The sequence below is a fragment of the Solea senegalensis genome, linkage group LG9 (assembly GCF_019176455.1).
Source record: "Solea senegalensis isolate Sse05_10M linkage group LG9, IFAPA_SoseM_1, whole genome shotgun sequence".
Classification (NCBI taxonomy): domain Eukaryota; kingdom Metazoa; phylum Chordata; class Actinopteri; order Pleuronectiformes; family Soleidae; genus Solea; species Solea senegalensis.
In genome coordinates this window covers 22,444,540-22,515,871 of record NC_058029.1, presented here as the reverse complement: position 1 = coordinate 22,515,871, position 71,332 = coordinate 22,444,540, and the positions used below count along the sequence as shown (strand labels likewise).

Below are 71,332 nucleotides of genomic sequence, written 5' to 3'. Positions count from 1 at the left end.
TACAGTAAATAAAGAAAAACACATCCAGATCCTCTTCCCCGCTTTTCTGTTTGATAGATGTGTGGAGTAAATGAAAAGAGAACTTTACTTCAACAACTCATTCAGGAGCTTAGTCTGGTTAATAGAGGTTCATAGTTGATTTTAGAGTAAAAAAAAGACCAATTAGAATTTATTTGGAGTATCAAGGCGAGCTGAAAGTGCTCGCTGCATTCTAAAAAAGTTAAGACATTTTCATTCTAGAATATGGACATGCCCAAAAAAGCATTCTGCATCACTTTTTGAACATATCTGACACAAGTCTCCAATAAAAATGATGTATATGTGCACACAAAAGATGCTGCATGTGAACAGCCCCTTAATTGTGAAATACACAGGAACAGAAGAAAGAAAGAGAGAAAGGTGTGAAGAAAGGCGTTCAAGTGGCACATTAGAAGGCAGGGCCACCCTTACACCTCAGATGTTTGAGATCAAACAAGCGCACACACACACACACGCTTGTCTAAAACACATGGCACTTTCCACAGATTAGAAATCATCTCAGTTTACAAAAGCCTCGCTCCACAAAAGGCGTTCGTTTCACAGAGACGAGGCGGTTGGCGCAAAGAAGAGCCCTGGACCCTTTCATTGTCGAGCTCTTTTTCTTTTCTTTGCCGCCAACAACACAGCCCTCTTTATCAGTGCAATTACAGCACAAATAGACTCATCACTGGCCCAACTGTCCTCTCCAATCGCCTCTATTTCCACAAGCAACCTAATTAGTCCTAAAGAGAGAAAAGCCAATGAGCAGAGGAGAGCAGAGAGAGAGAAAAGACCAGCCGTCATGTCCATTTGTGTGGGTTTGGAACAGCAATTGTACGTGTTTATTTGTTTCTGCGTACGGGTGTATGTTCCGCTCTCTTTCTGTTGTTGTTGTCCTCTCTCTTTCTCTCTCCTTTTTTTCAGAGAAAGAAAGCCTTCAAAGGAGCGATTGTGCAGAGCGGCTCAAGTGGTCTGTTCGTAAGCGGACAGCAGAGCAACACAACAAACATGGCTGGCACTAATCAGAGCCACAGCTAATGTAAACAATGTCATTTTTTTGCCCTTAATGAGCCAATTTTCCGCAGATACGAGAGGGCTAACAATTGGGGCAGTGCCTTTGATGTGATTCATCTGAAGGTTTGTTTGTGATCGCTTGGCACTTTTTGTTGGAGGCCCTGCATCCAGCTGCTTTCATCCGCGCCTGAAAAGGGAGAGCCACGACTCACTTGGGTACGAGGGGGCGGGGGGGAGTAAAAATAATAATATTTCTTTTCCTTTTTTTGAAAGACAACTATCCTCCCCCTTTTATTAGAAACTACTCCTAATCAGCTGACCGTCCCCCTTCTTCTCACACTCCACCCCCTTTAAGCTCAAAAAAACACACTTCTGTAAACATGCATACATGTACAAGAGTGAAGGCGCATCGCCCACGAGGGATTTAAAAAAATGAGCATCGTTCATGCTGGGTATCTATTGCGATCAAATGGTGAACTCATTAAAAGGCACCCCAGTGTGCGAGCCGTGGACACTGACGGGGCCTTCATTAACATGGTGCTGACAAAAGGTGAAGCAGACCAAAGAGGCAGCCGGCAGGGCCAGGTGTGTGCGCCGCGGTGCCTTTCAAGATGGTACCACAGCCAGAGGCAGGAAGACACGCTACTGAGTGGCATACTGACCAAAAACAAGCTGAGAGAGACATACAGACAGTCAGATAAAGACTTTTTCCATGTACCAAATCCTCAAAACTTCCCTTCTGCAGTGCATTCAAGTCAATTGAATCATGTCATTATGCCTACAAGCACTGCACACATTTATTAAACGTCTACTGAGTAGCATTTAGAGACATCTAATGGTGAGACTAAAGTTTGTAACAAATGGACGCTCATCCCTCCTTTTCCCAAGCACATCAGGGAACTATGGTGGCCTGTCGTTGTTCTTTCCTTGAAAACACAAAGCGCACGCTATGGCTGGTTTTACCGTCCATTTGAGCTGCTGTGCATACTGCAGATTTTGCAAAAAACAAACATAGTATAGCCTTGAGTATTAAGGTTGGCTATAGAGCCGAAACGATGAATCGATTATTAATTGATGACTAAATTAATCGACAACTATTGTGAGAATCGATTAATTGGTTTGAAGCTTTTTTTTAAGATTTACGATTGTTTAAGCTTTTTAAATGTGAGTATTTTCTTCATTTTTTTGCTCTGGATAACAAAGCAATCATTAAAAGTTAATCATTTTGGTCTGTGGAGAAAACAAGACATTTGAGAACATCATTATTTCCATGTTTGACGCACACCGATCAACGTTTGTTATGGTTGTCTGATATTTTATGGACCCAAAAAAAATAATCGACTATGAAAATAATGGTTAATTGCAGCTCTAGTTGGCTAATTTAGATAAAATACTGTATCTGGACCTATGATACACTTAAAAACAAGATCTATGAACTAATACACTCTGATGCAAGGATGAAAACTGTAAGACATGAATTGTTCTAACAGTCTAACATGTATTACCGGCATAGAACAAACTGAGATCTGTAAAATATAATCATCAAATTGCAGTCTTTATAATTTTCTACTTTTGTTTAAAACTGCAATTTTGATTTGAAAACAATATATTTATTAATGGTATATTCAATAAACTCATAAACCCTCCTAAAGTTGCATACTGGACCTTTAATGCAGATAACAAAAGTGATTATATGGCATTCCTTGACCAGTAAAACATGCCCTGTGTAGATGTTCTTTATAAAGTCTACAAAGTTCAGTAAAAGGCCACAGGAACAAACACAAAATACAAAACTAAACTGGAGGGAGGAGAGAGCGATCTTGAAGTGATGAAGGTAGTCAAAGGTGGTGACCAAAGGCAATACATCGCCCCATGTCCAGGCCAATTCCAATCAATCACTGGAGCTGAAGTGAAGTCAACTCCAGGCTAGTCAGTCAGCCAGGCCCCCATTACATCCACACACACACACACACACACACACACACACACTCTGTCTACATCTCTGGCCATGAGTCAGTGGCCCTCTGGGGCCAACCACACACACACACACATACACTCACACTGCACCTGCTGGATCCTGCAGTTACCAGCTGTCAATTCCACGTGTGCTGTGCTGTCTGTTTAGATTGTGTGTGTGTGTGTGTGTGTGTGTGTGTGTATAAAGAGTAGAGGTGCAGCATAGTTGAACACGTCAGCTGAGCCATTAACGGTGAGGAAGAAAAAAACCAGGGTCGTTTAAGGACATTTAACACCATTCAACAAAATTCAAACAACACTGGCTGTCAAGCCATACATTAATCATCTTTGTGTTCATTATATGACTCAATTTTGTTGAACAACAAGTAAGTGTAAAAGTGTTTTTGACAATATTCCGGGAAAGAACATGATTACTATGCCTTCATCATAATCAAATCTTTACAACATGTCAATTAGTTAACGGGTAAAATAAAATAAAATCACTTTGAATACAGTAGTTACAGTAGTGAAGTAATTTACAAAAACAAAAATATTCCCCAGTGGCTGCATCCTGCCTCTCAAATTAAATAATGCTCGTTTTTTTATAGAATGTTTGAAGTTTAAGCTGCTAATTTGAACAATAGTCATTTAAAGGTAACACCTTAGTCTCTTATCATGTATGATGCACTGGTGCGTGGAAGTTTTGCATGACCATGAACTGAATTGCCTCTAGTTGCCAATCCAGCAAAGACCTTTGATACCTGTCATTATTTCTTTCCCATCAGTTCCTCTGATCTCTGCAATCTTTATGTTTATTAGAAGGAATTAAATGCAGTTTTAAATGTAAAAACTTCAGATGTGTGTGTGATCCATTTATTCATTAATGATGATATTTAATTGTTAATTTAACAATTAGTAGCCATAGAGCAGTGGGTAAAAAAAATAAAACTACAGTGGTTACAACGTGAACAAACTACTGACAACTGTAACAGGACAAATAACTATTAAGCAGTAAAATGGATAGTTTTGGCGGAAGAATAAGACACATTACAGTGTTTACCTCCAGGGCATGACCTTAATCCTAAACTCCCTCCACCCTCTGTAAGGGACAGGGAGATAGGAAGTCAGGCTCAGACAATGAAAAACGTGTCTGTTTTGGGGGGAAAAAAAATCAATAATGTGTTGTGATGTGAAACTGATTCCCCACTGGATTTCGCTGTGCTCTGTGCAAGCCTATTCTCTGTGTGGCCCTGAGGTAAATAGTGTACTTTGTTACAGTGTGTAGCTGTAAGCCTTGGAGACCTGTGCAGCGATTAAGCCGTATTGGAGCACATTAACCCAGGCCATGTCATGGCAGGCTGAAACAGGCCTGGCACGGAAGAAAAAAGGATGAAGACAGGGTACACTAGAGGGAAAGATGAGGAAACAAGGGGATCAAAAGGGAATGAAATGAAAGTAAGACAAGATGGGGGGGCAGGGAGAGAGAACTGCAGAAGTAGAAAAAAAGCAGTGATTTGTGCACAGATCATCATACAGGGCAGCATTTTTACAAAGATACACTCTCACATTCAAAGAAAGACAAGACATATACCATGCAAACACTTTGCAGTGTCACTGCTGTCACTAAAGAGGAAGACTGGGGGTAGCTATGGTGATAGAGGGATGGATTGAGGATGGAAAAAGGAAAAGAGAGAAACTACAGGGACGAGAGAGTGACAAATTCCCTGCTGATGCCTATTTACAGGCTATTCCCCTGAACCACAGAAACCCACAGTCTAAAGCCTCTTTCTCATTTCCCCCTCTTTATTTATTCCTCTCCTTCCTTGTGGTGAATTTGTCACTTTTGCATAATGGTGCTGTACACTGGTGTGGTGTGAGGTGCCGGTGGATGTGGGACTGCAAGATGAGCAAACCAAGGTGTGATGGTAATGGAAGAGAGGAGAGAAAGGAGTTGATAGCAGTAAATCCTTCCTCAATCTCTGAGGGAGAATAATCTCTGACCATCTTCCTATACGCACAACCCCCTCTTTTACCGTCCCCCTCTTGCCCCCGTAACCCACCTCTCCCCTCTTGTATAACAGCCCTCCTCCCTTCACACTCTCCTCTCTCTCTCTCTCTCTCTCTCTCTCTCCTCTGTCTCTGCCCACCCCTCCTCCCCCACTTTGTCTCTCCAGGAGGCAGTTGTCAATCAAGAGCGTCTCCCACAATCCCTCTGGAGCTCATTGTGCCCGCGGTCGCTGGCGGAGGCAGGCGTTGCGAGGCGGTGGAGAGCCGCAGATGGAGGGAGCACTGTCAATCATTGTCACTAATTATTAATTTCTGTCACTCAGGGCCCCGTGGCAGCCACGTAACAGGGGCCTATCACTCTCTCCGTCTCCCTACCTTCCTTCCTCCCTTCCTTCTCCATCCTCCTCCTCCTCTACACTCATTCTGCAGGTCGGTCTGCATCCCTCTGTCCCTCCCATGTTCAGTCCCACTCTACCTCCCTTGCCCCTCGTTAAAGTCTCTGCCTCTCCTTTCTCCTTTGCCTCTTTCGTTCAGGTCGCCTGTTGTTTCCATTCCTCCTTCCTCTCGATCCTTGGCTCTCTCTTTCCTCTTTCCCCACTCTGTCTTTCTCAACATTCCCAGGGTGAAGTGATTTGGTATGCCACCCCAAGCTCAAAAAGTTCAACCTTTCATTATGTGGTGCACGTGCACTCAGAACTGCCCCCTCTCCCCTCCTCTCCTCTCCCATGCATCACCAGGTCAGTCCCCTTGACTCTCTTCTCCCTTTTAATTGTATTCTGCCCTCCACCCCACTCAGCTTCTCATTTTTCCCAAATGACCTTACAACACACCTCATCCAAGTCCTCCTCTAATTCCAGAGGAATCCTCAAAATACAAGAAACAGACTTTTTCCCCCCCTCTCTTTTTTAAGCTCAGGCTCAGCGGGTCTCTTGATGTTTTCAATTTGCTCAACAGTGCTTTCACCTGTGATGTCACTGTGATGGTGGCTAATGAGGGAGGCCTGACCCGCATGTAGGTGTGACTGAGAATGGAGCCGGTCCACTCCGCTAAGGGTTCTGATCCACTCCAACCCTCACCTCATTACCAGAAGTGGTGGGCTGGGAGCAGAGAGAGAGAGAGAGAGACAGAGAGAGACAGAGAGAGCATCCACATGCACACACATATGCACACCAAGTACGCCAGGCAGGTGCCTATCCTGCCTAAGCAGGTGCAGAATGTCAGGTGCACAGGAATAATTCTAACAAATACCATTACTATGTTCATATTGATATTTACAGTAACAACATTATCAAAATAAATACACTATAACCCCAAAACCGCCAGTTGACAGTGGTCACCATTTGATGCACATGTGTGATGCACATCTCTCAGCCTAAGACAAGGACCTAACGGTGACTGACAGAGAGCAAATGCTAAATTGTATCAGCCAGAGGGAAGCTTCAGTTAGTGTTAGCTCAAATTATATTATAATGAAAAGATCCAAGTCTTCAGGTTTCCAATTGGAAGAAAAGGAAAGCCTATATAGTAATGTGTTCTTTTGTTAACAGTAAATTGTAGCAATAAATCTAAATCTACACAATGATGTTAAAGATAAAGAACAAAGGATATTAAGCTTAATGGCATGGGACCAGTTTAAAAAGTCTTTACATCTTTTATTTACCATAAGTGAAGGTATAGCTACAGATATGTCAAACAAATGCCATTATAAGTGCAAATCACATGACTCATCCACATTACTCCATTTGTATTTAAAGATATAGAAATTCTGCATCTAATAAATACACCTGCCTAACCCAGGACTGAAATAAAAAAAATGAGTCTTTCGGTCTCCTCTGTGAAGGAAAGTAAGACGATATGAAGTAGCCACTAGGGGGTGACTCTGCTGGTTGCAAAAGGAAGTCTGTTTGAATGGAAGTCTATCGGGAAATTTGCGTAATTCCTATTATAAACATAAATGACATTATTACATTTTATTCAAAAGCAGTCAGAGCTTCCTCCTGTTGTCAGCAATTTCCCATTCAGGGAGTATTTACTGTTTTCAGGTGTGGTCCTAAGGATGGAAATTACTGCTATTACTAATGCTGGCCCGCACACAATGTTTTTATCTGAAATCACTGTTTTCAAATGAAAACATAGGATTAAGGATGTAGCCTAAGACTGCATACGTATACTACATTTGCACAGTAAACACATGGCAGACATTAGGGGTGGGAATCACAGGGTACCTCATGATAAATATGTGATACATGGTCCAATAACATCAGAATACAACGATTCTGTGACGATCAATATGTTGCAAAACAATCATATACATCACGATATCTGTCTAACTGAAGTAAGCAAAAGTTAAAAGTGCAGGACCATTATCCCACTGTAAACTCCCTCTTCCTCGGCCAGGTAACGTCCACCCAAGTTTCCCTCATTCATTTGAGCAGCATCACTGTGAGGAGACATCAAGTAGCGATGCCCAGTTAGTGAAGCTGGCAGGGACTGTTTATTTTAGAGTGCCTCAATTTGTTAATTAAAATATCGGTATTAGCCCTGGCGTATCGATCATCGCATTGCACAAGGAAAGACGACGATATATCACCAAATCCATATTTTGGCTGACCCCTAACAGACATTACTCACAAACAGGTTGCAACAAATCAACAAACATTTTATTAATTTAAAAAATTAAAGTCAATAAAGCAATTTTCTGTCTATAACTTAACTATCTTATTGCCAATCACATACTGTACAAATCAAACACAGACTCTTTCTGCACTCACTCACTCACTCACTAACAAAAGTGCATTCACCCCCCCCTTACAGTCAAATTTACACAAACACACATAGCCTTTTTGAAAGACACACTCTGCACACACCATAGACATCATCTCCGCCGTCTCCTCCAGGATTACAATTCACGACAGACCTATGCTGTTCTAATGAGGCCAGGAAGAGGCCAGCTGGACACCACTGATCCTTCACCTCCCTCCTCCCTCTCCATCTATACCCACGCACACACCCCCGTTCTTCTGTCCCCACAAGCCCCCGCCTGCCCCGCAGTCCTGCTCTGCATACAGACATTAGCAACCTTCTACCCCTAACCTTCTGTCTCCCTGCACCCTCCTCTCATCTCCACCTCCCTCTCTCTCTCCAGAGCTTGTCTGCCTCTTTTCCTCTGTCTCCTTTCTTTCCTGTCGATCTTTTTTCCACAGTGCCTGTCACTTTTCCTTTCACTTTACCTTGTCTTCTCATCTCTGCTGTTTTTTTTCCCCTTTTGCCTTCCTCCATCTCCTCTTTCTCATCTCCTCTTACCTGTCACTGTCTTTCTCTTCCCATCTGATTGTCTCTTTACTCCCCTTATCTATCCATCCTTCTATGTGTCGCCAACCTACTCTCTCTCTCTCCCTCCCTCCCTCCCTCACTGTGGGTTTGTTTTGTGTGTGTGTGTATGTGTGTGTCAGCATTCAGCACCTTAGTGGAGACAGGGTTTATTGGGGTAATGCATTTATCACTGTTGCAAGCCAGGGCCTCACCTCCTTCTTTGAGCCAGTGAGTAATGAAAATGGGATCACTTCTGACAACACTCTGCAACACACACACACACACACACACACACACACTCACACATGTCCACTCCTGTGCGCACACATACCCACAAAACACAAAAACAAATATCCATGCTTGTTGCAACAAAATGCTCCCTTTTAACACACAACAAAAGCAATGCAACCCAATCCTAAAAAACTGGGGACCTAAACTGTATCGTACTACAAACATAACGGATTGTGTTTCAGAAAACAGTGAAAGAAGTTGTCACCCTCCCACCATCACACGATCTGTTTGTTTTTATCATGACATTAACGTACACTCCGTAGTTTTCTAGGGTACACAAAGTGAAAATGATCACACAGTTGAGTTCCTTTTCTAAAACTAAAAAAAGTATAACCTTCAAAAAGGTAGGACTTATTGCAGGACTACTCTTTTAAACTGCATTTGTTGTAGCTAGGTGTTTCCACTAAACTAAATGTACTTTATTATTATTATTATTATTATTCAATAAAACTGAGAAACTATTGCCACTTTTACGTAAATTAATTTTGTGAATTCCAGAACTGAAACAATTATGAATCGTCAACTACTTTGATAATCGATTCTTCAGTTTGAGTGTTTTCTAAAGAATTAAACCCAGTGTCTGTGATGGGCACCTGTCTGGTGTGCAATTTCAGCTGCTTAAATGTGAATATTGTCTGGTTTCTTTGCTCCATATAACTAAGAAATCATTAAAACTGAATCATTTTGGTTTGTGGACAAAAACAAGACATTTGAGAACATCATCGTTTCCAGGTTTGACAAACACTGATCAATATTTTTCAACATTTTATGGACCAAATGATTACTTGATTAATCAAGAAAAGAATCGAGAGATTAATCGATTATGAAATTATTCGTTAGTTACAGCCATAGTGAACTGTTAGAGAATGAAAAAGTACAAACTGTCACTTTCATATTGTTTATAGTTTACTACGTTGGTTGAGCATTTGTATTATTTATCTTATACATTCTACATTTTGTTTTATTCTTATCTTCCCTTATTTTTCTGCTGCCCTTTGTGCTGCTGTGTAAATGTGACTTTCCCAAGGGGATCAATAACCACTCATATTATCCTAATATGGTTTTCATTTGTGTCATGTCATGATATTGTCATATTATATGGATGATTTTGAGGAGATCCCAAGAGCCATAAGATAACAATATCTACGGCCAATAGAAAATTCAGATATTCGATGTGATCTCAGCACACAGGAATACTTCAATGCTACGATGAATTTCCCCTAACATATAGCCCACACAGTGAGACCAATTTGCAAACCATGAACTTGGGGAACCATTACACCCCTAGTGGTGACAGTGCGTCTAAAAATATCCATAGTTCATCATCATGTCATACCAGTAAGAAAAATACAATTCTTCATATTGCTTGGTTGGTGTTTGAAAACTAAAGAATTGATTTCAACATCACAACAAAAACATGTGATAGTGTTGTTGAATTGTGATTTGCACTTCTGAATAGGGCTGAGCAATTCATCATATTTTAATCAATCACGATTTTGGCTTTGCACGATAAAATTAGCATGATCGTTCGATATGAACATGCTCTGCCAATAAAATATCTCCAGCTGTGAAGTGGCAGCTCGCTCGTTAAGTACTGCTTCTCTCTTTTCCCCCCTTCGTTCCTGCCTGCAGCAGGTAGCAGAGCAGAGCAGACTGTGTTCAGTCAACGAAAAGAGCGTGACGAGAAAGCCGGCAGAAAAAAAAACCATGTCTATCATGTGTGGATATTTTTTGATACAACATTCAACAGAATATTGCACTACAAAATGTACAGTTAAGAGTCATGTGGCAGCACAACCAATGACACGGATGACACACAGAGAGTGAGATAAAGGTGCAGAAAAGTAACAAAGACAAAGAGACAGATAAAGGATGGCAAAATAAAATTACAACACATGACATGTAGAAGACAAGTCGCTGCTTGGCACGATGTCTTTTAACATTCTTATGAGGCCCATGTCGGTGTTTTTTAACAGTGTGACACTGTGTGTTATTGCCGTAGCGTGGACGTACTGATGTGCTTTAACACTGTTATGAGGGCGTATCGAAATGATGCATTGTTTTTATATGGAAGGACGTTACAATGAGGTAGTAACCTCATCTAACCTAATCTAACCACATTCATAACCAGGAAATGTTAATCATAACCCTAATTTCTGTCAAAAGCACAAGTAATTAAAACGCTATCGGGTAGATATGAACATTTACAGACATGTAAATAAGTAACGTGATTTCAGTAAGGACACATCCTGTATGTGTTTCTGCAGAGATGTACAGTTGCGACATATGATCCTGAAGACGTCTGCTGTGCCTAGAAAAAGGTTTTTGTCCCAAATAATCCTAAATAAATAAAAAATAAAATACTATAAAAAGATAAGATAATCTATTTCTGGGCCACTGTGAAAAATAATAATGTCCAAGAATATAAACCAACGAGTTAAAGTAAAAGAAAAGTTAATTCATACATTTTTTTATTGAATTGCGAGGCAACATTTTCAGCCGTTTCAACTATCGTTTGCTTGGTAGAAAAAAAAAGAAAAATCAGGTAAGGATCAAGTGTTAATGGCCAGGGGTGCTTGTCTAATCCCATTTGGTCTAGCAGCATTGGGAGGGTGGGGGAGGTCTTCACCAGTTTAAAACGATATCATCAAAACAGGTATCCCAGCGAGGCTCTGATTGGCTTTGACAGAACAAAACAATCGCCGCAGCAAAGGACTCAAGCCCCTCCCACTACATTAAACTCAAAAGAGGACAAGGTCAGATCAACAGCGGTATAAAGTTTAGTCTTAGAAAACAAACTTCTCTCCAAACTGCCTCCTTTAACATGGTGTTATGTAGCAGAAGAGAGCATTGCGAATACACCAAGCGGTGCGTGGAGAGCTTGAGTCAAAGGACTGCTGACTAATGTGCCGAAATGGTTGGAAATACTCTGTGGCATTGCAGATGGCAAAGGTATTTGTTATTCATATGGCCCTCGAGGTGCAACCACAAGGCTTGCATCAAAGTGTGTGTCTGCATGTGCATGTGTTGATGTCTACGGGTGTTGTGTGTGTCCCGTGCTGCATCCGCAGTGCTGAGGATGCCATTAATGCTGGCTGCTGATCGCCCTACCACATTTAAATAACAATAGTGCAGTCAGAGAAAGCATCGGTGTGAATCCAACCCGCAAAACACCCAGGAGCTGCAGGCCCCACTCCCAGTGTGTGTGTGTGTGTGTGAGTGGATTTGTGGATGTGTGCAAGTTAAGGTGCACAAGCATCCACACACATGTGACTCTGAGAAAAAGTAAGACAAAGACAGGTGAGGAGAGCGAGGAAGACAGCAAGAGAGGGGGAGACAGGCTGCTGCAGAGTGAGTGTGTGGTGCAGATAGGTTATACGATGACAAACTGCAGGTCTAGGGAGCTGCCACATTATTACTGGTGGGCCCGGATTCTTCTGTGGATGAGCCACCTGTCTTTTAAAATAAATATAGCCCTGGGCAAGAGGTGGACACGGGAGTGACTGTAGGACTACAGTCATAATTTTCACCTCAGAAATAATAGATATTTCAACTTTTCCTCTCAGTGCCACCTTCTTCTGCAATACATCAGACACAGCAAGTGACAGCAGAACATTTCTGTCATTATAAATTCATTTGGACAGCTCACTACGAGCATCATAAAGCACAGCAGTGATATCACACAGGAGCACAGATGATATACCCAAGAACAGGAACCTCAAATTATATTTATCCAACATGTCAGTTATATAAGTCTGCAGCAACACAACTGCAACTGAGATGGGCTGTGAGGAGAAAGCAGACCACCCATGCAGACACAACATACACTACAATACAACTACAGTATAGGGCCACACACAATCTACATCACACATGTATCATCATCAGGACATTAACATGCACAATATACATAAAGAAAAAGGTATACATATCAGAAAGACAGACTAAACTGGAGTAAATGTCCCTCATGCTAGTTTTGTTTGGGCCAAGAACGTACCATTAACGTAGATATAGTTGTGTTTGTTTGCTTCTTTCTTTTGTTTACACATTATCCTTATTTCTTTATTTATCATCATCACTGCAACATATAACAAACTTATTGGGTGGAGTGGCTCAGTGGTTAAGACCCTACCTTGTGTACCAAAGACATCATGGTTGCAAGTTCGATTCCACCCCTGGCTAATTGTACTTGATTCCATTGTAAGTCGCTTTGGATAAAAGCGTCTGCTAAATGACATGTAATGTAATGTAATGTTATTCCATACTGTATGTTTTCCTAATATTGTGCAGCACTGTAATATAATAATCCGTTGCAGTACATCCACAGAACATAACCTATATGGCTGGGCAAACATTCAATAACAATACAAATCGCAATATCATTTTCTTCAATATCAGTACAACAAAGATTCACTTTAGTGCAACGCAACACATAATTGCCTTAAAAGTGCAAATGTTTGTTGAGAAGTGTTAAACCACAATTAACCAACTGCAGACAGGGCTGACTTGAAACGTTAAGACAAATCAGCCTTCATTTAACGTGATGCAAGGAGATAAATAACAGTCAATCCACAAAAACAGTCAAAAAAAAGAAGCAGCTGTAGTGACCGCAGTCGTAATTAGCTTAATTCGAAACACCTGCGTCTCTCCTACTGTGAACGTTAAACCTTAGTTGTTGCAGAAAATGGCTGATAAACACAAAACTTAGCGCATATAATGTGCGGTAATTGTAGTGGGACTTACCAAGTCCGCGCCCTGTAGTCATGTTATCGATAAATCTGGTCCATTTGTTGGTCCAAGTGACTGACGCATAGGTAATTGTCCACCTGTCGTTGTTAGCCTCACGTGCTGCGAGTGTTAGCTGCTCTTCAGCTCAGTGGCTAACCAACAGGCCCGCTGGATTATGATGAGTTAAATAAAGTTTATTCAAACTCACTGGAGATGTCGTTGCAACTGTCACATTATTACCCAGACATTACAAACAATTTATTTAATTTATTCAAAATCAGTAATAGGAAATACTACATAGAAGTAGAAAAAAAATAGAGACAATAACAAAAGCAAAAAGAAAAGAAAAAAACAAATGAAAATCATGGTGTGTCAGGAGTTTTGTAACTCTGAAAGTATTTATTCATAATAATAACATTTTTTTCACATATATACATGCATATCCACAAGCCTCGTTCATTCATAAAAATGAAATTAATTCATCAAATGTCAATGTGTTTACAGTTTTCACATTACAGGTGGTAAATAATATAACTAATATAAAATAACTAGAGAACAAAATGAGTGCTTTGTATAATCTAAATATAATAATATAAAGAGAGGACTCATTATATAATGAGATTGCAAATAATAAAACTCTTTCTCAAAATGTGTGAAGATAAACCATACATGATTCCAGCAAAATACCAGTGACAGAGGCAGAAAAACCCAAAAGATATGGTAAACAGTTACAGATCATGCATGTCCTTTTTAAATCTCACCAAAAAATGTCAATAATATTACAAATTGAAATCACATATGAAATAGAAAATAATAAATGTTTATAATGAAAGTGAGAGACAAATCCACTAATTAACTGGATTGGAGCAGCAGTACCAAATTCTTTTTTGGGTTTTTTTTTTATTACAGGACAGAAAATTAATCAAGTAAAAGAGATTCAGTGGAACAGCCAGTGATGCATACCCAGAGACAGCCTTAATTATGTTAACCCCTCATCAGCTATGCAATAACTCACTCTGTGCAAATAACATGAAGGCAGTCCTTTGTAGAACTTTCTTCCTGCCAAGGAAGTTTGACAATATTCTAGCTAAAACAACAGCAGTAAAACAGTCAATGTAAAAAAGCAAAAACTAAAAAAAACAATAGGTGAACTAAACCTAAAATACGTACTGCATATGTGCTCGTAAAACATTGCATTCAAAAGATGTTATATAGATTCAGATGTACATAATATCAAACATAATGAGTCTGTGACCTTTCCACAAACAGCAGCTGCACCTCAGTGCATTATGCTTCATATACAGCTGACTCACTCTTCCTATAGCCACACGTAGAGCCATAGTCTATGTGTCCACGTAGGATGTATTGTTTTGTGTTTCTGTGTATAATGAGAAAGTGCATCAAATGCAATGGTTCTCAAAGTGGGGCCCAGGGTCCCTTGGGTTCCGAGACCCATAACGTGTGTGACATAATTAGCTGCACAGATAAGCTACACACTGGTTGCTGCTCGTTAAACTGCTGGACGGTCATGTTTTATGAACTTCTTAAACTCGCAGGCGCATCTTTGTGTTTTCAGTTTTAGTTTCCAGTCCTGTTTGCAGTTACCTCACTTTACTGCTAGTGTTGCTGTTGCCTGCGTCTGTCTTGTCATAAAACAAATCACTTCCTGTGTGCAGTGCGGGAAAGTCACCGAGCAACAAGGAATGTAATACAAATCCATAAAACTTAAAAATCAGGACATGAGTCTCTTAAAATCTCCCTCCTTTGCTCTTCTTGTATAATCACACACATCATTCTATTTCCATCCATCACATGAAGACCTGACCCTATAACTACAACCACACACACAGATACACACTCTCACTCAGATACAGCTGCAGGAGGCACTTCTCGCCTCTCTTACCTACTCCCTGTCACCGAGCACCCACTCACGAGCATGTACTTTCACGCATTCCCACTGTATTGTGCCTCCATGAGCATATGCACACAAACACACACACCCTGGCAGATGCATTCATATTCTGTCAAATAAAAAAATGACACTGCACATGTGGAAAAAATAAAAATCCCTTTGAAAGTCCCCTTGAAAGCAGCCAGCAGAACAATTAACAGGTATAAACGTGTCTCCGTGTGCGTCTCCTCTTATTCGCCTTTGTGACGATAGGCCACAGTGTTTGACGGCTAACAGCCACATGACAAGTGGATGAGAGAAGTTCAGGGAGGAGGTATGCAAAGTAAAATTGCGATGCCGTGGGTGAGGATGAGTGGAGAGAGTTGGAGGGAGTAAAAAAAAAAAAAAAAAAAAAAAGCAAGAAAGACAGAGACAAAAAGAGCGAGAGACTGAGTCTAATAAGAACCAAGAGAAGGCGTGCTGGTATCTCGTGGTGCCATTTGAATACAGGGCAGCAGCAGCTGGAGTCTGTGTTGAACAGCTCTGTACTTCACACAGCATCACCATCAGGAGAGCACAGCGCTGGTAGTACACTCTGCTGGAGTCTTGCACTGCTTCATATACTCCCACAGACTAGCCTCTATGTGTGTGTGTGTGTGTGTGTGTGTGTGTGACTCGGAGCTCCATGGTTCTCATTACTCAGCCACTGTAATGTGCTCTCCTTTCTAGCTTACTGTACCGGGGCTGGTGTTCTCACTGTTGGCCCACAGAAAAGGAAAGGACTGGCCTCACCTCTGCTCTGAATGCATTAGCACACATCACATTTTCAATCTGGACTTCAGCATAATCCCCCTACTGAATAGTAACAGAGTGTATGCATGCAAGCATATGTGTGTGTGTGTGTGTGTGTGTGTGAGAGAGAGAGAGAGAGAGAGAGAGAGAGAGGCTGCAGCAGAGTTTAAAAGTTATCCATACTCCTGTCCGGTGCTGATAAGTAGAAACTGCCCGGGCAGACGGCTGGGTCATTAGAATGACTGCAAAACTGAGAGGGAGAGAGGAAGGAAGCAGGAAAGAAAGAAGAGAAACCACTCAAGTTTCCAAAGTTTCTTTTTGTGTGTGTTTTTAGGGGGAGAAACATCCAGTCATGTGTCTACACACATGACACAAACATCATCCTCTGACCTTTGTCTGTCTCAGCCACCTCCACATGCAGCAGCCTATATGGTACTATATACCTACATTCATCATCGAATGATGGATGGATGCTGGACAGGTGGGTTGATAGATAGACAGACAGATAGATAGACAGACAGACAGATAGATAGATAGATAGATGGACAGATAGACAGACAGATATATAGATAGATATATCTGATTTGACCCCAGTCAAATCAAAGTTAACATGCACATCAGTGTATACACACATTATTAGATCTTTGCAGGACTGAACTTGAGTGTGTGTGTGTGTGTGTGTGTGTACCTTTATACTTTCACCCCACTGCATTTAAATGTGCAGTCATGTGTGTTGGTAAACTTGTGTTGTGTTACACAGTAGTCTCCCTCAGTCTGAACACATAAGTCCACTCCATCATCTGAGGTCACTGCTGCCCAAAGATTCTCAGAGGCCCTTTTCCACGGCCATTAGTCTGCTGCCCACAACCATTCAGCACAAAACAGCCTGTTTATTGTTTTAATAGCAGCTGCTTCAGTATTCTTTGTGTTGCTGTTGCTTCCTTCAAGAATAACAAATGAAGGGAAAGATAAAAGAACATGTCTGGGCTATAAAAAGAGAGCCAAACATTAATGGATCGGCTAACACACACACAGCAAGTCCCAAAGTGTGGTGAAGGACCTATTGCTGCTGAAATATGATAAACTGATTAAGGACGCAGTTTTTCCTCTGATTTTATTTTGAAGAACTGTCAAGGGTCCTTTAATATTTACTCGGTTTTTAAACCTTATTTCTACTCAGTGAACCAAAGTCTCTCCTGAGAAGAGCAAAGAATGTTCAGTATTAAAAAAAAACATGAAAGACTCAAGATACAAGATTTAAAATGTCTTATACAAGTGGAGACACATTATAAACACGGATGTTTCAGGTGCACGGTGTAGTTTGATGAGTGTAGGAACAGCAAACCACAGCCATTCATCATACATGATGGGGACATTTCACGAGCATGATACTGATTCTTGACGAGTAAATAGATATTTTAACTCATTCTAAAATGGATGTACAGTAAGTCTTTATTTAAAAAAGGCTTGAATGAAGATTTTCTCAATGATTTAGTTACAAAGAACATTTTACTAACACAAATCTAATGATCCTTGAAAATCACTGGAGATCAATGAAACAAATAAATCCTGGCTCATTTGAAAACCACCTTCAAATATTTAACTTCAGTTTTATTAAAATGTTATAAAATGATGAATCATGGGCTTTTGCTTCTATATTGGACGTCATTTTTTTTTAGTTGGTGTTATTGATCAAGAACCACTTTCAACATGACTCGAATCAAGTGATTTCAGAGGAGAACTTCACCGCTGCACCTCCTCTGGTCACTGTTTGCTATCTAAAGGAGAGTGGGACTATAAACACACCAGAACGTGTCATTATCGGCAGAGAGATTGCCTCTGGTCATCTGTCACTGATGTGTGAGTGTGTCTGTCTGTGCTCGTGTGATGAGAGGAGCACAGACCGACACAGAGCTGTGATCTCACAACGTGAGAGTATTTTAACAACCTCAGCAATCTGAAAATAATACTTTTTTCTGTTGCTTTTTGTAATGCATGACAAAGTGATTTATTTATCCGTGTCACATTATTTGTCTTGAAGCTTTTTGCAGATTCTGCACTGTTAAAGTAACACTGAAAGTGCCCATTAGATCAAATAGTGTTAACTGTAATCTTTTAGTATAACTTAACACTGAATTAAATAAATGCAACACTATTCCAGAGCGTTTTTACTTCTAATTGGAAATTGTGTTAAAAATGACTTGTTTGGAGTTATTTTCCCACGGCAAAAATTGACTGAGTGTATATATATATATATATATATATATATATATATATATATATATATATATATATATATATACATATATATATATATATATATTTATTTATTTATTTATTTAATAGAGATTTTAAAAAACCCCACTGCTGATGTAATGTGGGTGAACCATTGGAAGTAGGACAATGGCCTGTTTCTGAGCACTATGAAAATGGGACTCTACACTTAATGGGGCTCTTACTGTACCTCTCGCACCAAACATGGACACAACAGCAAGACACAACATCATTATATCATCACAACTGTCCTGTTTCTTCTATAACACTAATGAGCAAGCAAGTAGCACAGGGAGAAAGACACACAGAGAGAGAGAGAGAGAGAGAGAGAGAGAGAGAGGGAGAGTAGCCTGATTAGTCTGGCAGCATCAGTGTCAGACACTCAGCAGGACGTCCACAGCTCAGTGTGTTCTTTTTTCTACGTGTTTGTAATGTGTGCATCATTGGTGCGGCTGCTAGTCCCTGCCATCCCTCCTTTTTCTCACTTTCTACATCTTTCCTCTCCTCTCCATCTCTAAGCCCCAAAAACTCTGATCCCTGCATTCGCTCAGTCTGGCAAATGACTGCAGGGGCTGACAATCCACTGTCAGCACGCGCCGCCACAGTCAATAACGCTGTCCCGTGTCACCACACTACACTGGCTAAAGCTCACATTTCTTATCCCACCCCCCCAAAAAAACTGCTTCCTTATCAGAGTTTGTCCGCCTTTGCCAATCCTGCTGAACACATTGCCATATCCGCCTCATGTTTCAAAGCCCCCACCCCGACACGTTTTTTTGGTTCTCCAAATGACCAGAACATCCTCGGGTGTAGTGAATATTGCATATTTCAAGGCCGAGAGAGAAATATGGGACCATACAACGCCCGCGAATTCTAAAGCAAGTGATGGCTGACTGACCTAACTGTTTCTGTGTAGGCTCATATTCACACAGGAATTGCACACGCGCATATATACATGTACACACATACATGCATGCGGTGCAGTGAAGCTCAGGCATGTGTTACCAAGCCTAATCCACTTCTCCTCCATCGTGTTTCATTAACCTCACAGCTTACACACACACACACACACACATGTCTGTCAGTGTCAGGCCCAGTGTCGTCCAGCTCCATTGTATCTGCATGAGGCTGAGATAATGGCATCTGTCGCTGCTCCTTTTGTCAGCGCTGTCCTCGGCCCCTGCTCACTGCTGGTCCCCATTAGCTGGCTGCTGGCCCCGCTGGCCCCGGCGCACCCTGCTCTGCTGCCTGACCGAGAAAATACAGGAGACGTCTGTCCCTTCTTCTAACTCCTGCTCTCGTTTAGCCTCCCCCCCCCGTTTCCACCTGCTCTTTTGTGCTCACCCAGCTCCTCCCACTGCTGCAGGTTAAAAGGTAGCAGAGAAGTTTGGTCAACTGAAGAGAACATTTTAATGGCAGGTGTTGTTTGATGGCACATAAAGGCATCACAATAGATTAAGTGTGTGGGAAAAGCAGGGAGCGTCTTTAATAGACTAAAATAATTCATTTTTTTCATAGATTTTTGAGAGTTTTTTACCTTTTTGCTCTTTCAAACGTGTTTAAACCTAAACAAACTTTTTAAGTGTCAGCATTATGCAAAAATCTTGCATTTGGATGATGCATGGGGGAGAAGGCATTTCATTTTGGTGCAGATCTGGTTAGAGATGGGATGGAATTAAAAGGTTTTTTTACGACTTCCCTTAATATTCTGAGATATTCATTTCTCAGGAAATGGTGTATGGATCTTGACATTGAATCATTAAATAGTATTTAGGATATAAAAATGTTTTGGCCTTGGTGATGTGAGCACTATTGAAATGCTCCAACTGTTAAATGTAGAAAGAAAGTCCACAGATTATGTCACAAAATGACCACGAGATATTTATCATCACAGAGATAATAATGTAGCTGAGATGATGAAACTGGAGAATTTTTTATTTTTTTTTGCTTGAAACATGATTTATATTAATGAGATGATTTATTGACTTTCATAAACGCTCGCAATCTTTTTTCTTTCCAATTAGTTCGAATAGGCTAAAAAACGCATTCATCTTAATTAAGAGCCCCCAAAAGGACAAGGGTCATAAGACGTAATGACACAGAAATGGATTAATGATTAATGTAAGATTGTTCAAATCCGACCAAATTCAGCAGCTACGGCAATCTGCAGCCTGAAATCAGAATCAGGGAAAAAAAACCATGTTGATCCCTGCAGGGAAATGGCTTTGTTTCAACTGCAGATCACGCTCTTAGTTTCAACTATCCATGCTTTTACCCTTTGGACATGCCACATTAATGTGGAGAGAATTAAACATCCTCTCCTGGAGATCTTGCAACAGACCAGTGAGCTAAGGCTTTTGTAATGACGTGTATTTCTTCATTATTATAATTGGTATTGTCTTTTATAATCCACATATGTTTTTCTTCTCTTTTCTTGTCTGTTTTCAATCATCCGTCACAATCATCGAGTTATTACAAAGTGATGTGCAGTAAAAGACACAAAAGAAAAGTCAAATACAGCAGGCAGTTACAAAAGAACAATAATCATTGCATTAAGTCACTTTAAAACTAAGTGGAAGTGTCATCAAGCAGCAGTGCCAAAAACATGACATGAGGCTGTCAGTCGCGTGCTGCTGAGTCTCTGTTTGCAGACTCTGGTAAAGTAATGTCAGACTATCTCTAAACTGCCCATCTCAGCAGCAGCTCCCCTCGTCTACGCTGCATAATTACACCCACTGGAGCTGCATCGCCTTACAATATAACAAATGAAGTCTGTATTACATTTGTCACCTATCTGGGACGTCTCACTTAGTCACGTCATTTTCCCCTCGTCTCTCATAAGCACGGCTAATAAAATGTGAAGATGGGAGATAACGCAGCAACTGACTGACTGAGTTTTTATTAAGAACATAATGGCAGGATCATTGTAGTAATGATGGTAAGACTGCAGCTAAGATGAAGGGATCAGTGGACGGAAGTGAGTGCAACATCAGAGGGAAGGGTGGGTTCTGTTCTGCTGGCTTTATTTCATTATTATTCATTATTGATTGAGCTTCTTTATTAGGGGACGGGGAGCGAAGCAGTGTTGCCTTTGATAAAGCCAGGTATGTTCAGGAGCTGCTGCCGTGGAGCCAAATTACAGTTGTACATCACGCAGCTCAGTCGCCGCGGCCTCTTCAACTTCTCCTTCTCTTCTCCAGCCATCTCTGTTCATGGACATGTTGATCTCTGCGCTGTGAGCTGGAGACACTGAGAAAACAGCAGAAAACAGCAGACAACAGCCCCATCTACAGACGGCAGGAAGTCACAAAGAAAATGAAAATGTTACTATTAACCTTTTTCATTGAGTGTTGTTGACTCGTGTCATAATTGGTGATGCTGATATGAGACGTGAGTAAATACTCTAATCATGAAGGAAAACACACTGACAAAAGAAATTGGATGAAAAACTTAAAAACATCAACGTCAATTGGTAACATTTCAATTAATTCGGCTGAAGGAAATTGTCTACATTTACATTTGGTTTCAGTTTACGTAATAAATGTGGGTGTCTTCAAGTAAACGGTTTCCTTTTTTTGCAGTGCACCTAAAAACAAAAAGAAATAACAGAATAAAGGCATAGTGATGTGTAGTGATTAGATGGATATAATGACATCAAGTGTAAACTTATTATAGCTTTCCCTTTGTTTTACAGCATTTCAACTTCCTTGGCTCCTGAGTTTGTGTCAGAACACTTTTATTGTGTTGCTATTTAAACCAGGTGATTATACAGCTCATTCTTTATTTATTAATCACAGGTATTCATAATGAATTTAATGAAGCAGTTTTGTTGAAAGAAAATCTTTCTACATGTCTGTTGCTGCATTTCCCTGCACTGGATCAATACATTTTTTTTTATTATTATTTATCTTTATCTGTGTTAAAATGACAATAAAAACTGCAGCTGAAGAGTCTCTGGAGGGGTTTTACTGCAGGCCCTGCACACAAACGACCTTCAAAACATCATAAACATGACCTCTCCTCTCTGAATATGAAGTGACTTGCAGATCAACAAAGCATCGGGTTGACAGACCTAACCTATCTGCCATTAGTCCGTCGAGACATCACACTTTTGCTTTAATTCACCATCTTTCAGAGTGTCACACTTTATATTCCCTGGCATGGGTAGGCTACATGCAGATGCATAATTTATCTCAAATTAGCGCCTATTTGAGTAAGCATCAAAGCAAGGCAGCTAAGGTTGGAGGAAAGCTTAAGGAACCGCGGGTAAACCATCACCGGGATTAATGCGGGAGATTTTTATAAGAAATTACTGGCTTAATGAAGTGGATAAAAAAAGCTGTCAGTGTTTTATTGCGTCTAAATTGTGTGGAAGTGGTGTTTAGCTGTCTCGCCTACTCCCCCATATAATGGGTCGTGACAGTAGCTGTGAGGCTTATTTAACTTAACTGGTGAATAACTTGCACAGCAGAGCTATTCACTGACTTGCTTTTATGTGCACTAAACCTGTCTTTTTTTGCCTCCCCATTATCACTCATTAAAATTCCACATAAACAACAGCAAAACCAAGACAACTGACAACTGTCTGTCTGTCTGCTTACTGGGAAATCGCTGCATATACTGTAGTTACTCAGCAAAATGTTAGCAAAAGTTTAAAAAGGTCATTTAGATTATTAAGGTAGAGATAATAATATCTATGAAAAGTGATCCACTTTAACATGCAGGTCCAGTTAATGAAACACTAGCTCTCTCTGTGTTGACATTTAAAGCTAAACTCTAACACACTGTGTAATTCACCATGAAGGGTTCGCGAGTGTTGCCTGCTTATTACAAATTTAACAAGCGTCAAACAGTTGCAGATCAAAGAAAGAACTAAAAATGAATAATAGTACAGTGGAGGTGGGCAAACGCGTTTGAGCAGTCCTGCAGCGCCATCTTGTGTTGGTTTGTAGCTTTTACTGGGAAATAAAATTCAAGTTTTCTCCTTTTTTTAATTTTTGACTTTTGGGTCAATGATAAAAACAAATGCAAAATTAAAATTTTCATTTATTTCACACAGTTTATCTCACAATACATGAAATCAATCATCCATCAAGCCTCTGATGTGCAAGTGGTTATGTTGTGGTGACTGAAGATGAAGCGCTTTAGAGGGTTTTAGGGCCAACGTGAAGAGTCACTCTGGAACATGACGTGATCAGAATTACTCTGCAAACTTATCTTAATTAGAATCATGATTCATGGTCTGATGAACGTCTTCTGTGTCACTGCAATGACAAAAGAAAACTTCTTTCTTTTGCGCTTCATTGCGACTCAGTTACTTTCACCGTCACCTTCTCAGCATCAAGTACAATAAGCAGTGTTAATGTTGCGAACGATACAAGTAGACAACACACTGACGTATGCATGCTTGGAATGAGTACATGTTGTTTTTGTGAATTCTACTGATCAGAGCCAAACTAAACACAAAACGTGGGTAAATAATTTTTTGGCTGGAGCTGAAACCGTAGGTGGAAAAACATGCAAATTTCAACCAGTTGACATCACTGAAAAGGTTTAAGACGATCAATCCGGGGTGTAAACGCCTCCATCAGTGCTGCTCAGCCAGACCTGATAACGTTTTCATAGAGATGGCAAAGAATAACTACACCATCAGTTATTTAGGCAGTGCTTTTGTAAAGACTATTCCAAATTTTCCAGCCAAACTCAGACAGTTTTTTTATTTTTTTTGTTATTTGATGAAGCACAAAGAGAAAAGTAACTGTCAGTGACTGATGTGAGTGTACCTATGCTAAGCTGCTGTTATTGGAGAGAAGGACATACTGCGCTTTTCTTAAAGGTCCCTCATCAGCACAAACAAGGAGACCAGCCCAGGAACTAATCAAAACCTTTCATTGACACATACACATACACACACACACACACACTCGCACACAGGACTAAATTAGATATCGACAGCACAATCCCTTTTCAGACTGCTCACAAAGCCTCGTTTTCCCTCCACACGTGAAACCAAAACTTCTGTTTTGGGCAGCATTCAGGTAAAGAGTGAGGTGAGTGGTAGAGAGCGAAAGCTTGCACTGCAGTCAAGCTCTTTTTTCTACATAAGGCCATCTCTGAACATGTGAGGGTTAGGACGAGCAGTTCACATCCATCTTTTTTTTATCCTTTTTTTTTTAAATCAGCACAGAGGTGGTCAGGGTGCAAACCCGTCATCACAGCTTGTCCGCAGCAAAGAGGTCACAACATGGGTTTGTTTTCCCTCCTCACATTGTTCACACAGAGACACCAGCAGCTAAATATCACAGTCTTTGACCGCTTTGGGAAATCCAGAGAGAGAGAGAGAGAGAGAGATTATTTCCAGTCCAGGTGCAGTTTTTCTCTCTTGACTTCCTCACAGCCAGCACGGTGTGAAGCCTTCGCCTTAAAAGGATGCTTGACTTCCTCTTCCATCTCAACCAGAGGAGGCCTGAGCCTTTAGTGCTCCACTGCTGCTCCCACACTCTCTTGTCTCCAGCCGGCTGTCAGTGCTGTAGGTGCTGGGAGCAAGAGATTGTGATTGGTGTAACCAGAGAGCCCTAGTTTAGTAGTCTTTCCTCTACAGGTTCCCTCTTCCCTCTATTTGCATGTTTTTAGTTTTTAGTTTGCATCAGTGTCTAGACAGTGTTGCGCGGCGTGCCGTTCAGTGCCACGGCCTTATTGCAGGGTGACCCCACAGCCTGGGAGCCCAGTGGACGCTGAGTGGAAACACCCACCTCAAATACTTCATGAATGGCCTTTCGGAAACAGTGGAAGTTGTAGTCTATCAAACCTGTGGTGGAAAGACAGATGAAACACTTAGTTTGTGTGATGTGAACATTTGTGCTTTATAATATCTGCAATTAAAATCAGCCACACGTACTTAATTAGGCCACAACTACAACAAAAAAGAATTTGGTGAAAGCTGAGCATCTCTTCACACTGCACCACATAAAGATCGATCATGTTTTTTTTCTCTCCCATTGTTACGTCTTTCATTTGGTGCTAAATGAAACGTTCCTTATCTTGAAGTGTTACTTCAGGTTTTTGTGTGGTGTGGTTGTATGAGGTACTGACACCGACTTCACCAAGTGCAGCGCCGTCTCAAAGAACAAGCCTGAGACAATGGATGGATGGATACCGGAAAGTAGAGAAATAGAGCTTTGCGCCCATAGACTTGTCATTACCGCAGCCCTCAGGACCTTCCATTCACTTCTGGAATGACCGACCAATCACAGACAAGATTCAACAGTCACACATTTGTTGCGTCAGCTTCTCAGTACCGTAATTCCTTGACTAAGTGCCAGATATCGAAAGTGAAAGTTATGTTGGAAAAAGGAGCAGAAGCACTCACTCATTGGACATTTTTTGAAAACACTACAGCCATAAAATGAAAATAAATCCAGGCGGCCCTATTTATCACGATGGTCATGAGAGGGTTAAGTTAAGACTCATCTGATAAAATACAAGTCTGCTTAAGTCACAATATCTTAAGAGAGTCTACTTTTTGATTGGAAATGTCAGCTTCCCCAAAGTCAGCAATTTTACATCATGGAACACAGGAATTGTTGATCTCAGGAAATTCTAGTGTGTTAGTGTGAAGCCTCTGTGCCTTTGTTTGGACACAAGCTGACAAAGACCAGCAGCTCCTGTGAACCTGAGAGTCACTACACATGTTCTCGATGGACTTTGGTGCTACAGAGTTAGTGGTATAGTGAGCACATTCTCCCGACTTAAGCAGGCATACAGTACATTTTGTGAGATGAGCCCTTAGTGAAGTGGCACAGCCATGATTACAAGCAACACGAGCTGCAGCGTTCCCCTGACAGCTGACCTTTGCGCTCAAAACTTTCTTCTCGCAGGATGCAGACGAGGGCCAGGAACTTTGTGACCTCTTTCAGGTACAGCACAGTCGTGTTGTTGAGCTTGATGATGGCCATCGACTCCTTGTCATAGGCACTGCCGCTGCCGTCCTCCTTCAAGCTAGTGTCACACACAAACAGATACAGTGTTAAAGCATGACTAGAAAACAAATGTCTGCACACGATCAATGAATTAACGATAAATAAATACCTACATTGTATTTAAAAGCTACGAAAAATAGTGGGAGAATTAATAGAGCATGTTTTTTAGTTGGTAATTCCTGTTGTTGATGTTATGATATTCTTTTTTTTTCTTAAGTCCAAGCCAAAAAACAAACAAACTCAACTCACCCATAGATGCAGGAGACGTCAATGACCACATCGATCATGTCGCAGCACAGCTCATAGGACTGCATGTCAACAGGGGAGCTGTCCGTGGCAATGTAGATCTTACTGACCACGTCGAAGAGAAAGGCCTTTTCGATCCCTGAATTCTGTCAGCAAGAAAAATAAACATAACACAAGCAGAGATGAAGAGAGGAGGTTATGTTTTACTGCGGTAATGAAACAAAGCACTAGGAGACGATGAGTTATGGCTGGGACACACTGGGTGCAGACTTGAAGCAATATTTAGTAGATTTGAGTATCTTCTGGTTGAAAAGAATCAAGAGCTGGTGCTCTGTGGAGCTGCAGTGCTGCGCTGCGCTTCGCAACACTTCGGCGTCCAGTGTGGTCCAGCCATTACACTGCAACTCATAAGGGTGGAAGATGTGGTGACATGCAGAAATAAATTTGGCAACATTTTCCATAATTGCAGTCATGTTCTTGGTCAACTGCTGTGTCAAGCATCACAAAACCTGGAAATAACCGGACATTTGGCTGAAATGAATCAATAAGATTGCCTTTATTTGGGTGCATTCATCTGCAACAACCCAAAAAATATACAGTTTACAAATACAGACTAAAATAAAGAGTGACTATACTCATTTAAATGAGGAATGAAGTCCAGACAAGTTTGTGACTGTATGTGTGGATGCAAACGTCCAGAGAAGTCATTCAGACATGTTCAGGAGCTTCTCCTGCCAGATTCCCAGTCAAAGTTCTGGTTAATGCCCAAGTGGCAGGGCACACACACAGCCTGAGAAGAGTGTAATGGATGAACTGCTAACCATGAAGTGGCATCAGAGCTGGCAGTGACTCACAGTCACCATGTCATACACAAATAACTGTGTGACTGAAAAAGGTTTATTGACTACTTACAGAAATGAAGATGTTGAGGAGGTTCTCGAGAGTTGGGAGCTGAGGGATGAGCTTCTGCACCACTTTGCTGAAGGCCTCAAAGATGGAGTGGTCGTAAATACTCGTCAAGTAAAAACTGAATGAGATGAAGAGGAAAAAAAAGGAAGTGAGTGAGCGGTTACAAGCAGGAAACATATCTCACTTCCTTATAAAGCATGAGAGAGCAGGTAAAATGACACATTAGTCACAATATCACATGAGAAACAGATGGTGGAAGGCAGAAAAGAGCCATTCATCAGAGTGTTTCAGTCAGAATTACAAAGAAATTAAAATGAAACAGTTGGCAAATTGTCCCCATATGATAAAAACTGGATACACATAAATTATGGGGCTGTGCTCGTCACCGAGTTATGAGTGTCTGAGAAAAGTGGTGGCTTCAGCCAGCCGGACAGATGGACCAGTCTGGACTCACTTGGCAGTAGCACAAGTTTATAAAGCATTACAGCGACGGGAGCACCAGAGGGTCACAAGGCAGAGAAAAAGAATATATGAAAATATAGAAACAAGTACAGTCGGAGAACTACCATCAATCTCACCCCACAAATAACAGTGCAGCCTGTTCCAACAGAACCACAACATCAACACTAAAGCTGCTCAGCCAAGTAAGACTGGTAAATGTGGCCACACAACTAATTTGACCCTTCACCCATTCACTCACAGATACACTTTTTTCCAGATATATTTCAGGCATTTATTACTTCATTTTGTACAGGACAGTAAGCGTGAAAAGGACATGCAGCAAATGTGCGAGAGTGAAGTCGAACCCAGGACGCTGCAGAGGCATCTGCATGGTTTGGTACGGTAAGACCTCAACTGAGAACTGTACCTCACTTGGTAGGTGGTGTGCGGGCTGCGTCCGATGGCCGCGTCACTGTGGGTGGAGCTACACTGGCTCCCTCCATGATTGACATTACCATACTGTAGTAAATGTACCAGGTTTGCAGATCCCCAACCATTTTTGCCTGAAATGCCATCTAACTTTGCATCATTTATGTTTTTTATTATATTTATTTATTAGCTAAACCAAGTAATTGTGGATTTAGGGAAGTAAATCATGATTTTGGTGGTGATCTAGACACAGATCTCTCCAAACACTTGTTAACGATGTGAATTTGGTACCTCACTCAAGCCTATGTTATTATTTTTGTTGAAATCCAGATCTTGACTGGTATCCACACGGTAGAAAACTTGGTGACCTTGGCAGAGGTTTGTGCCTTCTCTAGTTATTATGATTAATATTTCAGCCATACAGGTGATTTTCATTTGACCTCTGCCTTTTGCAGTATGAATCACAACAGCACTGGTATCTGGACCACATGTCAGTGTTTCTTCATTAGGAGGTCAGAGAGGAATCTCTCAGTGACACTAAGAGAATGCAGAATGCAGATCATGAACAGGAGCAGCTACTGTGTATATGTGTAAACATATGTGTATACATACATGTACACACACACACACATATATATATACATACACATGCTAATTCATGCTATTCATACACATACACACACATATATATATATATATATATATATATATATATATATATATATATATATATATATATATATATATATATATATATAAAATAATGATGATGATGATGATGATGATAGGAAATTAGCATGAACATCAAATGCCTATCACTGGGATTCTACAGTGTGCAGCAACTTTAACTTTTTTTTACTACTGTACAGCACTTTGATGTACAGTTGTTTTTGTTTGTTTTTTGTTTTTAAACACGCTTTAATTTAATTAGATTTGAATACACTGTAATGTATGGTCATATTGGCTACAGTATCATGGGGGAAACAAAGGAAAGTAAACATTGTCCAGAATTGCTTATTAAATCCTATTTTTTGAACTTTGTGTTGCTATAAAATACTTCCTAGTACAGTTACAACAGCATGATGCAGATAAATAAAACAAAACCTTGTGAGGACACAATCATCTTCAAGCAACTGTAGGTAGCAGTGCTGACTAAGTGTTCAGCATCCTGTTCACATGCTCAAGTGTTAAAATGATCTCAACCCTGAATTTGAATGTGTTAAACTTACAATAAAAATACACTGCCTTGTATAGTATGTGTAAAAACTGCTGGTTGTGTAATAAAACAATAAAAAATAATAATGAACCGTTGAACACGGTGTACCTGAGATGTAGCTTCTCTAAGCTTGCGTCGGCCAGATCATCATTGGCTCTCTGGTGGATGTCTCTCTGAGTCTCAATCTTGTGATCATCCGAGAGGCCGTCCACTTTGTGGATGAACACCTCGAAGTTAATCTCTGGATTTACTCGATAGGCCCGCGATACAGTGAGGTGAAGCCTCCCCAGAGCCTCCACGTAGTCATCCTGAGAAGAACACAGTATCACATTAATAGTGATACACAGACACAATAAATATCTTTGTAAATACTAAATAATTAAAAGACCCTGAAAAGATCATTCTGAGAGTCATGGACATATATACAGTAAATACCAGACGATGTCAGGCAACTCGTGTCATATCTGGCTGTTATTAAAAGTGAAGATAGACAAAAGGATTTTACTGGCTCACCAAAGATCCCTCAGACAACAGAGGTGGATCAATGCTATGCATCACACTCAAAGAAAGCGTAGAAGAGTGATGGCAACCCACAGACAACGGATTCTGCTTGTAGGGTGATCACTTTAGGGCTGCAACAATTAATCGATTAGTAAATAAATTGCCCAATTAATCATTTTACCCACAGGAACAGAAAAGCTTTTCCATGGAGGCCTCAGCTCAAAATATCCGAGTATATAGAGATGATATTTTTGCCTTCGGTGGATTATCAGAGCAGAACGTTCTCAAAATGCTACTTTCATGATTTTTATTCCTACAGTAGTTTGCTAAAGAGTGATATAATCATTCAAATGTTGCTGAATCGCTAACAACACATTTTTATGATGTCATAAGCGCTGAACACACTTTTTCCACTGCTTTACTGGGACATCATACTGCATAAGTCACATGTCAGATCCATTACTTAATCAATGTCAGAAAATGTAAAACAATATACTATAAAGATAAAGACAAATTAAAATAATCATGCCACAGCAAATTCCTGTCAATAAAACTGAATTATTAAAAAGGTATTACAATATCATGGTTTTTTTTTTGTCAAAAAAAGCAGTTATTAACCGATTCTCTCAGACAGACTCAGGTGAACATCATCATCAAATGTGCAACTGTGTTGTCTTAAGTGAACACACCTCTCCTAAAATATCACTGTGTGACCAACTGCTGAAACAAATTGAATCTGATGCACCTCCTTGAGAGCAAATAAACTCTGCCATCAGAGTCGCAGCTGAGATTACTTCTTGAAAGCATTTAAATGTAAAGAGCATTGGCATAAAAGCCAAAGTGCAACTGTGTTCTATTCTGGTTCATTCTCTTCTACACAAACTTGTCTTCTATTAATAGTCAGCAAACAATAGATTTTTTTGTTTACTTATAGGCATGAAATGTAATATTTATAAAACTCAATGTCCAGTCATTGCCCACAAGGCAAGAGGAGCAAGAATCAATATTTGCACTCAGGGTCAGCAGACCTGACACACAACCATGTTTTTTTTTTGTTCCAATGTTCAGAGCAAGTCAAACAACACAGTCACCTCATGTTTATGACCATTCTTTTTCCCTGTTCTTTACCTGAGCGTCAATGACAAATATCAAAGCCCCGGTTCCTCTAAAGATCATCTCATAGTCGAAGGTCGGGTCGATGAAGTCAATCTGGCCAGGGAAGTCCCAGATCTGAAAGTTGACAAACGAGCTGCTGGAGATATCATCCTTGTAGATCTTGTTGGTGCTCTCCAGGAACAGGGTCTCATTGGGAGACATCTTGTGGAAAACCACCTGAAATGAAAGTTGAGTTAATCTAGTAGTAGAATAAATGCAGGTGAGGAAATCTACAGACTCTTATACGTTTTCATGACTGAAGTGAGACAAAATTCGTACAGTCTGTATGCTGCACTGAAAGGAACTAAAGACATGGAGGCAGATCTTCACTCTGTTTTGAACACAGCTGTGACTATAGATCATTTTGTGAAGTCGAGGACACTGCATTCACATTTGTTTGGACAACTTGGCAGAGTTGTGACGCTGGACATGATGTACTGCTGTATCACTCTGAAGTGTAATGGCTGTCTTGTTAAGTTTTCCAGTGGGTATATGAGATATACAGAGATATATCAAGAGTTGTTGTGTTTCCACTGGGTTTATATGGCATGTAGGGGTGCACACAGTTTTAAAACCTGTGTGGGAAATACATGTCTATCATTTTGCTGTAAAATGTAATTAATTTGTACACATAATGTGTTTAGGGCTTTCCTCATGAGTTACACAGATTGAAATGATCATCTTAGAGTATATTATCATGTCACTGTGACTCCTCATGCAGACATCACATGCAGGACATGAGGTAAAAGGACAAAAGATTGCAGACTCAGTGGTTTGATGCAACACGTCTCTCAACATTCAGCAGTTTTTCAGCTGCGTGGTTTCAAACAGGACACAATGAGGCAGCAGTTGTAAAGTTAAGCGTAGTTCGTGGCTGATCAGGGACTTGGTTGACTCCTACAGGACACAGTAACAGGTAGGAAACAGTGGAGGACGTGGGAGCTCTCGCTTCGCCATTCTGAAACTTGTCCCTCTGACTGAGGTCACAGTCCACCGAAGCAGAACAAAGCCAAATCACATGTTTCTGAGCCGATATGGGGGGTGTACTGGGAAATATCAGGGTCTTGAGGGTGAGGGGATTACAGAAAAACAGAGCAAGTGTGTAAGTGAGCACTCCAGTACAAGAAAGTGCATTTCTTAACTTTTATGTCCTACAGGTAATGCATGTAGGACTCGCTCCTGTCCTCTTGAATTTGGACATGATTAATAAAATATTATAGACGGAACCACCGCATCTTATCCATTATTTTGGAGACATCTAACCTTGCTGTATAGTTAGATAAGGAAATGTGTTCAAATCAAGGCTGGGAAAAAAAATGTGTAAGGGCACATTATCATATTTTTATTTATACTGTATTCATATTTTGTATAAATTGTAACATAAGTGCATTTAATTTAACCTTGAACAAACATGTGAAGTTTTTATCTGCTATTACAGCAGAGGTGAACCACCTACCCTGAAACAACCACCTACGCTAACATTGTCATAAAAAGGTATTACATTTTGGCGCTCTTTGGAAAACATTTCCCGCAACAAAAGCCTTATATTGTAGGCAAAGTGCACCTGGCTCTGCATGGTTTACCACTTTAGGTAAATACTTTTACTGGGTAAAAAAAAGTCTGGAGTTGAGACTATTGGCATACAGAGTATAAGGTCTGCAACAACTTATTTACTTGATTAGACTTAATAAACATTCTCCGATTTCCTCCTTTAAATTGTGAATATGTTCTGCTTCTTTGCTCCTTTTACACTAAATTGAATATCTTTAACTTGTGGACAAAACAAGACATTTGAGGATGTTGTCATTTTGGGGTTTGGGAAACAATGATTGACCTTGCCAAAAACATAAACTGCCATAAAAAGAGACTTTTTTTTAACGTAAAAAGTTTGAATTGGAAATTAGATCATTGCAAATCACAATGTCCTGGAATTACTCTATAGATGCAGACTCCCAACTGTGGCACTTCAAAAATGAATACTGGGACTGCATGCTGTTGAGTTAGGCAGCATTAACGATTATTCTGATAATACAACATTTGCCATGATCAAATTGTTGTGGGTGCTATCTATTGCAATGTACAATAACATCATGTATCATCGCAACCCTGATAAAATACTGCATGTGTGTGTTTACAGAACAGTAAATCCACTGCCACCCACCCTGACAGCTCTGGAATGAATCTGTTTGAACAAATGCCAAAAATGTATACTTTTAACCACCTATATTGAGTTGAATACTTATCACATGAATCTGCATAATAACCCCTGGTCTTTCACCACAGTGACAGACAACAATGGTCTATAGGAACCTTTTATTTCCTTTAAAAAAAAAGTTCCTGGTACTTCGCTATTAAAATGTAGCTTTAGTTCCTTGAACAAAATGATCGTGGTACTTTGTGGTGAAAATATGATTACAACAGAAAGTTTCATGTGACGTCTGTGGCCCCCAAAGTCCCTTGAAACGCCCCTGAGTGAGTAGATAACGAAGTGCAGGTGTTGCACTGATATAAAAACACGGTGTTGTGCAGAAAGGAAGGTGTGGTCGCTCTGCTGTCATGTGAGAGCCACACACATCATCAGACCTGCTCTCTGTGTCGCACAAATAATCTGACATGTTGAGCAAGCAGTTACCCTAACAGTCACGTGCTCTGTAGCCACAGATCCGTGCAGATGTTCCTAACGCTTCTGTCCACCTGGTTTAAAATGAACTGCACCAGCTACATGAAGCTAACTACTCAGTAGCTGCTGAGGTAACTTCCTCCCCTCCACTTGCTAGTAGCGAAGCGTGTTTTCCAGTGTAATCACTTACATCACATATGCTAAACTAAGTGGCTAGTTCTTCTGGCTAACATCCCACTGACTTGCGTGAAGCCGAAGAAGGAGTCGCTCACCTCGGAAAGCTAACGACACTTGAGTGCCTCTCCCTACCTTCTGTATGGACGATTTTCCGCTTCGTCTCAAGCCCATGAGCAGTATTCTGGGTTTGCTGTCGGACGGCGCCGGGCTGTCCTCAATGTCGGCCTCCTCCTCTTCACCGTATCCGAAATCTTTGGGGAACGAGTCCGCAACCCCGTAGCTGTCAGCCAGTGGCTCCACATCGTACTGAATCGACATTTTGACCCAACGACTGTCGCTTCCCCTGCTCCCCCCCTGAACTATTCACCACCACACCCGCAAACTCACGCCACACAATACAAATAGTTGGTCAATAATGTCTTGGCTAGTGGGAAACACAGAGCGTGATCCCACACATTTCCTTAGGATTTCCTCTACCTTGAAAATAAATCCCCCTTTGTCCGGCCTCTTGTCCTGATTGGCTCTCTCGGTTACGTTTTGAAAGGTGATTGGTCAAAACGTTTGTCACTCTGTTTGACGTGTGTCGCTGTCACCTGACTAGTACTCAGACTTGTTTTGTGACCTATCACCCGAATCAGACTCAAATACGCACTCGTGCCGCGGCTGTTTGAAAGCTGCCTGAGTTTGTGAGGATAATATATTATTTACACATTAAATATGGACGGTTCAGAAACGCAACAGATCATGAATGTTGTTGAAAAGGAACCAAATAGAAAGTGGACAATTGTGCTGTTGCGCGATAGGAACAGTGGAGGGCGACAGACACCCGAAACACTCAAAGTGAGACGTTCAATATCTTTAGAAACTGTCGGAATTTATATGAAAACTCATGCCCCATGGTATTATTCAAGACAAAGTCATGGTAAATGCTGAGGATGGAAATATCGTGCATGGAGTGTTTCCAACTAAATAAGATAGAATGTAATGTATTATTTGTGTGAATGAATGTAGCATAAATATAACCAGATAGGGTTTGGATTTATTGTTTTGTCATATTTGTATTTTGACGAGGAACACCTGAAAGCATCAGCTCTTGCTTGAAGGTGATAAACGAAACTGAAGTTGTCCTGTCCAGTATTGGCACTCTACTTCTAAACTAGTCACTGCGACTTCACACACACTGAACTATATCGAGTTTATTTAGAGGAAATTCGACTGCACAGTCCTCATCACCATGTCATATCATAGAGTAAGTGTGTTCGCTGTTACTTCATCTCACACTATACATGTTCTGTTAGTCCTGTAACTGCAGCTTTGCTAAGCTAACATTAGCAAGCTGGTTGGTAATTGATTAAACCTGCGCAATTGTTACAGCTATTGTTTTGTTTGAGAGAATAAAGATGTTTGGAAATAAACCTCAAATTGATCGGTTAATGTCTGACCAAAACGAGTTTAATTGTTTTCGTTTGACCACATTTTCTTCTGCATGTCAAAATACAATTGTGTTAATTAGAGAAGCAAACAAAAAAATCATAGCTCTTGTATAACTTTGAAATAAATGCAATGTAAACTCATCTCCATCAAAGACTTCATTTTGTCTCCCACAGTCAATAAGCAACTTAATCCGTTTTTAAAATACAGTTATATCCACAACATTAACAACCTGGTGGAAGGTCAGCAAAATCACTAAATGTTCACTGGCACCCTTTAAATGCACTTTTGCTTCAACCCATATTTCAAATCCAGTAACACACTGGATTTACTACACTATATGGCAACACAAAGGAATTACTCACCTCCATAATGACCGACTCATAACTTTCAACACATTAATCCAGAAGTATGGGATAGAGAGACACCAATTATTTCAATATCAGCAACTAAGATCTATTATCAAATCAAAAATGAATATAAGTAACAACTGGTGTAGAAATAACAGGTCCCCAAAAATGAATATCGAAAACTCTATAAAATGTTAACTGGTGTTCTATATTAAAATGTTACTGAATATAAATGTATTTATGATTTATTATAATAGGTTTTTAACCATGTAGAAGTTATTATCAACCATGCTGTTTGTTATTTCACTGTTTGCGTTGATTGCTGTTAATCAAACTGCTTTGTAATCAAATGGATGTTAAAATGCTGATGTTTCTTATTGCAGGCTTCAGACACGAGGAGGGAGCAGTTTCGAAGATACTTGGAGAAAGCTGGAGTTGTTGACAGTCTTACCAGAGGTAGTGACTCCTCTTCTCTTGTGTGTAGAAATAGTTTCTCTCGGGTCTAGGGGACAATGTTATAGCAAAAGTAACAAAGGTAATGAGACCAAAGACCATAAACATCAAAGTATTGTATTAGTGTATTATTTTGTGATTATATTTTATATCTGTTTTGTTCTTGTTTGTTTTGTTTTTAGTACTCGTGGCTTTGTACGAACAACCTGAAAGGCCCAACAATGCACTGGAGTATCCTTTGATATACAACAAATTCTGCTTGACATCTGCAAATAATATATTTGGTGGTAAAGTGAGCATGCAAGGGTGACAGATAGGCAGAATGTTGTTGTCTATGGCAATATTCTCAGAAAAAAGTGTTGTACTAATTTGAACTGAGTGTTTCTTACTGCTACAGCTTCACACTAAAAGCGCTGAAGGTGGTTATTGAGCTAAGCACAGTAATTAGCTAAACAACAGTAATTGTGGATCAGTGATGAAGAACTGCAGTAAAGTGAGGTGGTCCACTTCTTTTTTCTGTTCCCCACTGTCTGCAGCATTAAATCAGTCTACTGTCTGTTACCGCCACAACTCAACTCAAGAGTACCACTTTAACCAACTCCTTCCAGATTTGTGAAGCAGCACCTTGATGCTGCAGGCCTGACTTTGACTGACACTGAGCATCTGCAGCAGGAGGTGACTGACCTGAGGCAGAGGTGTGCACGTCTAACAGAGGAAAACAGAGACCTCAAAACAAGGGTAAACTGGACACAAGACATAAAACTGTCATCATGCTGTTAAATGCAACTAACGTGAAGTTTGCCTCTGTCTCTGCAGCTGCAGCGCTATGAGCTGGAATCAGAAGGTGGCGCCACAGCTGAATAGACCACAGCAGAGCTTTGGTTTGTTTTTGTTAATATCACTGGCACTTTGAATTTCTACATAAGAGAACAATGTTAAGTTAAAGCCAATCTTTTTTTAAATATAGATTGTGCTGCTTTTCCTGGGTTTCTTTTTTGTTTGTTTAATGTAAAGTATCCTCCACTGTACAGTATGTTTGTGAGTTTTTGTATTGTAAGCCTGAATGAGAAAGTGCCCTCATGTCAACTCACTTCTTTAGACTTGGTTAATCATTTTTTTTTGAAGATGTCAGTAACCAGTATTTAGTTACACTGCTAATCATGTTATTTTGTTTTATTTTACATTGTGATAAAGATGAAAACTTACTTACCTACTTAATGCTTAACTCATTTCTGTTCTAATATTTCAAACAGGCCTTTTGATGGAATATGAGGATATAGATATTTACTGTGGCTAGGTATAAATGTATATAGTTAGTACTCAATAATTACTAGAGGCTATTGTTATTTTGGATGTGACTGAATGGCTAAATGTTAAAAAAAGACTGTAGAGCTCCTTTTCCACCTATAATCTCAGCTTGTCTCGCCTCAGCACGGCTGACTTGGTTTTACATGCGACACACACACACACACACACACACACAAATGAGTGACTAGTGACTTGTAAAGCAGTTGTTTTGAGTGTAGCTGAATCATTAGAATCAGTTCATCAAAAATACTTGTTCAGTACTTCCTCCATGACCAGAGCACAGCCTCCGTCTGACACAGTCACTGGACTGAAATACAGCGGTGAGGCGGGCGGGTGGAAACACACCATAAGACAACAGAAACAGCCTGTAACAATCGCCTACACCAAATAGTGTTCTGTAGATCAACAATGTTATGTGTGATATTAAAAATGTCTTGAATTTAACTTGGTGAAAGATGCAGAGTCGCAGGCGTTACATAACCGCGACTACTGAAGGATTTACACTTGCACTGATGCAAAATGAAAAAAAGAAGTGTGACATTGGTTTAATCAGACATCATCATTTTCAGTGAGTCCCTCAGGGACAGAAACAAAGCTATCAACCAGGACATAAAAGCAACAATATTTCTGTTTCTGTGCTGATATGCTCCGATGGCAGCATGTGATACCGAGGAGGAAATGTCGAGGCTAAGACAGAATACGCTTGTCGTATCTCCCCTGCTGAACATAAAACAGAGATGCATCACTGCCTCCTTCTAGCCTTCCTTCAGACAGCAAAACGATACACGTTGGATTCAACTGAAACTGTTTTATTCCAAAATGAGTAGGAAAAATACTTAAAACAATATTTTGTTTCTCATGTCATTTAAAGTAATTATTGCAGCAGTCAAACTTTCAACCAAGCAATGTTTATTTGAATTCAGTATTTAAAGTTGGGAGTATAGTAAGCAAGTATCAGTGACGCCTCCCCTGTTAGGAAACTCAATTCAATATATAAATTACAGTCTAATCTGTGACGTGAGGGCATATGTGACATTAATGCAAATGAGGAAACTCTTCAAAGTTCAGATTTGCAGGTCTGGAGCTCGCCTGCTGCTTGTGTTGCTCGCCATTGATGTTTTGCAGTTGGAGGAAGACGGTCTGGTGTTGCCCCTGGATCCTGAGATGGAGTCATCAAGTGACTCTGGGGTGGAGGGCCGGCTTTGATGTTTGTCGTCCGACGGAGTGTGAGTGGAGGGAGGTCTGCTACTGACTTTAACGCCCCCATATGAATCTGTATCAGAGCTTTTACCCTCTAGCACCGTGAAGCATTTGAAAGAGCCACGAGCCATCCACGGTTTCCTTGAAGTGCTCACCGGCAGTGTGGGGAGGGAGGAAGTGTGATCTGCTTTCTGTGGGCATTTCAGAGAGTCTGGGCTCCCACTCTCACTGCTGTCTTCCTCACTGTGTGGGGGAAGATGTAAAAAGTCCTTGCCCCCCTGCTTTGGGTTTATTAGCAAGTCACAGCACATTGAACAGGGCTCATCAGTAGTCGAGGTACAGTTGTGCTCTGGGGGGCTTTGAGTCGAACATCTGCAATCATCAGAGTCCTGCTGGGTGGCCTGCTCGCCCTGAAGAGGTAGACACGTTGAAGCTTTGATAAGGTTTGGGTACATAATTGTGTTCTGCACCGTCTCCATCAAGAGGTTGTAGTCACTGGGTGCAGAGGCAATTGTGGCCTTTCTGGCTCCACCAGTGTATATTTGCACAACAGACTCTTTTTTGTACTTCTTCGAAAACAAGTCATCCATTTCATCTCCTTCATCTCTCAAGTCAGCGTAGAAGTCCAAGATGGCCTTTTTGATGTTCTTGTAGCCCAGGTGCATGATCTCCAAGATGTTTAGGAAGAGGGAGATGGCAGCGATGCATTGCATGAACACCATGAAGACACTTTTCTCTGTTGGTCTGGAAACATAGCAGTCTACGACATTTGGACAAGGATCCCGCTCACACTTGAAGAGTGGGTAGAGGTAAAAGCCATAAAGGAGATACTGGCCTGTCATGAAGGCCACTTCAACAACGGAGCGAGTGACGATGTGAGCCACGTATGTGTGGAGCAGGGAGCCACTCAGAGGAGCTTTGTTGAGCTTCCTCTGATCAAGCAGCTTCATCTCACGCTCAATCCTCCTCCTCTCTTCTGCCAACTCCACGTCGACCAGCTCCAGCTCCTTCCGCAGCAGGGCCTTCTTTTTATGCCGCACCTTCTCCAGAGCTCTGAGCCTGTAGAGCGCGTGGCCCATGTAAACCAGCGAGGGAGAGGACACAAATATGACCTGCAGCACCCAGTAGCGGATGAGGGAGATTGGGAAAGCCAGGTCATAGCACACGTTTTTGCATCCAGGCTGCTCAGTGTTGCATATGAATTCGGCCTGCTCATCGTTCCACACATCCTCAGCTGCCACTCCGAGGACCAGCATGCGAAAGATGAACAAGATGGTGAGCCAGATCTTGCCTACCATAGTGGAGTGGATGTGCACCTCCTCCAAAATCCCTCCAAGAAAGTTCCAGTCCCCCATCTTCACTCTGCCATTATGACTGTCAGAAAGATGTCAAACGAAAAGAAATGTAGTCAGTCTTCTGAAATGGTTCAGAATTGATGGATTGAAGGGAACACAGCAATGACTGAGAATTAGACTAAGATTGCAAATAAGGGTTAACATTTAAGTTTGGGTACTGAACTCAAATATACTGGGTACCATTCCAGCATAATCATTTCAAATGAAATCAGCATAGCACAAAATAAACACATTTGTAGTAAAGCGCAACAAAACAGAAAGTATAGTATCAAATTAAATGTTAAAAAGCAGTGTAATAATAATAATACGTAAACAATTTGTCACATTTGCAAAAAAAAAACCATACAGACGACATGTGTATCCAGAGGTGTGTTTCCTAGTTTGAAGGGTTTGAACAGTTTTATCATCATAAAACAATCGTCACCAGCACAGTTGTTGTATGTAAACCCGAGTGGAGCTGTGTGTAGTTTCCATTTACCTCGCAGCTGCATGGACAGACTGTCGGTGGTGACTTAAATCTCCTCGGGTCATGCAGCCCTGAAGCGGTCACCAAAAAGTTTTTAAAAAATCGTTGGCTCCGTCCACACGAGGCCCTGCACGTCACCTAAACTTCAGTGACCCGCCTCTCCTTCACTGTTGCCAGAAACAAAGTGGCAACAAATCAACAGTGTTTGCAGGGAGGGGTGCCAACACTCGTCTGAGCCGAGAAAATTCAATACCAACAGATTCTGATCTTTCAGTTCACAGCCCCACGGGTGTAACTGCTTTTAACACAATAATGACCTCAGTCTTAGCAGGTAAATACTGTCATTTTTGACTGTGTCTGCCTCTTTTCAACAGAAATACTGACATTATTAACAGCTCAGAGACTGACTGCTGATCGTGGATTTTGGTCCTTCATTTAGGTGCATGAATTAGATTAGATTTAGATAGATTAGGCCAGATTGACAGCATAGAATATGTTTGGGCTCCATTATTTTCTCCACATGTAAATAAGAGAAGGAAACACTGATGCTGTAATTAGAATCCCAACGTTATTAATCCTGTGCAGTAATTTGCACAGGCGTTGCAGGATCAATAGTTTTCTACTGTAGTGAAGTAATCAATGGGTCATCATGTCCGATTTCATACTCTGCTGCCCCTCTCTGGGTGTAATTAAGTCCACGTGCACTTGATGCATTATTTTAACACATTTACACAGAATCAATGGCTTTGTGTCCTCGCTGGCTGCCAACTTCACTCAGCGTTAGTCTCATAAATGCATTTAATAAATAATTCTCCGGTTAAACTGATCATGACAAACTCTGTGCAAGGCTGGGTCGACAGGGAGATCCCAGCACAGCAGGATTGATTCAAAGCGGTCCAGTGCATACGTAAGAGTGCAGAGGGTCACTCAGAGCTCAGGGTGACTGACTGGGAAAATCCCAGAGCTAATGTTTTCTCTTTCTCTTCCGGTTACAGCAATGTGTTTTCACTTGTACTTCAGCCTCAGTATCTGAAATGAGTGGAATTCAGCAAAGATCACTGTCTCAGAATATACAGTCACATTCATTTATGGTCCACAGTTACTGTCTAATCTCTTTCTTGATTCATTAATATGAATATACATTATTACATAATAACATAGTGCCAGTGATATGAGGATTATAATTAACAGACTTACGAAACATAAAATGCACTGCTATTTATAACTTACATTTAGTTCTCACATTTCCCAGAATTTAATGTTTATTGTTCAAATATTTCCAAGTTTTTAAGAAAAACTTGTACAGTTTTATGACTCATCATCATGTAACTTGTCAACAGGACGCGACTAAAACAATAACACGGCATGAAGTCCTGATGGTACATCAATTCTTACAGTAACAGCAGAAAAGGGCAATACCGGCATGTTTTTGGATATTCATCCCTGAGACTTCTGAGTAAACTCTTCATGTTGACTGTGCTGACAGATACAATAACAACTGACCAACATGTCTGAACAGATGTTTGATGTGATGAGAGTCTGCACCATGTATAAGGCACGTGTTTAAGGAATACTGGAAATCCACAGCACATGAGTAACAACATGGACAATCATATTCTCTCATAAAACAAACTGGAAAAAGAACATGAACTAGGACCAAGTGAGTTCAAAAAACACATACAAAAGGCAAGAGAAAAACATCACATCATGATATAAAAATCAGTTAAGAAAAGGCACATTTTAACATTATCACATCTGAAATAAAATTTAAAAAAAAAACATGCACATAGGGTGTGATGCTGCACATAAACAGCAGGGGGTGCCCTTTCACTTAAATAAAAGAAAAAACTACATTCAGAATCTCTGAAAAGCTACTTTGCTCTAAACACATGAGTACAATATAACTTCCTTAATAACTTATATTAAGGAGGTTCCTTATAACTTAAAAGCTGTGACTCTTTGCTTTTCACGGAGCCGGTGAGAGAAAGATATTGAAGAGCACAGCGAAGAGAACAAAGATCACATATGCCACTATACACAGCCAGAAACGTGGGTCCTTGAGTAGCTTCTTGTTGTACGCACTGAAAAAGACGTAGCCGATGGTCATCCCCGCCACAATTCCACCAAAGTGAGCCACAAAGGACACCTGAGAGGAGGGGGGGTGAAGACAGGGCTTAGATTCAGCCTGAAGGCCTGATTTAAACAACAAAGACCCCCAACTTCTGTCATGTGACCTCACAGAAATGTGGTTAACACCACAAAAAGTTGCAGGACTGGTTCAACAGCCCACAACAAATCAACGGGAGTGGGAAAGTGGAAGGAGCAGAGTTTTTAGAGTCAGCAGGAAAGACAATTTGTCAAAGAGGAACATGAAACTGTGTACTTCTGTAGTGGGGGGGAGGGGGGGTCAACATTTCTAAATGTGCCCTAGTGAGTTAAAAACGACCGTGCAGCATCTATTAGTGGAGCCCATACACACAGGTATGTTTCTGCATAATGTATCAAGTCCCAGCAAGAGCTGCTGATCTCATGTGTAGACACAAGCAAACACTGTCGTGGTGGGGGAGGTTAGCTGCATTAACTGGGTCTTTCTCCTGAGGCTCTTTTGTTTTTCCTCTACGGTACAGAAGTGATAATCCTACCTGTAAACCCTCTTCACTGGCCGCAAATCTTCTGTAGAAGGCAAATCCAAAATCTGTGCCCACTGAGGGGAGGAAAAAAAACATGTGTCAAATGTTTCATTTTAAAGTTAGAACATTTTTCAGAAAAAGGCCGAAATCACACAGGTGAACATACCGATTATGACTATGACGAGGATACGGAACACTCCCAGGAGAGGAATCATCTCTCGGAAATTCTGTGAATTGAAACGGTAACAATTTTTAAAGCACACATTAAATATAAGGTCTGAAAACAGAACAAATCAATTTAAGGACAATTATTACAGGAAAATAACTACTGTATATAATGTGTGCTCCATAGAATCAATATGAACGGTTAATATGACATTTATTCTGAAAACACACATATTTTTGCTAACACTGATGATTACTCCCTCCTCCAGTTTACTTATATATATATATATATATATATACATGTATATATATGTACAGTATATGATGTGGAAAAAGCATCACATTTCTATATGTAAAAAACATTTTTACACCCTTATGATGAAGTGGATCACCATATTAAAGTGACAGGTCAGGGTTTTTTGGCATGTGAGAGACACAGAGACTCACTGTCATTGAAAACATGGTTGCAAGCAGGGACACAATGAAATACTGATTTTACAACAAAAAAAGGCTAAATCATATCAAACCTATGCCAGATTAAGTCTATAATGCAGTATATTAAGGATATGCTTGCTGTTTCATGTAGCTGCTGGACAACTGTCAACACTCACTCTCTTACATCATACAGAAAATCTGCATTTGTAGCTCTAGCAACACAGGAGCATAACAAGTTGGTGTCACTTTACTAAAACTGAACATTTTAGGGTTTAAAACACATTTAAACTCATTGATGAAGGCAGTATGTTTTTTTATAATCAAGAAGAACAAGTAAAACAAAACATTTTCAAACAGTATGGTCATTCATTTCCTCCAGGACGTAACTCGCCTTTCACTCTGTGTCAGCTGGGATTGGCTCCAGCTCCCTGTGACCCTCATGAGGAGGATAAAGTGCAGACATTCTGGCTAATGGAACATTTGTCTGGTATTTGAATGCAGAAATCATATGCTGCATGTAAACTTACCACTATCGCGTTCATAAAATAGCCTCCTATGAGGGCGTAAACACCTCCAGACGCTCCCACCAACGCACTGCGAGGATCAAAGATGGAGCTGGCCAAGGAGCCTGAGGACAAAGATCCACAGAAATGACAGTTTGAACTCATTTCTGACAGACATGATTTGCAAAATGAGTTAAATGTTTATTTGGTAAGACAGGAGGTCAGGAGGTTTCTTACCAGCCAGGACGCCGGCAAGGTAAACCATTCCCACTTCAAACCCTTTATGGACCAGTTCCAGTGGGATTCCCAGCAGCAGCTGCATCAGCAGGTTACCAACAATGTGCTCCACACTGTGCAGGCAGAGGTGTGGACTGATGAGTGACTGTTATACATACATACATACATACACTTTCATCTTTATAAAGACAGCGTCTCAGTCCCTGGGCATGTTAGTTTAAAGGGCTAGTTAATGAAGTGAGGTTGTATGAGGCACTGACATAGTAAGAGAACCAGACTGAGACACGGATGCTCTGCCTGCTTGAGCCTGCAGTGCCTTAAGAATATATTTGCTGCTTTATCTGTCCATCAGACGACCTTCTCTGACTCAAAAGTGAAGTTTGTGTCACTTTATGAAACACTCACTCCCCACAATAAAGTCCATCACACAGCACAGACGGGCTCTGTTGCTTCATCAGTGACTTCAAATGTGTTATTTAGTAACTGAGCTGGGCCACATTTTCAAACCAAATTTACGATTTAAAACCAGCACAAATGCATGAAAGGCCTATAAAAAAATTGCATAAAAACAATAAAAGAACTGTGCAGTGAACAGAATCTGTGGCAGTAGCAGTAATGTTTTTCACTTTGAAATAAAAACATTTTGCTTCTAAACAGAAAATGTCACAGTTTCTCTTGTTTGTCAACCCAGGTGCATAAAATCAAAAAGGTGCACAATATTAGCAACAGCATTTATTTCTCTGAATTAAGATAAATATTTGTTCCATACAACCCACGCATGGAGGTCGACTATTAGGTTCCTTGGTCCAAACAAGCTACAGACACTGATTTTCTCTGTGGACTTTGGTGTGGGAGAGTGAGCAGTTTACAAACCTCAGTTTCCAGGCAGAAAAAGCTGCCTCATGGCGACATAAAGCAGCCATCGTATTCTAAAGACATAGACCGGAGCAGGCGTAGAACACAGTCAGTGCTGACTTTGTATTTCTACTTCATTCAACCATTCTACTTTTTGTTTGGTTTTTACCAAACAAAAAAAACCCAGTTTGAAATCTCTGGAGTATTTTAGGATCATGCCACTGGAACAGCTGCTGGGTGTGACTTGCTGACATGACACACTGAAGAAAAAACAAACATAAGCGAGGCCAAAATGCTTACATTTCCTACCACTCCTTTTCATGGGATCCAAGTAAAACATCAACAGACTTATCATCAAAATATAATAACATTTAATTAATAAAAATGTGTGTTTATATACATATATATGTATATATATGTATGTAAAGATAATAATAGCGCTGTGTGGCTCAGATTTGCTGCAAGTGTGCAGAAGGTATGGGTGCTTCAGTAAAAAACCTGAATGAAGTAATGCAGCTGTGAGAAAGGAAGTGTCATAGTCTGAAGTCATGCAGGTCTGGTTTGAAACTCTGGATTGGTTGTTGGGTTTCTGTGTCCACACAGCCCTAAAAAAGATCTGATCTGAGTCACATCAGCCTAATAAACTCAATGAAACCACAAAATGAGTCACAGAAATGAATCACCACCTCTGACAGCATCAAAACAAACCCCTGGAAAGATCATGAGTTTCAGCGGGCTGCTGTTTACCACACAACTGGGGCTCTACATTATCAGTGTGTGTGTGTGTGGGAGTGTGACCACTCGTTACACTCACTCATCACCAACAAGTCCCGCCCAGTCTTACCCAGCGTGGACAAACATGTAGGAGACGAAGCGCCATGCTTCCTGTCTTCTCTCAGGTTTGTAGGTTAAGGGGCTTTTCCAGATGCCTTCATCCAGGGTCACCCACTGTTTCTGAGGCTTCCACACAGCGTAGTAGATAAACACTGCCAGCTGTTGATCGACAGAGAGAGGACACAAAAATCCGGCAGAAAATTACCTAAAAACGCTGTATAAAATGTCATAAGGAAAGAGGAGAGAAGGCTAAATTCCAAACAGCTGCAAAAACAGCGACAGGAGTGAATTAGTTCTACAGATGTTGAGGGCACGCTTTATCAAAACAAGTATCCCACTGAGTGAAACGCCGAGAAAGTCCCAGAGTGATGGCACAGAGCAGTTCAGACGTCTGAATGCTTGTGTTTGTATAGATTTAAAACTAAAGCAACAGTGAGTTTCTCTGCGTAAATAAATATCCTTGCAAATGATCTGCACAGGCATTCATATGCAGTGACACTGGACATCTGTGAAATACAAAGAGGGAAGTGTTCACTCCCAATGTGAAGAAGAAACTAAACGTCCCTGTGAAATGACAGTCTGACATTAACACGGGACAGAGTGAACTTTGGCTAAAAAATATCGCAAACAATTTAAAACATTTTAACCACGTGAATTCATAAATCTGGACTTTTTTTAAAATCTTATTTTAACCATATAAAAAAGGGCCAGAAAATGTGCTGTGGGTAAGTAGCTTTTGCCCATTTTTCCAGAATAACGTTCAATATCTGTCAGTTATTTACAATTTGCTGAATAAAATACTGTTTTAAAAATTTAAAATTAAGAAAACCTGCAGAAAAATGCTTTATTAAAACACTGTACACCAGAACAGTATAAAACCTATTTAAAATAAAATGTGTTTGAGTCTTTGTCTCCATTTTTGTGAATATTTAAAAAAAAAAAGGGTTAATATCAGTGGTCAATATGAAGCACACTAACAGCAGCTGTTTTTATGTCAGTGTTGGATTACTGTGATGGCCCTTATGGAATCTAATTTAATTAAAATCACACATTTTTTTGATGTATTACTTCATTTAAATGTATTTATTTTAAACATGTTTACATAGAATTTAAGTCTAAGTCTAAAGGAAAAGAAAAACAAATGGAAATAAATACTGAAAGCAGTGAAATCACGGCCCACACTTTGAGATTCACTGCTGTAAGTAATATGCAACACAAAGGAAACACAATATGTCAGGTGCAAATAGTGCATTTATAAATAAACACACAGTAAACTGACCACAGAAATAAAAGCAAACTTTGCACAGATTGTTTAACATACAGGAAACTGTTAACACATTCCTGGTGGGATTATACATGACATGCAGGGGGTCAGGCGTGCGATTTAGGGCCCCTCCCTTTTAAGCCATAGTCATGGGGAATATTAGGTCACAGCATCGTTCACTATTTTCAACCACGTCTTCCACTGAAGCTGCATATTCCATGAGATGTGTTTATATCCCTGGACGAGACACTGTGGCTTCCTGTTAACATACTGAGGGAGAACATTTGTAAATCCCACCAGAGCTGCTTTTTACCAAAAGCTATTACTCATGAAAACCAGTGTTGTCACTGACACCATGCCGACCGCCTGCACTTTACTGCACGCAATGAATTGGGACATTCAGTGGAGGTGGCAGGAGTGCCAGAAGACACAGAGAGAAATGTTAAAGACAAGCGCGAGCATGTTGAAGCGTTTAGATTTTCAAAAGAGTGGAGCTACAAACCAGTCAAATGAGTGTTCTAATTTTAACATATTCCACCCACTCTTCAAAAACCTCAGCTAAATACAACCACAGCTAATCTATACCATAATTAACAGCATATAATGTGGGCTGCATGCTGTATAATTACATCACAGAATCCATACAGCATGTGTGTCAAGGCAGACCTACCTCTCCGATACTGATGAGGATGATGAAGATGGGCGGGGGACAGCAGTTGGTACGGCCCAGGTACTTGCTACGCAGGTCTTCTGGAAGCATCCACTTTGAGACGGTCTGCTGGAACCTCTCACAGCATCCTGGCTTCTTGCCGCTGTCAGGCTGGTCTTCTTCGGTCCCCCACTGTCTCCCATCTCTGTCCACAGGAAGTGGCTCCTGCTGCTCCACGTTAATGTCGTCCATCACTGCTGAAGACCTGGACAACGGAGTCTGACTCAGCCTTGAAGCATATGATGATACAACAAACATAACATAACATGGACTTAAATGTCAGAGCCAGGAATTGAACCCACACACTTCCAGTTGAAAGACAACTCACCCTACCACTGAGCTTACGTACAGCAAATGCCATATACTTTAAGACTTTCACTTAAGTAATATTATAAAAAGTGACTTCAACTTGTACCACAGTCATTTTCTGTAAAGTATCCCTTTAAGGTACTTTGTGCCTTAAGGGTACTTAAGGGTACACCATGAATCATCCAGCCCTGGAAAAACTGATTTTAGCCCCTCAAGGCTTACCTTACCTAACAGAATCTATGCCTTGTTAAGTGTGTTACAATTTTTTTTAGAATTGTGGTACATTTCACTTCTTCTATATTAGTTTTAGCTAATTATAGTTACAAGTTATTTACACATAAAAATACCAAACATGGTCAGTAATTAAGATGTGATTTACATCACAAGGACTCACTAGTTTCACCAAGAATAGATTCAATATAAAAATGTTGTTTACATGTGAATGTGTCAGTAGAAGCAATCCAGTATTATACTACTGTGTAATGACTTATAAAGCACTCTGCAAACATTTGCAATTTTGTTTGTTGAAATATTAAATAAAATCACATTTTTCTTGTTATTTCATAGGTGAGTACATTCTTTATTCTTTTAGGCTGACTCGTGCCATGTCCAGATAATGTTTCCTCCCAACAACAGTTGTATTCTTTGATAAATACCTAGATTTATAGCTCCTCCAAACACAAATATGGTGGCTTCAGACATTCTGAATCCTTAATTTACAGTAATAACGTAAATTCATCTTAAATAATCTATGACACATTTGTGGTATACATTTGAAAAAAGAAAATACCTGAAGAATAGTAAATAAAGATCAAACAACTGAACATATTAAAGCGCAAACTAAATCTACAGTGCCATTTATATTTACCATGTTATACATATTATGGCTTCACACTGTTTACATTTTATATATTATTTTTGATTAAGTAAAATAGATTTCAAAATATCCTTAATCAAACGGGTAGTAGTATTCAGGATGTGACATTAAACGTACTTCAGTAAATATAACAGCATCACAATGTAACTGTTCTTTATGTTAAAAGCACAACACTGAAACAAGTGTAACGTGGAACTATACTATAATATACTACTAAAATAATACATTAAAAATAGAACATGCTACTTGGATGTATACATGGTGTTTGTATTCATCTGTTTTTAATATTTGAATTACCTGTTGATGTATGTTTTCTCCTTTTTTGTGAAACACTTTGTGAATTTTGTTCCAGTGTTAAATACTGTTATTATTATCATTATTGTTCACCACTGCCTTTTCCAAAGTAAAATAGTAGTAGTAAACTGAATATAGAGCAGGCAGTTAATTGGCGTTTCCTGTTTACAGGGCGTTGGTGGTCTGTCTGTCTTTCTATCTGTCTATCTGTCTGTCTATCTATCTATCTATCTGTCTGTCTGTCTATCTATCTATCTACACTGTTAATGTAACTCCAACATTTGAACTCGAACAGAAACAGAAACACACATGAATAAGTTGGTCTCACTCACCGGAACCTTCAACAGCAGGAAGCGTGCAGAACAGAAGAGTGTGGACGATCCCAAACGCATATATGATATAAAACCACTGTGAAAGCCACAGAGCTCACGTGAGTGCACGTGTCCACAGACTGTATCTTTGTTCAAAAACTTCTCTTTTCAACACCGTTCCTCCATGTTTTCACACAGCACGCAGCCTGACCGTCCCTGTGAGCTCGGGAGGAAAAGACAACACACTCACGCGCGCGTTTGGGGATAATTATAGCGTAGCCATTGCTTTTTCCTGCAGGAAACGACGTCCTTCCTCCGCACAAACAAACCTCAGCTGCTTTTAGAAACACACATACACAAGCTTTCAGGCCCGTCTGTGGAATATGAAGTCTGTCTGCAGCCCGAAACACAACCACGACACACAACAAGCCTACCTGGTTCCTCCCAGTGCCACACCTGAGATCCGTGACGTCATCGACACACACATACTTTTATCCTGCCCCTCACATTTCTTCTCCCCCTCTGCATCCACACACACACAAAGAGAGGAAACAAGGCAGTGAATAGTGTGTCACACTCAAAATCCAGCAGATTAAATTCAGCTGACACTCAAGACTCACTGTAATTGTAACCCTGTATTACCGTACATTCACCGCCAGGAGGCACTAGAGCACGGTGTTTCAGAGTGATGTTAATGAGCCAGAGTTAAATAATATCATGTTGGATAAATGTGCAGATTATTTGTCATGTCTTCATGTGACGCAGTGTCACCAAGAATATATGATTATGTGAGGACGCATCTTCTTATTTTGACACATGTATTACGGCCGGTTAGCTCAGTTGGTTAGAGCGTGGTGCTAATAACGCCAAGGTCGCGGGTTCGATCCCCGTACGGGCCAGGATACACTATTGTTTACTAGGGGCTTCTGTGTGGACAATTGTGTCATTGAAAATGCATCAGTGGGAACAGAGAAATGTTTGAAAACATAGGAATATCTGTGTGACATTATAATTACTTTAAAGTATATTTTCTGACCATAACTCTATTTTTGTATGTATATAAAATGCAATTACGATCTAATATTGGATTTTCTTTCTATAACAGTAGAAAACAGACATTTTATGTCAGTGCTTTTGGATCTATGAAGTACATCCATTCACTCAGATCTATAGTTCCATTTCTTTATCTTCTAAACACAAATATAGTGACTACAGTAATAAAGTTAATTCACCTAAAATAACCTATGAAACATTTGTTCACAACTGAACATTAAAGATCATACTAAATCTACAGTGCCATTTATATTTACCATGTTGTACATATTCTGGCTTCACACCGTTTACATTGTATACATTGTTTTATTTTTATTATTTGAACTACTATTAAGTCCATTTATTCCCTTTCCCTGCTGTTGTAACACTGCATATTTCTCTGTAGTGAGATGAAGAATGTGAAACAGTCAAAAGCTCCAGAGCAGTAAACATTGTTGCCCATGAAATATGTTTTTAATAACAAACTAAACACCACCCCTGATTTAAATCAACATACAAGACAATTTCTTTTAATCACAGAACTTTTATTTTTGTTCAAAAGGGAGGAAAAATCCATATTCGAGTAAAGAGTTGTGAGGAGGAAGAGGGTGGTGGGCAAGAAATGTGGGTCAACGTGGGAAGCTAGAGACATTAAATACAGCTGCTGGAAGGTTACAGAATGATCATATATGAGCCAATAAGCTTTCTCTACAGCGCTGGCAAGAGATTTGACACAGACCTGCTTTTATAGGGATTTCAAGACGGAGAATATAAACAAGAAAAAAAGGGGCAAAAAAGGATAGGCTTCATACACAGTTTATCTTTCAGGATTCTGACTTTTGGCCAGCAGCAATAGTTTTGAAGTTAAAAAAAAAACTTTTGGATTAAAAAGTAGATAAACCATGGCACCCAAACAGTTTGAGGGGTTAAAAAAGGGAAATAAAATGAAAATCGAGTGGAAGGGGGCAGTGGAAGAGCAGCTATCTTGTGTGAGGAAGCTGGGATTTAAATCCAAGTGAGTTCAAGAGACGTCTAAAAAGAAAACAAACAGAACATGTTGGATCAGTTTATGCCCTTAAACGATCACAGATTAAAAAGGTGAGTACATTAATAGAACTTTTGACTTTCTGAAGAAAATGGGAACTTACAACTAGCAGGCCGGGCTCCGTATCTTCGCATGATCTGGTCTTGTGTGAATTTCACAAAAGATTCATATTGTTCTGGGAAGAGAAGATGATCAGAGTGAGGCTGAGTGCTGATTCAAACACCAGATGAGTCACAGGACATCTGCACATCAGCATTACCTGATCCCTTAGTACAGCTAAGCAGTTCAATCTCATCCTATTTTATTTCTGTAAACAACACAATCCAAGTTCTAACCAAGCCCAGATTAGTCTCCTACTCTGTCATTACTTACTGTGTTTTCAGATAACTAAAGATACAGCACATAGTAGCTGTTGATGTAGCTTTCCTTGTTTTGTGCCATACGATCTTTCAGTGTCAGCAACACAAGAATATTTTACAGGTGTGTGTGAAATGGCAGCAGAATATTGAGCTATTGAATTTCTTTTCTAACACATTCTAAAGTGTCACAGCAAAGTAAAACTCCAGTGTTATGTCGACATAATAAAAGTGAGGACAGTTTTGCTTAAGTTGCTTAACAAATTTATGACACTCTCTGTTCTAATGAATGCCCTACTCATTTACAGTCTTGGCATTTAGAAGATCATATACATTCTGTTGGATTAAACCATGCATGCCAGCACTGCAGATTTTAGTTATAATCTGAAATGATAATAGGATAATTCTCATTACACTGACACTTGTGCTGTGGTTTTTACCTGCAAGTTTTGTGTTAAGGATCTGTTCGTATTCCTCCCGGATCTTCTCTTCATGGTCTTTGAGCAGGCGCTCACACAGGTAGCTCACCTGCCTCAATGTGAACGAGGGCTGGTCCTTCCTAGAGGCACCTGTGAAAAACAAAATTAGACCAGCTATAAAAAGGCTGAACTGGTGACACTTTTGTGTGCAGTGATAAGTCACTGAGACCGAATCCTCCTCTTCCAGAAAAAAGCTCTCTCCCGGTTGCAAATTTACAGCTCTGCCGGACTGGCTGATGACCCTACGTGATGGAGACACCAAGTCTTGTCAATACCTCCATCACAGTACAACTGGAGACAGCTTTGGGGGGTGATTCATTACCCAGTGACCTCTAAGGTCTGCTATGAGCTGGTTACACTAAAAAGTTTTGTAAATCACAGGCAAGGACAGCAGAGTAGGGTTGAAGGTTTCACAGAAGACTCACAGACAGATAGAGGCCAAGGTAGTAAGAGTGCAGGGTGTGATCTATGAGAGTGTTCTGCAGGAAGAGGAGAAGCACAGAAACTTGAAGGCCTGGGGCTTGAATTACCCCTCACACCTTGACCGCCAAATAGTGCTTAATACATCAGACTGTTTCACTGATACTGCAGCATGAATGAGAGCGGAACAAAAGCAAAAGACAAATGTAGCACATTTGTCTTTTAAAGTGGATTATGCTGTTTTTCTCCCAACATTAGCCATAAAAAACTGGACTAAAGCAAAGTGTAAATGAGTCAATGTCATTACTGCCATTGAGTGTTTTTCCACTATAGATAAGTTGACAGTAAGAAAGCTCATTTCTTGTGTTTGGACTTCTGTGATTACTCAGAAAAGATGTCCTCTCTTCTATTGTTGAGCTATCACAATAAATATAACCTAGGCCAGGTCACCTTGACACTTTAAGCTTGATCTATTATATTTTGATGCCACCATGAAACACGTTCATAATATACCCATCAATGATAAATGACTGTGAAGTTCACCTTGGAGGAATCTAGAAAGATTGAGACTGAACACACATGAGACAGTCAATGACTTGGTGAGGGATTTAAAAATGGGGAACTTCATTATTTAGAACTGTTGTTGGAGTAATCACCCCTAGGCCTGGCTTACAAAGATGGATTTTGTGGATTTGTTTTTGTCAGCGCTGGTTGACACATTCTGGGTTTTCTTAAAACCTGAAGAGCTGAGGTGTTTGTGCAAATACAGTCAAAACACATATTTTTTTTGTTTCCACAACATTTAGGCCCACTGTCATTATGATATTTTTTAAGTGTGGTGTCACTTTTTTGCAAATAGCAAGTGAAACACATATGCTCAGTGAAGAGAAGAGCTGAAGTCCTCAAGTCCCTAAGATCTTGTAATGCAAAAATCACAAAAAGAAAATAAGTCTGTAGCTCACTAAGTTACTAGTCCATCTTGGTGGTATCACTGAGGTTAAGTTTCGTTTGCTGTCGTTTGTTAGACTGCTGTCTAACAAACCTGTATAAAACAGGAAGACATGCCACAGTAACATCATGACAACATGACACTTCTGAGGAAAATCACAGGAAGTGGTTGGAACATGTCAAGGTATTAAAAAAAATGTGAATTTATCTGACACGTAAACATGTTTAGACTTTATTTAAGTCTTTTATTTCATTGTCGATAAGAGACGAAATTCTTAGCTGCTTGATTTCAGCAGTTAAGACATTGGGAGATGCAAAGGACCTCAACTGATCATGATTTTATTTTATGACTTTAGGATATGTATGGATTTACCTGGTGGGGAGCTGGGAGCATGAAGGGATGAGCTGGGGCTGGGAGCGTCACTGGAGCTACAGGCCTCAGTCTGGTTGAAGGCCCCTTCCAGCTGCCGCCGCCTCTGGATCCGACTGTACTCCTGTCGAAGGTTCTGGAATATCTGCTCTGTAGGGAGCAGAGAGGAACAAGTTAAGGAAAACAATATGGACAAAACGATCACTCACATATGTCAACCAGTCAGAAATTCCCACTGGGCTCCCACAGAAAATGAAATCCAGGCTCTCTCACTTATTTCAGTAATGTGACATGTACTTAATCGCAAGCAAAAATGCTGTAAACCCCAGCTTATTCTTATATATGAAATATCTTTAAACTGATTATTAGAAGCAGTGCTGTTAATATCTTTCCTCTTGTGTTTGTCCCAGTCAACAGACTAATAACAGGCTGGAAAGTACCAGTACTTTCAATAATCAAGTCTTTAAAGTGTTCAAAACACACTCATCATCCAGTCTGCTATGGCTGCAAGATAAACTACAGCTCTGCTCACTCTCTGTGTGATATCTATCACCTACAATGGCTTCCAAAACAAAACATTAATGAACAGGACGTGAAGGGCTGAATTAAACATAACTACAGCTGTGGCAATCACTACAGCCGACAGGGGAAACACTTCACGCAACTGTACCACTTTCACTTCTCTACTTGTGTTTTTTATGGCGTCAGCAGCATCATCGCCAACTACAACATATGAAAAGGCTTGAAAAACATGACATGTAATGATATGAAGTTGTATTTGAGAATATTATAAAATTTTCTTCAGTTTTAGAGACCAAAGTATTAATTGGTTGATAACACTGATGGAAAGGGTAATCCATAAAATATAAAATTATTGTTTGTTACAATTTACAGTAAAATTAGAAAACAATGTCAAAACAGCTCATACTTGGATCACAGTTACAGCATGTACTACATATTTATTATATCTGATTATAATAGGTTACAGTTCAAAGACCTCCTGGGAAAATCTAAAGAAAAACAGTATGGTTTAAACCAGACCTGATAAGCAAATGTAGTAGAGGGACTTCATCTTTCACAGGCAGCACAGGGGTGAAACTGCACCTCTATCTCGGAAATGTGCTCCATTTATCTTGGGTGGGGAAAGAAGTCATGTCGCCACTTCAACTTGCTCACCACTGTGAGCTTGTTTGGATAATGGAAAAAAGCAGGATGTTCTCCACAAGGCCATTTAAAGCCATTTCTCTGCATGGGAAAGCACTTTGTGCTCCTCACTTTGAATGTGTTGTGCAAATTAAAATTCCTGGCATCAATTTTGTCTAAGAACCCATGTCAGGGCCCCAGACTATGACCATTTACACACATTTTCACAACTTATTAATCATTGTTGTTATTTTTTTTTAATGAAACACAAGGAACAAGGCACAACTTTATCAAATGATTCACACTAATTCACTTTGTCAGCTTTTCCTTAAATCAATCATATAATAGAACAGCACACTGATGTCCAAAGCATTTATCATTGTTATCAGCTGAGAAAGAAAGAAATCTGTATATGTAACATCAATGACAATTTATGCGGCTGCTGCTAAATTTGGTGTTTCCCTAACACATTTTTAAATAGAGAATGCCAGTGCTACTAACGAAAAAAAAGAAGATAGTTTGGAGCCCTGCATTTTGTATTGCTTGTCGATTATAGGCCTGGTACCTTCACAGACACTTTCACTTACAGCAAATAACCTTTAAAACCCTCTGGGAGCAGGGGCCATGATCCAATAGGTTTTTCTTTTTTTTGTTGAGCTATCACGAGGCTTTACTGCCGTTTATTAAAACGTGTATCATCTAAAACAAACATGTATGGCATGTTTGCAAAGGTCGAACTTGTTTAAATCAGTCCAACAACGGTAGACAAGTCCTTTGTCAATGTGCTTACGTGTGTGAGAGACAGAGAAGTCGGGAGAGCGAATCAATGCACAGCTTTACAATGAAATACAATTTCAGCCATTTGAAAAGAAAGAAATGCTTAGTGACCATATGACCACCAACACTAGTTAATGTAACCTTTTAAGGAAAATGTCTGGTTGAGTGTTGTGCGTTTCTAGTGGGTGCTTATTTCTCTGAAGCAGTGACTAAATACATCCTGATTTAGCAGTGTAGCAGTGTTACGGTCTATTAAAACAACATGAACCGCAGTCATAACAAGCAATGCGACTCTAATGGCCTGTAACTGGCATCTAGTGATGTTGTCAGCTAGTACCTAAATACAAAAGTGTCAGGAACAGACATTTCTGTCCCAAATTTGTGAACTGCCTGAAGACATTTGAATCAATTTGGAATGGATAATAAAGTACTATAAGTAATAATATTGGCACCAGAATACTGTAACGGACTCTGCTTATGATGGCAATACTGTATTACAGTGTAGAATTGTTTTTGTTTTTTTACCACAAGTTTTGTGAATTAAATTATGAAAAAGTTGTTTTAATTCATTGGCTATTAGGCCAGAGAGAAAAAAATGATGTAAACCCTGTATTTAGTGTTTTCTTAAGTAAATAACAGTTTCAAACTTCTGTCAAGGAACAAGAGATTACCCCATCGCAACAGCCTCATATGAGCACATCCAGTTGGTTGAATGCTTTTTTTCCATGAGTAATAGATGTATGGCTTCTTTTACTCAAGGCGAATGCAGTAGTAGATTCAGATTACTGATTTAGGATGATAAAAAGCATTTATAGGTATATTAGTACCTCTGGGTTAATCTGAGAGACCATTCTGCTGCCCACTACTTCCAGTTTCTGCCACCTACTAGTATTTCAACTGTGGGCGTTGCTTGGCAACAATGACCCTGCCACAAGCAGGGCAAATAATCAATCAGAAAGACTTATGGGAGACAGGGGAAGACAGTGGAGAAAGCCTTGGCTAAAAGACTTAGGCACAGGACAGTGAATAAATGGGAGATGGGCCAGAGAGATTGGACATGGTGCTGGAGAGAAAACAAACCCGACTCATTTTATTTCACCCTAAGATGCTACGTGACTGTGGGTGGGGAAGGCGTTTCAGATGTCCAAACTGCCAGAAAGTGAGCAATGAGGTATTCTAGTTCAAAAACAGCAGACATGTGAATAACCAACCAGCAAGACGTTTGCTACAGAAGATCAATTAATTTCCAGACGTGTCTAATCAAATTGGTGGACCTAATTAGCAGTGTAACGTATAGTGAACACCACAATCATATGCATTATTATGTGTGTACATCTTCATTTACTTTACTGACCAAATAGCAGGCCAAGTTCAGCCATGTCCATGTTGTAAACCAGACAATCCAGAAATCAGCCAACACTGTGTCTAAGAAACAAAAACAGGCTCATCTGTCATCTGGGGGAGTTTTACCATAGCACAAGCCCAGACTGGCAACACAAGAATGAGCCAGAGAGAAGACGAGAGAGTGCGGCGTACCCATCTACACTACGAAATAATTACCTAAAAGAGACCGTGCTGTTGTCATATCCCTGTGTCACTCCTGCACACAATCCTGCTCACCACAAGCAAACCTGACTAGCTGGAAAGGATGCGTGGGTATAGATGAGTGGGAGAGATGACAGCTGACCTTTGGCTAAATACAAAACTGCTTTCACTTGGCAAACCACCTTAGGAGAGGCAGGCTTGCAGCACTTGACCCATGAGGAGCATAATAGCTGGTATCTGAAAGTCTGAATGCAATGAATGAAAGTCTGCTGCAGACAAATCTACTTTACTTCAAACATTCATTTGATGTACAGTAATTCAGCTATATAGTAAAAGACTGAAAATATTAAACACTCTTGAGGCCTGTTGGATTATTCACATGAGTAATGTTAATCCACACAATTTGAAATAAACTAATCCTGGAGATTCACACCATAAACATCTCTCTGTAGAGGATAGCAAGTCAGACTGTGTATCACTGCAGGTGCATTGTGCAAAGAAGGGATGTATGAGCTCTTCTTAGTTTACTTGAAAGAAAATAATCTTCCCTAACAGCTTTGATTTCACTTTCTTTTTCCAGTAACACAAGTTATTCTACCTCCTCCACAAGAGGATCCTCAATGGAGAACGGCTGCTGAAACCCAAGTCAACGGGCACAGAATTAAGTCAACTGATTATTATGAAGATTCAATCCATGTGGCAGTGATTTTGTCACGTCAATGTAATTGACATAACTTGTTGGCAAGGTGGAACAACATCAGGGGAATTAACTGGGACCAAAGGTACCCATGCTGTTACAGTCAGTGGATTTATTAAGGGTGAAAACAACTTCCCAAACGATTTTAATAAAAATGCTTGTAATCCTCTCACATTACACAGCAATGGAGTGATTTAATTAATTCAAGAATGTCCAGCAATTATCATTAAATTAGAATTAAAACGCATTCAAATTATACTTCACTGCTGCCAAGATCTCAGTGACTGGTATGTTTACTGTACAATAGGCTACTTTATGGCAGTAGGGAGATATAGGTCATTATCCATCTACTTAATTCGTCCCACACTGTGCATCACTCACAGCGGAGCTGCATTTTCAAGTCATGGCAGTATTAGAAATTAACAATGCATTTAATGACTGAGGTGGAAAAGAAATGGTTATGGTGCATAACGGTAACCCACCCCCAATGCAAGACAATGGTCGCACTAAAGCAAAAGAACAAATCCAGGCAGCTCCTAATTAACAGCATGCTATGATGAGCCTGCTGCTGTGATGCCATTTGTCTTGTCAGGAGAGCCAACAGGCTAAGCTGTCACCCAAATGTTAAAAGCATGATCTACTGGTTAATCTGTCCAATTAACACATAAGTAAACAGACAAATCTCCATCTGTATACATCGTCATAGCCACAATAACGGCATCTTAATAAATGTATAACTGATAGTAAAGGCAGCCGTATATAGTTCCAACGCTAGAAATAATACTTGATTTAGATGAGCACAGACAATATGTGAAAACACGTCTTTCCATTAACAAATCAACATTAGCCTAACTGAGCTAAATTAGGCTAAACTCGGCGACCGATCCTACGAGGTGGCGTGATGCCACCGACAAATTCAAACAAAGCCACTTCTTCTTTAGTTCGTCTAGTGATTTAGTTTAATTAGAATTGTTACACGAGTCAGTCACTTTGCGACTTTCCCCTTCTGGCGTTAGCTTAGCCGGGCTAACATTAGCCTCCAACCCCCATTCTGATTATCTCAAAAGAGCTAGCTATCCATTCCACTCCACCCAAACCCCCTCCCCCATGACACCCACCCTGAAACGCAGAAAAAGACGTCAAAATCTGGGTTACTTTCATACCTGGGGTAAGCCTATGCTCCCCTCCAACGGCTGTAGGCGACATCGAGTGCGTTGGGCTGTCGACCGGGGGACGGAGGTTGCATCTTTGCGGGGACGGAGTTCCAGGAGTCCCCGGTAGTGGATTGCACCTTCTCCGCTTGGGAGACTGGGGACTGAGGAGGGCCTCAAACTCCATCGACCGCTTTAACGTCGCTCCACAAGCCATGTTAGCAAAATAACAACAGCGAACAAAACAAGTAGAAGAAACAACGACCCGCAAAACTGGGGTTCAACAGCCGCACTTTGAATGTTAAACGTCCCTCGAACGCCTTGTGCCTTTCTTCCTCCCCACAACAACGGATTTTCTTCTGTATGCACTGAGCCAACGGCCGAGCCTGCCTGCTGAATTTTTAAAACGTCACAATGGCAGAGCCTACCATTACAGCAGAAAGGGGTGATTCAATATTTACAACACATATCTTTTTCATTATCTCATCGAAATGAATCGTAAAATGTTGGGGGGGCTTTCTTTTAATTGTGATTCGTTATTAATATTTATTCACTTGCGCTTCTGTGGTCACCTTTTGTCGTTTGTGTGCCGCATTGTCCTGTCGCGTAACCCCATTGTTGTAGTTGACGGCTTTCCGTTGAACTCGAATCGAAGGTTCACGAGACGTCTGGTGGTGGGCGACAGGTAAATCAGGCAAATGAAAGAATGTGAATCTTTGACGCGAGAATTCAATTTTCCTGTGTGTAGTTTAAATTGAATCACATTTATTCACCATATGTCGATAATACTCTTGATACCTGGCACTCACCATTTGTTAAAGCCGATAGATTTGGTTGATTTAAAGGTATAGAGTTGTATATTTCACATAAAATGGAGACATTACAGAACTGATGCTGTGAGGAAATATATCAGTATAAAAAATAGTGCATAAGTGGAAAATCACATTGGTATTAGTATAATAAGGACACTGTAACATAAGTATTGTTGTTCATGACAAAAAGGATGTGTATTATACACATCTGTGGCTCCACATGTCTTATATTGTGTAATAAACTAATATTTTCTATTTTCTTATCTTAATATGTTTGTTATTCACTGTATATCAAAATGCTGTCTGGATTTCAAAGATAAGTTGCCCTCACTACCAGGAACTGTATTGTTTGCACGGCATAAACATTTGTAGTGTCTGTATTTATGAGGTACATGTTCCAACCTGTTCCAGTTATAGCATACACATCAATTATCGATCACAATTTTACCTGCCTTGAGTAGTTAATTGAAGCTGAAGTTGTCCAGTAATCAGTAAGCCAGCCATGTTTCAGTCTTTGACAATTTATTTCATGTGCAAAAAAAAAAAAAAATACTGCATATACATTGAACTGAGGTGACCCTAGACTGGAACAAATAATGGGATTAAAACAAAAATTTCCTGGTAGAGAAGTCCATAAAAATATAATAAAAGTATATGTAAAACAAATTGAGTTATATATAGATATTGACGTAATTAAATAACCTAATTCTCAGCAAAGCCTTCTGTGAATTTTGGTTTGTATTACCTTACATTTGGCAGTGAGTTTAAAGCCATGTCAATATGTGCATTACTGCAGCTGCTGGCTGTTGCTTTTGTGTGTGCCCCATTTACCTAAGCACACTGCTTGGATTCATGTGGTGAACATTGTGTGGAATCCTCCCATACATTGGCTCTTTTGTGGAGTCCTGGCATTCATGTGCAGGTGGGACATGGGTAAATCCACTGGGTCCTCTCTTTTTGGGACACACAGTCAAACATAAAGAAGCATGCAAACAACAAATTATAGACCTAAAGTTAAGTCAGCAGTTCAGTTCACAGACAACACAGTTTCAAGGGATTGAGCGCTTTAAAGCAACAACATGAAGGCAGAGAGGTCAAATGTTAAAGGTTAAATTGCCACATAAAAGCTTAAAACACACCAAACTTGAGGCTTGACCTAAACACATTTTCACAGAAATACACACATTTATAGCCCCTTCTGTCTTATTACCACAAATGCTTGATACAGAAGTTTATTTTTGTACTATTTGCAATTAAATAAATGAACCATACAAAGCTACTCATATTGAAATACAAATAATGACTATTAGTTGGTCATTATTCAACTAATTCTCTAAGCTGTGATTGTTACGGTTAAAGTCATATGTAATGGTGATGATTGCCAGACTTTAAAGCTGTATTGCATAAATTACATTTAAATAAATGTCACATTCAAACAAATCATTGTCAAATGAGTTCACACAATGCTGGTTCAGCCTATGAGCTCCACACAACTCTTTCTATGTAGCAAACGGTTGGAATATAGATCCAGAGTCATCCTTTCAGAAACCTCTGCAGGCTCACCTGAGGAGTGGGCAAAGTCTGATGTCACAGCCTGCGTCAGTGCCCACATACTCCACGAAGCGAACACAAAAACGTTTCCCCCCAGTCATCATTCCCTCAGCCGTGCTATGATGACCCCTTCCACGTTGAGGAGGTACTGTGAAGTAATGGAAAACAATACCAAAGCTGCACCAGGAGAAGACATGTCTTCCTATCAGTAGTGTCTCTGTCACTCACTGCAGAAACTCATATCTGCTCATAACTAATCTATAAGCTAGTGCGAATTCAATCAGTTTCCTGTTGACCTTTGTGTCACAGAAAAACAAATTGTGGACGGTGAGCTGGATCGTGCTGTGGTACTGTATGTTTCATACCTGCTGTACATGTTAACCGGGATACAAATAAATTTATCCAGGTATGTTAGTCAGACTAAGACTAGCTAGATTTTAGTCGGACTAACATGTTTACACAACTAAAATTGAACATGCATGTTCAAATTTTTCAGACCTGGCTGAGGGAGTGCTCATGTGTATGCAGCAGCAGCTCAGGGGCAGGTGGGGGCAGAGACGAGTTTCTCCTGTTAAACTGCCGATCAACTGGATGTTTAGAGCAGAGACTTTTTCTGGGCACTTCTTTGTGTTTTCAGTCTTTCTCCAATCTGTTTGCAGCCGTCTTGCTTTACTTGCACAATGCTGCCACTGCCTCCATCTGTTTTTACATAGGTTGCATCACTTTCTGGGATGAGACATGAGAGCATTGCTAAACTGAGAAACACAGAGAGTTGTATGGAGCTGACAGGCTTAATCAGCCTTGTGTGACCTCACCTGACAATGGTTTGAATATAACAGACATTCTATGTATTAAAAGGTTTTAACGTATTCTCCTTACAACCATAATATTTATTATTTCACATAAAACACAATTACCACATTTCGTTTATTTCATGTAATTTCTGATGTTTTTACCACAGTGGTCCTGTTCACAACCAAGTTATGCCAGCCCTAATATGCAGTATATGACAATAAATCCTGCTGTTGGGTGCTAAACATTTGATTCTACACTAAACTTGATTTTAAATAACCGTCTTCACCATATTTACACTGCCATAAATACAGTATTTCCCATCTGTCCAGCTACCGCTCCGTCATTTCCTGATGTCCAGCTGCTGACTGTTTACTATTTCTGAGACCGAGTTAAGTCGGGTGGTTCTGGGTCTTGGTATTTCTACTTCAGAGATTGCAGTAAAGTTGAGGTCTTCTGTAGAGGGTAGTCCTGGGGTTAAATCCTCTGTAGACGTTTTACACCACCCAACCTTACACACCCTTTGTAATAGCTGCAGCAGTGCAACCCGTAGCTCTCTGCAGCGTAGGGCATATAGCAGTGGGTTGACTGCAGAGTTCACCAGACAGAGGGTGCTGCAGAAGGCAAAGGCTCTCTGTTGTCTGTGAGTCAGGATCCCAGAGACATCAGCGATCATGAAGGAGAGAGCTGGAAGCCAGCAGCCCACCAGAATGATTAAGATTAGGCCAAAGGTACGAGCTAGCCGGATATCCATCCTCATGCGGTTATGGCCTGTCGCTGCTGGTCCCTGTAGGTTGGTCATGGAGGATTCATGACGGTGGGCCTTCCACAGGATGAGAGTGTAAGCTCCCAGGATCAGAGCCAGCAGCACCAGGATGAAGCTGGTCCAGCAGGCCAGATATTCCCGGTTGATGTAAGGGAACAGACGGGAGCAAGGTGGGGTCAGGACTGTGGGACACCTCCAGCCCATCAGAGGCAGGAAGGCAATGAAGATGGTGGCACTCCAGAGAATCAGCATGCTCAGCAGGGCTCTCCGTCGTGTCAGCATCACCTTATAGCTTGAGGCCTGGTAGATGCAAAGATAGCGGTCAAGTGCGGTCAGCAGTAAACTTCCCACCGAACTACTAAAAGCCATGGTGACACCTCCTAACTTGAAGAGGTAGGCAGTGGGGCCATCACTGTGACGGAAGAGGTGGAAGTCCAGAAAACTGGTGGTGAAGAAGCAGCTGGCGAAGACATCAGCTAAAGCGAGGCTGCCAATGAACAGATAGGAGGGTCGCCGCCGCAGGGAGGCTGTGGCAGCGATCACACACAGCACCAGAGCATTTTCGAGCAGTGTGATCGGGCCTGCCAGGAAACAGATGGAGCCGATGGCTGTCTTCTCTGCTTTAATCAGGACCATGTAGCATTCCAGATTCTCACAAGAATTTGCTTTGAGGAGAAACACACATGTTATAAAAAACCAAGTGGACTGACACAGCAACCTCTAATTTCTGAAAAAAGAAATACAATACTGTTGAAATAAGGTCATATATTAACCATTAACTACGCACCTATTAATAATGAGCTGTCCGGTTTGGCTTCTGTGGGTCTCAAAGAAGTGGGGCTCTCCCATTCCTCCATTTCATTTATACCAGGAGGGCTGTATGCTAGATTGTAATTAGAAAAATAGAACAAAAAATATTCAGTCAGTCTGACATTTGTTTATATTAAGTTATGCATTACCGTTTACAGTATACAACAAACATATAACTTATGCTTTTTGATAGGAAAGTTACAAAGCAGAATAATAATAATGACAAAAGCAATTCATGAATCAGAATTTGTAAGTAAAAAAAATACCTTTTTCTCTTTGTTTAGTTTACAGAAAACTCAGTTTATTTTTTATATTAGCTATAATCTGATTGATAACAAGTCTTCACGTTGAGGTTTTCATATCAAGTGGAAAAGACACAATACTTCCTGTTGATAAAAAAAAAATGTGGACGATGTGTTTAAGTAGAAAATGTGATTACTTTTTTTTTCTCTTTGTCAATATTGAACCTGGGGCTTAAATGGAACATTAACGGTTGTGAGTCACAGCAGAAAGTCATTTAGAGGTCAAGGCAAACAGACCACGATCATCACAGTATCAGTTAATGACTATATTGGCGACACAGTCAGAAAATGGCTGGGTAAATCAAAAGCATACCATAAAGTGGCATGTCCTCGAGAAGCAAAAATCGAATGTTATTTACAAATCAAAATATCCTCTCCTGATGTTCAACAAAAATTGAATACAGCATGTAAATCATAGTGATTTTGTATTTATGTGTAGTAAACATACATGGTGAAGCTGCTTTTAGCTGCACACAGATGTAACTTTCTTGTGATCTTGACCCACTGAGTCACTTTCCAAACTAGTTCTCCTGTACCTTTGATTGATTTGTTTCTCCACCACTTTATTATTTCATCTTTTGAATTTGGAGCAACTTGAAGTTAATTATTTTACTATAAGCGGGTTAAAGCCTCACTGCATGACTGATCTGTTATTAGTGGCATTGCAGCAAACCCACAGAAACAGTTTTTCTTCTTCTTCCACAGTCCTCCACAGACCTCAACATAGGAACTTCTTCCAAACTTCAAAACATTCAGCTGAATTAGGTGAAGTCATTTCATCAATACCAACTTTGATCTTTAATCCACAATGAGTGGTTCAGAAGGTGTGTCAGTGGTGCTCTTTGTGCATTTTCAATGGACCTGCTTCATATCTCAGGAGGTGCCATCACTATGGCAACCATAAACTGATGCTGGTGTCAACTGATTCAGATCAGCAGATTAGACTGCACACACGGAATCCCATAAACAGTGACAGCGATTAATCAGCTCATTGGGGACATTATAGATTGCCTGTCACAAGTCACAAGAGATTGCGTAACAGTCAATAGTCTTGTTCAAAACCCTGTCATTTGTGTGATTACCACAGAAGGCAGCAATCCCACTCGAATTCCCCCAGCAATTGCGTTATTTGACGCAATTCTGTCTTTAAAGTTAATTATTTTTTGTTTGAAGGTTTTTCTTCTAGTGTACATAAAGCATAGTTTGAAATGTGCCATAAAACTAAAGCTATTACTTTTATGTTAAAGAACTGTACTCTGCAGCCCAACGGGAACTTGGGTTGTGACAGGAAGGCTGTTGGTTCAAGTCCCCATCAGTTCAAGGGCTTCGGTACCCCTGAGTGTCCAATTAATGTTAAATTGAGTTGTGTTAGTAAGGGCATCTGGTGTAACAATCTCTATCCCAAATCAAGTGTGCGGATCCTCTGCCATGGTGACCCCAAGACAGGGAGATGTATTTGTATATATTTGTTGTGTGATAATCATTATTATTATCATCTCATCTAGACAATAGATATACAATTCATTATTTATTAAAAGTGCATTGAGATCTCTTACTGTGTTTTCAGTCAAAATAATACATTTGACGGGAAAAATATTGCCCCATGAAGGAATTAGATGGAACGGCATGGGCAGTTAATGAGTGGGTGAAGGTCACCGCTGAACTGAACAATCTGTTGTAGAGTGCATCACCTTTATGCAATTAATAAATTAAACTCTATGCACAAAGCTCACGTTTGAGGGTTTAAGCAGACAAAACAATACATAATTTAATTGGAGTGGCTACCAGTAACTGAGAGGCTTAAACGTGAGGAATGTATTTTATAGACAACATTGTGATGCAAACAACTAAAATGTGTACATATAAAAAAAAGGGTAAAGAAAAAAAGGTAGATATGATGTCGTATAAGTGACTGCTGTCCTCGGAAGTAAAGGCAACATTTCACCTCGTCACGTCACTGAACACTTGAATTTTTTGTTTGTTTGTTCTGTATCTATACTCTCACCATTATTTCTGATTTTCTTCACAAATATGACACTGCCTTGTGAAAGCAAAGGCAAATATAGTGCTGGAATAAAATTATCTTCCAGAGAGCCCCTTATTGAATTGACAGATGATATTTGTCACTTCCGCGACAGGCCATATGGGTGCATGCACAGTGGATATTACACCACCCCAGGCTTTTTCTCTTCTCCCTTGTGGTGAAAATTTAGATAGACATCTTTTTTCTTTTTTTTTTTACTTTGAATGCTCTCTTTCTTGTCGAGAAAGTATCTCAACAAGAAAGCAGAATACAGAAAACATCTTTTATAGTAAAAATCCACAGACATCCAGTTTAGTTTGGCGACTTACTGAAATATGATGGGGCAATAACTCCTCCTCGTTGCATCCTGCCACTGAATTTCAAAATATCACAAACCCCTGTGGCATAAGTAATGATATCACTACTAGAAACAACTGGTTTAGCCGTTACAAAAGAAAAAAAAATAGACAGCAAAATAGGTAAAAAAGTAACCGATCTACCACAGAAATATCCTTATTTAATGCAAATACAGTTCCTCAAGAATAAGAATATTTCCTCATAACATGTAAAAAGATCTGTAAATTGTACTTTAAATCTGACTGACTTTTAAAGCTTTAATTCTTACCTTGGGTTTTCTTTTTCTTTGAGCAGATATTTGTTTTAACAAGTCTGATTTCCTCTCAGTTCAGCCACAGCATGACCGCACAATCTACTGACTAGTGACAAAGTGCACAAGTGTGGGGAGAAGATATGGAGGGTAGCTGTGGTGACAGAGAGAGAGGGAGAGAGAGAGAGGGGAAGAGAGAGAGAGAGAGAGAGAGAGAGAGAGGAGATGAAAGCCACCAAATGATGCGCTTTTGAAGTACTGTGGATGCAGCTGTGTGATGAAACTGAGAATAAAATGATTGCATTGAAGTCAACTTCTGTTTGATTCATTTGATTAGATGAATGTGAACTTATCCACCACAAATCCACACTGAGAAGGTTTGCTCTCCTCAAACATTTCCTCATATATACAGGAACAGGGACCAAATGTGATGGTCACACACTTGTGAGAGTTGTGTCCCTTACGATCAATGTGTTTCAGTAAGAACAGGGTCATGCGCTCTGGGGAGAGCAGAGCACTTAAGGAAAGCTACGTGGATGTAAGCTGTTAGGTGTGAAAAACATAAAATAGAACTTAAATGCTCAAAATATTGACCTTATTATTATTCATTTTTCTCCTATAGTCAGGGTATGTTGCTGTTGGATTGTTCCTCTTTGTACAGCAACTGTTTTTCCTTCTACCTATTTTGCTAATCACCGTCCTCCATCTTCCATCTTTATTTGACAGACAGTATCTCACATCCTGCATACACATCCTTTCCACATACAGTGTAGGATCATGTGGTTTAGGCTATTTTTACAATACATTGCTTGATGGATGATCGTCTCTGTGTGGAAAAACGGCCTGGGTAATAAAAAGGAGATTTTAATCATGTCTGCTAAGATGGTACGTGTGTGTGGTTGGTTCTGGTTTACAGAGCATTTAATGTGTTTTACTTATACTGTACATGACTGTTAATTTCAAATGTTCAATTGCGTACTATGAACATGTTTTCAAGTGTTTAGGTTTGAAATCAACAATATTGTTGTCCTTACTGACAATATCACCGTGTAATACCTACTGTAGCACAACAGAGGGCAATGGTGAGCAGCGATCTCAATGACATGAGTGACTTCAGTAACGTGGCAGTGTACCATACCGATGAAGGTGGTGAGTTAAAGGTACAGTGTGTAAAATTTAGCATCATTTATTGGTGAAGTTGCATGTTAAGCTGAAATAGGAGTGTTCGATGAGTCACTGCCATTTCATTTAACTTATGTCCCAACAGTTTGCACATTAATAGTTCAATAACAATTTAATCAGGTCATAAATTCACATACCTGAGGCATTGTGAAACAGATGAATAGCCTATTTTAGCCTCTCAAATTACAAGAAGAGCTAAATAATATCAACTGGGACAAGCAAACTTATCAAATGAAATAAATTAGGTCAGCAAGATTTGTGACACGGTTGAATTTAGGCCTTATTCAAGACCTGAAATCATGTGATCCTTAAATAAGACAGCGATATCTGGTTCATTGACCACGTTTTTTCTCTTTTCGTGACCTGACAGATGCAGCAGGCCAGAAGGCAGGAAATGTGATTATAAGCAGACACTGCAGCATCAATAAGATTTCTTCTCAGTCACTGTCTGGTCAGGTACAGCACAACAGGGCATACAACAGGACAGAATAAAGGCTGAAATGTTTAATTATCATTACATCATCCTGTTACACAATTCCTTTTTCACAAATCACCATGGACACAAACATCAGAGCTGCAGCTTTGCTGTTTCAGATTGATTCACAGTGAATCCATTAATCAGATTTCCTCTCCTCATTTCCAGATTGCCAGACTTACATCAAATCACCCAAATGAAAAACTCAAATCAAATTACTTAATGCCAAATGATTTAATTATTTACTTTAATGTACTGTGTGAAATAATAAAAAAAATCTAGCGGTAAAATGAAAATGTATTCACAATTTAAGAGACAAAATATCATTTACGCACTCATTTTACCATGGTAAAAACAACAATGCACAACTTTTGCTTTTTCATAATATTTGAAATTAACATATTTGGATGAATTCTTTTTTGCTATTAATTGTGTTTGCTATGGCACATGTATTTGGATAAGGACTTAGATAAAAAATAAGTTGTGCCCACAGAAACCTCTGGTTGAAACGAGTCATTGTTGAGCTTTGTTTATTTCATAATATAGTTACAATCCAACATTTTTATTTCAAGGAGATGTCCTATAAAATGACTAGGAAATGTCATACTCATCATACTCCACTTTAATATGAGTTCAAAGTACAAAATACAAAGTTAAAGATAAAGTTTTATACACCCAAACACACACTGTCCTCACTGGTAACCATCTGAAGGCCAAACATCTCAGCACTGTAGAGAGAAATCATCACGTGAATTAACCAACAAGTTTATCACTGTTTTGTCCTTCTGTAAAATGCTGATTCTGAATAATTGCATATCCTGGTTGAAGATACATTGGTGACACTGATGGGGAGAATATGTGACATGACATTTCATTTATTCCATCTTTATTTCAATTGTATTCTTCATTTTCTTCATTTTTACTTGTTCATTCTGTCTTCCTTGTGCAGCTTTAGAAATGAATTGCTCTCAGTTCTATATTTGTTTAGAAAAAGGTTAAAAGCAGAGGTTACAAGGCATCTAGATTTTCCGCAGTGAATCAATCGTGTCCCAGGTTTTGCAACAGGGAAGAGAGATTTCATTAGTATGGGTTTGCTGGTACTGAAGGTCATTGTGCTGTTCAACTTCCCTTTGAGTGGGTGTGTTTCACACAACATTTCATCCTGCCCAAATTCACGTGAAATTCCCTTTATCATTCACTTTTGGCCTTTTACTCCCAACAATTACTGTAATTGGCCAATTAGACACAGAGTGAGGGAGAAAGAGAGTCCCTCTTGCTTTTGCTTTTGTAAAAAAAAAATATATATCAAGGTGAACTGAAGGTGCTTCACAGAAAATAAATGAAGAAATTAATGATAAAATAGTCTGATTTCATAAAAGCTTGAGCTAAAAAGGAAAGAGTTAAAAGAGCAGCAGAGCAGCAGGTCTGTGGGAGTTTGTTACAGATCTGTGAGATAGAAACTGAACACAGCTTCTCTGTGTTTAGTTTTGATGCTGGGAACAGAAAGTAAACTTATCCCAGATGACCTGAGGCAAGCAGCACAAATCCAAAACAAAAAAAACAGCCGCAGAATTTTAAAAATTAGTTATTTGATGAAGAGGAAGCCTGTGTACAGATCTGAGATTTTTGCTGATGTGATACACTTTGTTGGTGTTTGTGATGAATCAGGCAGCAGTGTTCTGAATCTGAATGATATTTAAGAGACTTGAAAATACAAAATGACCCCATAAACTTGACTGGAAATAAATGAAAAGTTAAGATTTGCCAAATGCTGCTTCTTTAGTCCTTATATGCTCTTAAGATGATAGTAGGTTGTTGACCTTTAGCTGCATTAATGTGACTGTTAAGGATCCTGAAAACCTTTGTTCTCAAGTGTTTCTCTTTCCAAGACAACTTGTACAATCATAATATCCATGACGTGTCTACAGTCCAAGCCTTCGCAAGCAGTCAAATATGGAGATATGTCTGTCTTCTATGGTCTAAGTGACCTACGGAACCCTGTGACCTACTTTCCATTCATAGCTTGCTCTTCATGGGCACACCCCCCTCTTCATAGGTTGCTTTGCTCTGGGGAGTGTCCTTCCATGGCCTTCAGCTGTGACTGTTG

General features: G+C 40.1%; 6 protein-coding genes and 1 non-coding gene across 8 annotated transcripts; 2 read left to right on the top strand and 5 right to left on the bottom strand.

The window, feature by feature from the left end:
• Window positions 1-23,311: 23,311 nt before the first annotated feature.
• Window positions 23,312-34,453, bottom strand: rragca (Ras-related GTP binding Ca). The gene is made up of 7 exons (XM_044034621.1): window positions 34,089-34,453; window positions 31,133-31,336; window positions 29,612-29,811; window positions 27,421-27,535; window positions 26,512-26,654; window positions 26,133-26,281; window positions 23,312-25,091 (listed from the first exon to the last, which is right to left on the bottom strand). The coding sequence occupies exons 1-7, from the start codon at window positions 34,272-34,274 to the stop codon at window positions 24,937-24,939; spliced, it is 1,152 nt and encodes a 383-aa protein (XP_043890556.1). The 5' UTR covers window positions 34,275-34,453; the 3' UTR covers window positions 23,312-24,936.
• A 584-nt stretch (window positions 34,454-35,037) lies between these two features.
• Window positions 35,038-37,403, top strand: LOC122774923 (c-Myc-binding protein-like). Its single transcript, XM_044034535.1, has 5 exons — window positions 35,038-35,205; window positions 36,121-36,193; window positions 36,373-36,421; window positions 36,799-36,928; window positions 37,007-37,403. Exons 1-5 carry the CDS (start codon window positions 35,191-35,193, stop codon window positions 37,052-37,054), a joined length of 315 nt encoding a protein of 104 aa, XP_043890470.1. The 5' UTR covers window positions 35,038-35,190; the 3' UTR covers window positions 37,055-37,403.
• Window positions 37,404-38,197: 794 nt separating this feature from the next.
• Window positions 38,198-41,497, bottom strand: gja9a (gap junction protein alpha 9a). The gene is made up of 2 exons (XM_044034702.1): window positions 40,532-41,497; window positions 38,198-40,072 (listed from the first exon to the last, which is right to left on the bottom strand). Exons 1-2 carry the CDS (start codon window positions 40,582-40,584, stop codon window positions 38,563-38,565), a joined length of 1,563 nt encoding a protein of 520 aa, XP_043890637.1. The 5' UTR covers window positions 40,585-41,497; the 3' UTR covers window positions 38,198-38,562.
• Window positions 41,498-41,763: 266 nt separating this feature from the next.
• rhbdl2 (rhomboid, veinlet-like 2 (Drosophila)) lies at window positions 41,764-50,474 on the bottom strand. 2 transcript variants are annotated; one of them, XM_044034704.1, is made up of 8 exons: window positions 49,964-50,474; window positions 48,113-48,380; window positions 46,189-46,337; window positions 44,490-44,602; window positions 44,277-44,377; window positions 43,316-43,376; window positions 43,162-43,223; window positions 41,764-42,665 (listed from the first exon to the last, which is right to left on the bottom strand). In XM_044034704.1, the coding sequence occupies exons 2-8, from the start codon at window positions 48,341-48,343 to the stop codon at window positions 42,486-42,488; spliced, it is 897 nt and encodes a 298-aa protein (XP_043890639.1). In that variant the 5' UTR covers window positions 48,344-48,380; window positions 49,964-50,474; the 3' UTR covers window positions 41,764-42,485. The 2 variants fall into 2 exon arrangements, with proteins under 2 accessions (XP_043890639.1, XP_043890640.1); XM_044034705.1 differs by having other exon boundaries at window positions 48,113-48,356.
• A 293-nt stretch (window positions 50,475-50,767) lies between these two features.
• On the top strand, window positions 50,768-50,841 carry trnai-aau. The gene has a single exon. It is a non-coding gene; the product is annotated as a tRNA-Ile (tRNA).
• Window positions 50,842-51,498: 657 nt separating this feature from the next.
• Window positions 51,499-60,290, bottom strand: akirin1 (akirin 1). Its single transcript, XM_044034974.1, has 5 exons — window positions 59,918-60,290; window positions 54,596-54,742; window positions 52,816-52,944; window positions 52,123-52,194; window positions 51,499-52,006 (listed from the first exon to the last, which is right to left on the bottom strand). Exons 1-5 carry the CDS (start codon window positions 60,120-60,122, stop codon window positions 51,996-51,998), a joined length of 564 nt encoding a protein of 187 aa, XP_043890909.1. The 5' UTR covers window positions 60,123-60,290; the 3' UTR covers window positions 51,499-51,995.
• A 2,981-nt stretch (window positions 60,291-63,271) lies between these two features.
• On the bottom strand, window positions 63,272-67,683 carry cnr2 (cannabinoid receptor 2). Its single transcript, XM_044033509.1, has 3 exons — window positions 67,587-67,683; window positions 64,614-64,709; window positions 63,272-64,491 (listed from the first exon to the last, which is right to left on the bottom strand). Exons 2-3 carry the CDS (start codon window positions 64,681-64,683, stop codon window positions 63,404-63,406), a joined length of 1,158 nt encoding a protein of 385 aa, XP_043889444.1. The 5' UTR covers window positions 64,684-64,709; window positions 67,587-67,683; the 3' UTR covers window positions 63,272-63,403.
• Window positions 67,684-71,332: the final 3,649 nt, after the last annotated feature.

Coding starts and splice junctions, on each gene's coding strand:
- rragca (XM_044034621.1), bottom strand. CDS start 34,274: ATGTCGATTCAGTACGATGTGGAGCCACTGGCTGACAGCTACGGGGTT. Junction 31,337..34,088: donor GAAAATCGTCCATACAGAAG/GTAGGGAGAGGC, acceptor CTTTCATTTCAG/GTGGTTTTCCACAAGATGTC. Junction 27,536..29,611: donor TTAGAGAAGCTACATCTCAG/GTACACCGTGTT, acceptor CATCTCATTCAG/TTTTTACTTGACGAGTATTT.
- LOC122774923 (XM_044034535.1), top strand. Junction 36,194..36,372: donor TGTTGACAGTCTTACCAGAG/GTAGTGACTCCT, acceptor TTTTGTTTTTAG/TACTCGTGGCTTTGTACGAA. Junction 36,929..37,006: donor ACAGAGACCTCAAAACAAGG/GTAAACTGGACA, acceptor CTGTCTCTGCAG/CTGCAGCGCTATGAGCTGGA.
- gja9a (XM_044034702.1), bottom strand. CDS start 40,584: ATGACCCGAGGAGATTTAAGTCACCACCGACAGTCTGTCCATGCAGCT. Junction 40,073..40,531: donor TCTGTCCATGCAGCTGCGAG/GTAAATGGAAAC, acceptor TCTTTCTGACAG/TCATAATGGCAGAGTGAAGA.
- rhbdl2 (XM_044034704.1), bottom strand. CDS start 48,343: ATGGACGACATTAACGTGGAGCAGCAGGAGCCACTTCCTGTGGACAGA. Junction 44,603..46,188: donor TACATGTTTGTCCACGCTGG/GTAAGACTGGGC, acceptor CTGCCTGCACAG/TGTGGAGCACATTGTTGGTA. Junction 43,224..43,315: donor CCTCGTCATAGTCATAATCG/GTATGTTCACCT, acceptor TCCTCCCCTCAG/TGGGCACAGATTTTGGATTT.
- akirin1 (XM_044034974.1), bottom strand. CDS start 60,122: ATGGCTTGTGGAGCGACGTTAAAGCGGTCGATGGAGTTTGAGGCCCTC. Junction 52,945..54,595: donor TGCTCCCAGCTCCCCACCAG/GTAAATCCATAC, acceptor TGTTTTTCACAG/GTGCCTCTAGGAAGGACCAG. Junction 52,195..52,815: donor CCTTAACACAAAACTTGCAG/GTAAAAACCACA, acceptor TTCTCTTCCCAG/AACAATATGAATCTTTTGTG.
- cnr2 (XM_044033509.1), bottom strand. CDS start 64,683: ATGGAGGAATGGGAGAGCCCCACTTCTTTGAGACCCACAGAAGCCAAA. Junction 64,492..64,613: donor GGACAGCTCATTATTAATAG/GTGCGTAGTTAA, acceptor TTCTCCTCAAAG/CAAATTCTTGTGAGAATCTG.